This window comes from Vicia villosa, linkage group LG3 (assembly GCF_029867415.1).
Source record: "Vicia villosa cultivar HV-30 ecotype Madison, WI linkage group LG3, Vvil1.0, whole genome shotgun sequence".
Lineage (NCBI taxonomy): Eukaryota > Viridiplantae > Streptophyta > Magnoliopsida > Fabales > Fabaceae > Vicia > Vicia villosa.
In genome coordinates, this window is record NC_081182.1 from 40278675 (window position 1) to 40350763 (window position 72089).

Consider the following 72089-nt stretch of genomic DNA (forward strand, 5'->3'; position numbering starts at 1 on the left):
TCTTTCTTGAAGTTGTCTTTTGATCTTGTTCAAGTTTGTGTTTCTTCTGGTGTTGAAGTTTTTGTGTGTTACTATTATCAGGGACTAATATCATCTGAAGCACCGAATAAGACACACGAACACCTGGACACGACATTGTCTCCCCGACATAGATAATTTTTAAAACATAGTACATAGAGAATGTCAAAAACGCAGTACATCGATACCACTACATGTAAATGATAGTATTTAAATTTTATTTTCAGACTTTGATCACAAGACATACAATTTGAATTCTAAACATGTTTTTCTGTAGCTTGGTTTGTCAAAATAATTTTCTATATAGCATGGAGCCTTAGCTTTTTATTTGGTGATCTATTTTAAAATCTCTTAGTTTTCAGTAATTCTTTATCCCTTTTGAAAGCATATTATTCTTGATCTTTTATTTCCTCCAGTGTTGCAGGAAAGGTAGTTGGTGGGCATATTATTCTTCGTGTTTTGTATTCTGATTGGGTGCAAGTATTCTGATTGGGCTCAAACTGTCATGTTTCATGTCGGGTACAAGTACTTGCAAATTGGGTGGAAGTTTGTGTCCAGGAACCATCATGTCTTCACTAAGAAAGACAATTAACATTTCAGCGTGTTTTGATACTAGGCAATTTTGAATTACTTTGAATTTTCTACTGAGTCATATAGGTATGAAAGTCTAGTGTGCGGTGGCCTGTGGCAACAAAAGTTAACATACCATTCTTCCTAAGTTAGGATATCTTTTCTTATGATATCTGTATCTTTTGTATAGTGTGTTCTGGGAGTGTTGGAGTTTTTGTATTTTTGTAGCTGAATCATAATATTGAAGCATCCAAGATTCTAGACTAGGGTACATCTTTCTGCCTGAGCCAAGGAATTCTTGACAACTTGGTTTGAATCACTTTTTTGGGTTCGATTACTATATCTGTTCTCCCAAATGGATATTTGTCAAAGTGGGGAAGCCCAAATTTTTTTCCGTGCAGTTGGCTGTTGCATATATTATCAGTCATGTTTTTATCTGGTTACCTATACTCTGAATATGAATTATTCTTCTTTCTGTATCTTGGGAATCTAGTTTTCTTGATTCCTTAAATTCCATGTGGGTGTCACAGGGAGTATATAGACTACCAAAGCTGTGGCAAGATTATCAAGGACATGCTTTGAGCTTTCGGATAAAACAGGCCATGTTTTCCTTAAATGTATAACTAGTTATGTTTTTGATGGCGTGATGTGGTAATGTTGGTTTATGTGTTTATAGGAGACAATTTTGACGTGATTTCTTCGGGATCTATCTTTCTCTTGTTGTTTGTTCATATTCTTGATTTCTTTGAATACAATATGAATGTCATTTTCCCTGCGGGCTTCAATTTTGGAATTCATTCTTATTTTATCACCTTCAATATATCAATTTTCATTTGGCTTGCCAATAACTTTACTCTGAAACAGCAGCTGGTATGCTGTTTTCTTGGCTAAAGTAGTTCCACTTCATTTGAACTTGTGTTTCATAAAACAATGGACATTGATATGTCATATGATTCAAAATTGAATTTGTGAAAAGCTCTAAAAGCTGTCATGTAAATGCAGTGTTATTACAAAACATGACCAACCTTAAGTCTTCTCAGGACCAGGTGAGGATGTACATCTAGGTTTGTTGGAATTATTAGGATTTTGAGGGGAAAGATTTGCTCAATATCAAATTTTCAGACTTCATGTAGTCGGTGGCAAGTCCAAAAATATTGAAAAAGGTCATGTGGGGGTTACTGGACATATGATTTTGTGTCACTTAATTCCTTTCTAAATTCATTATTGAAATATTTTGTATTTTGTTATCAGGTTTTGATCATGCTTACTGTGTTGAAGCAAGTAATTTCTTTGTAGCATCAAGCCTTGGTTTGTTTAATGTGGTGACAATGACTATTACTCTTAACTTATCAGACTGTAAGATATTTTCTAAGGAATTCGAGTCTTGTACATTTTAGTGATTTTATCATCGGTGTTATAGGTTCTATTTGATTTTATCATCGGTTATAGTCTGACCTGCCAGGATTAATTAAGCAAGATTCTGTAGAAAATTTGTTTCTTTTCGTAAGATGAACAATGTTGTTGGGGCTTTTGTTTTCGATGAATATCTTTGGCATATTTGGCAAAGTATCTCCATCCGGCGTTCGGTAAATTGTGGCTTATATTGAGGTCCAAAATTTTCAATTTGATGGCAATTGTTCCAAGCATAAATATTATGTTGGTTGTGTTATATATTCTCCACCTATTTCTAGATTTTAATCTGAAGATTTCTATTTGTATATAAATACCTCAATTTGTTATTATTTAAATTACTCTTCAATTTTAGTGCATTTGTAAGCGTTCCGTTTTTATTGTTTATGTGATTTCTGCATGGTTTTGTTCACTGCGATTTATTGAGATTTTGGACATGTTGGTTGGGTGCATGGTAAGTTATAACTATATTTCAAAAGTTCTACTTAGAATAATTAGACTCTTCTTTTATGAATCAAATATCTAAAAAAAAATTGATATAATTTTTCATTGGATAATCAGGATTCTGTTTATCTGTTTTGCAGCGATTTGGGATTAATGATGCAACGGATAAGAGCGGAGAACGTAATCAAATTTCTTCAATTCTTTTTAATTCGAATTTTCCAGATTGTTTGCTCCGTCAGGGCTTGATGTTAGAGTTTTTTAATAGTGTTTCCTTAATGGATTTTTGTTGTGTCTTGATACGATTTCTCAGATCGCTGATCGTGTTTTCTTAATGGATTCGTTTTCTCAGATTGCTGATTGGGTTTTTGTAATGGGCCTTGCCGCTTGACACATTTTCTTAGATTGCTGATCAAGTTTTCTTAATGGATTTGTTTTGCGTCTTGATACAATTTTCTCAGATTGTTGATTGTGTTTGCTTGATGGATTTGCGTTGGGTTTTCATACAATGGTTGATCGTGATTTATTAATGGATTTGGGTTACTGTGACTCATTTGTTTAATTTATAGATTTATTAATGGATTTGGGTTACTGTACTCATTTGTTTAATTTATAGATATAATAATCTATGAAGCACATACACGTGAAACTGATTGACATAGGTTTTCATTTGAAAAGTAAGAGATGCGTGTATCCATTTTGTGGAGAGGCAAGGATTACCTTCATATCTAAAACCTCATGATATGACACACAATAACATAGAACAACTCCACCAGATAGATAAATCAGATTTCTTCAATGATTCATTTTCTTTTTCTTTTCTTGTTCTGGCTTTTATTGCAAGACATGCAAATTGAATTTTGAACATGTTTTTATGCAGTTTGGTTTGTTAAACCTTCTTCAGCCTAGAGAGCATATCTTTTTTGAAGCTGTTGTTGAAGTTTGTATTTTTTCCGGTGTCAAAGTTTTTGTGTGTTATTATTATTAGGGACTTATATCCTATGAAGTATCGAATCCGACACGGACACCGGGACAAAGTTTGTGCTTCTTCCGGTGTTAAGGCTTTTGTGTGTTTCTATTATTAGGGACCTATATCCTATGAAATACTGAATTCGCCACGAACACCAAGACACGACAGACGCTGCAGCACCAATATTGTCAAAAACATTCCACCGCTACATATATATGATTGGATCTAAACTTCATTTATCTATCTATTATTTAAAGGGTTAAAAATATCCTAATTAAGATCTTTGTTTTTAATTTTTCACTGATGACATAGCTGCAAAATATATTTAATCTTTTAGATGTGTTTGTGATTTGTCTTAAAAATGTATAAGGTGGGTTGAAACAAAAATAAAATCTTCTTAAACACTTGTTTAGATCGTTAGACATGTGTTGGGATACTTGTCTGACTTTTCTAACATTCTCGGACACCACGACACGCCTACTCTTAGAAGTTTATGCGCTTTATATTTTATATTTATCCTGGTTTGTCTTGGTACAAATTATGGAAATGCTTTTTTCCTTTTCCAAGATGAGAAATTTTGGATAACATATGTTCTGATTATTCTGAGAGGTTTTCTATAATCTTTATGTTTTGTTGCCTTTTATCTGTGATTTATGATAATTCACATTCCTAAACAGATTCCATCTTTGATACAATTACATGGTCCAAGCACTGCTTTGTGTCATGTGTCAGTTAGATCTTTGACACTTCCTACTATTGCTGCACTTTAATTTGGTCATTTCTACTAAGACTTTTACACTCTAGTCTTTGTTTTATTTGATACTCAACATCTACTTTTGTCAGATCTTCTGAGTTGTGTATCAGTTTTGCATGGAAGATATCTAATATGTTTTGTTTTCTGTGGAACTTATGCATGCATAGGTTTACTTATGGTGTCTTTGTTTTGGGATAGTTGTCCTCTGATGGTGACTGGAGTTTTTGTGTTTTTTATTAGGAATGGGAGTAAGAAGCCTACAAGATTCTAGTGCATCTTTTACATTCCTTAGAATAAGGAATTCTGCAGTGTTTGACACTTTTTTTGTTATGCTGTTTTGGAATAGTTGTTCTGCAGTGTGTATGTGAGAGCCCCGTGTTTTGATTTGGCCCTCTCTTGTAAATTAGTTTCTTTTAATATTTCTTTATTCTTTATAGAACATATATTTCTTGACTTGTTATTTACTCTTAGACGTTGTAGGAGAGGATGCACTTTTGATTTCTTGTTCCTAAAGTTTGTTTGTTCTTGCTCTTACAAAAGTTGTGGAGAACAATTCCAGATAACTCCAATTTTTCAATGATTTATTCTTTGTTATTTTTATTTCTTTGGTTTGATTTCAAGATATTCCAAACGAACTGTGAACATATCTTTTATGCAGTGCAGTTTTTCAAATTAATAAATTTCATTGCATGAGAGCCTCAACTTTTAGTTTGGGCATCTTTTGTAGATTCTTCTAGTTTAATATTTCTCTGTAGACCATATATTTCTTGATTTTTCATTTGCTTGATTAAGTTGCAGGAGAGGAGATGATTTTTGATTTCTTGATTTTTTATTCTCTTTGATGTTGCAAGAGAGGATGTGCTTTCGATTTCTTGGTTATAAAGTTACTTGTTCTTGTTCACACAATCGTACATCTCTCGACTCTCTTACAGATTGGTTGACTAGAATTGTTTCTATAACATAGAATTAATTGTTCATTTAAATTCATAATGTCTTGATACAACAAGAGCGGAAAATAACTCCAGATAGATAAACCAAAATTTTTCACTGGGTCATTTTTTACTATTTCTATTTCCGGCCTTTGATTGCAAGGCATACAAATTGATTTCTGGACGTGGTTTTCTGCAGTGTGGTTAACCAATAACCTTCATAGCATGGAGTTTCGCATTCTGATTTTTTATTTGGTGATCTCTATTAAATTCTTTTTATTTTCAATATTTCTTTATCAATTCTGAAAGCATATCTTCCTTGATTTGGTGTTAACTTTTTGGTGTCGCAGGATACACAATTTCTTCTAGTTCTATTTTCCTCTTGTTTGATCTTCATGGCTTTTATTTTTTTGGTTTCTTGATTCTTATGTTTAATTTGGTTTTTGTTAGTTTTGACGTTGGAAATTACTGTCAACTATTCATATGGGTATTTTATGTTTAATTTGTTGGCAGCACTCATTGGCAATTCCCAGGAGTTTTAGTGTGAATTTTCTGTCTTAAGGTATTGCAGATTGATATCAAATAATGGTAATTTTTTGCATTTATCACCTTACTTAAATTGTGAATTGAAACTTGTACTTTTTCTGTTATGTTGTGTATTGCAACAATACTGTTGTGTAGTATCAAGCAATGTATAATTAAGCAATCAGGTTTTCTTTTTTTAAATATATTCTTCTTCGATTGTAAATTGTTTTTGTTTCATTTCTTCTATATATAGTTTTATTGACCTGTTTTCTCGATTTACTCCTTTATGGTTTTGCTTTCTCGATTTACTCTTTATGGCCCTATTTTCTCGATTTTCTCCTTTGCAGATTGATATCAGATAATGGTGATAATTGTTTAATGCTGTTAAAACTAATTGTTGGATGCTGTTAAAATTAAAAGAATATTGACATGCACTTATCTATATTGCACCGAGCTGATTTCGAGGTATTTGGAGCAGTTTGTAATTCTTGTTTACAATGGATAAGAACGATAATCCTTATAGAAAGGAGTCATTCTTTATTATTTTTATTTATTTTCAGAATTTGATCACAAGACAAACAAAGCAGTTGTTCTTTATTATTTTTATTTTCAGACTTTGATCAAAAGATATACGATTTGAATTCTTAACCTGTTTTTCTGCAGCTTGGTTTGTCAAAATAATTTTCAATATATCATGGAGCCCGAGTTTTTTATTTAGTGACCTCTTTTAAAAACTTAGTTTTCAATAATTATTTATCCCTTTTGAAAACATATTATTCTTGATCTTTTATTTCCTCTGGTGTTGCAGGAAAAGTAGTTCGTGAGCATATTGTTCTTCGTGTTTTGTATTCTGATTCCTTTCTAGTTTCTTGATTCTGAGGTTTGATTTTGGTTTGGCTTTTATAACCGTACACGTGAATTGAAATATGGCTCTGTTTCTGCAGTGTAATGTATTCTGTGTAGTATTAAGCCTCAAGTTTATTTTGGTACTCGAATCTTTTTCATTTAATTTCTTCTCTGCCGATTCTTTTCGTCTAGTCTATTGATGTTTGATTGAAAAGTTTGGTCTTAAGGGTTTTTAACACTACTTTTTCTTACAAATGTTTGTTCTACATTTGGGTTTTTGTATTTAGAAAGCGCAAAAGTTTACATAATTTTTGAGACAGTCGGACAAAATGGTGGGCCTCTCTGTTATGCTGATCTGCAACTTGGTTTGGAGAATTATGCAATATTGTCAAAGTTTAATTTTTTTTGCACATTTATCTTCTGTTGCTGACAGTAATTTTGCTATACAACAAAAGTTTTCTTAATTCTGAATCACACTCGCACCGTTTTATAAATTATCTTTGCTGAAAGAATAAAGAAGGATATATAATCCACTTCTTATTATAAATTATCTTTGTTGAAAGAATAAAGAAGGATATGTAATCCAAAATTATCTGCTAGCTGGGGTATATATTTTCTAGGATTTAATTTGGACAACTTGGTTAGGTACGTTTTGACGACCTGTTCCCTGGTGTCTGTTGTTATTTCTGATTTATGATGTAGGCCCAATAGCTCCTTTGGTAGTAGGTGGAAGCTCAAACTGTCATGTTTCATATTGGTTACAAGTACTTGCAAATTGGTTGGAAGTTTTGGTCCGGGAACCATCGTGTTCTCAGAGGTTGTGTTGCACTTTATTTTGGTTATTTCTACTAAGAAAGACAATTAACATTTCAGTGTGTTTGATACTCGACAAGTTTTGAATTCCGTTGACTTTTCTGCGAGTCTTATAGGGGAGAGAAACAAAGAAAACCTATGAAAGTCTGGTGTGTTGTGGCTTGTGGCCTGTGTCAACAGAGGTCAACATGCTATTCTTCCAATGTTGGGATACAACCTTTCTTGGGAGAGAGACAAAGACAACATATGAAAGTCTTGTGTGCTGTGGCTTGTGGCATGTTGCAACAGAGGTCAACTTGATATTCTTCCAATGTTGGGATACAACCCTTCTTTTTTAGGATATCTCTATTTTTTTTATGGTGTGTTCTGGGAGTGTTGGAGTTTTTGTATTTTTGTAGCAGAAGCATAATATTGAAGCATACGAGATTCTTCCCGAGCCAATGAATTTTTGACAACTTGGTTTGGCTCAACTTTGTTATAATTGTTTCACTACATTGTCCCAAATGGATATTTGTTAGTTGGGAAGCCCAAATTTTTCCCATTTCACATGGAGCACCAACCTACAATTGGCTGTGGCATATATTATCACAGTTATTATGTTCTTATATGGTGATCTATATTTTGAATATGAATTCTTCTGTTTTATACATCACAGTTATTATGTTCTTATATGGTGATCTATATTATGAATATGAATTCTTCTGTTTTGTCCCAAATGGATATTTGTTAGTTGGGAAGCCCAAATTTTTCCCATTTCACATGGAGCACCAACCTACAATTGGCTGTGGCATATATTATCACAGTTATTATGTTCTTATATGGTGATCTATATTTTGAATATGAATTCTTCTGTTTTATACATCACAGTTATTATGTTCTTATATGGTGATCTATATTATGAATATGAATTCTTCTGTTTTGTCCCAAATGGATATTTGTTAGTTGGGAAGCCCAAATTTTTCCCATTTCACATGGAGCACCAACCTACAATTGGCTGTGGCATATATTATCACAGTTATTATGTTCTTATATGGTGATCTATATTTTGAATATGAATTCTTCTGTTTTATACATCACAGTTATTATGTTCTTATATGGTGATCTATATTATGAATATGAATTCTTCTGTTTTGTCCCAAATGGATATTTGTTAGTTGGGAAGCCCAAATTTTTCCCATTTCACATGGAGCACCAACCTACAATTGGCTGTGGCATATATTATCACAGTTATTATGTTCTTATATGGTGATCTATATTCTGAATATGAATTCTTCTGTTTTATACATCATAGTTATTATGTTCTTATATGGTGATCTATATTATGAATATGAATTCTTCTGTTTTATGTATCTTGGGAAGCTAGTTTACTTGATTCCTTAAATTCCATGTGGGTGTCACAGGGAGTATATGGACTGTGAAAGCTGTGGCAGATTATTAAGGACATGCTTTGAGCCTTGGGATAAACAGGCCATTTTCCCCTTAAATGTACTTGTTATGGATTGGAAGTTGTGTTTTGATGGTGTGATGTGGTAATCTTGGTTTCTGTGTTTGTAGGTGAAAATTTGACCGCGTGATTTCTTCGGGATCTATATCTTCCTCAGTTTTGGAATTCATTCTTATTTTATCACCTTCAGTATATCAGTTTTCATTTGGCTTACCAATAATAACTCTACTCTGAAACAGCAGCTGGTATGCTGTTTTCTTGGCTAAAGTAGTTCCACGTACTTTATTTGAACTTGTGTTTCATAAAACGTTGGACATTGGCGTGTCATATGATTCAAAATTGAATTTGTGAAAAGCTCTAAAAGCCATCATGTGAATGCAGTGTAGTTCCCATTTACAAAGGATGGCCAACCTTAAGTCTTCTCAGGACCAGGCAAGGATGTGTTCATCTAGGTTTGTTGATTAAATCAAAATATTATCTTTGATTGCTTAATTAACATGAGGTGAAAGATTACTCAATCTCAAATTCTCAGACTTGTATTCGGTGGCAAATTAAAAAATATTGAAAAAGCTTATGTGGGAGTTATTGGACATGTGAGTTTGTGACACTAAATTCCTTTTTAAATTCATCATTGTAATATCTTGTATTACTGTGTCGAAGCAATAAACTTCTTTGTAGCATCAAGCCTTGTTTGTTTAACGTGGTGAGAATGACAATTACTCTTAACTTACATGTATATGTTGTTCAACAAAAGTCCTTCCTTTTGATTTCATGCAACATTGCTGAACAGAATTGTGGAGTATCTCTTATCTCTTTTTGCTACCTTCTCTGTTTTTCATCAATTTGTGGGCGTGTTCGATTTGATGATCTATATCCAAAGAGATTTATTCTTGTACTCTTTTACTGTTGGTTTGTTATTTATGATATATGGGAATAGGAATTCATTTTCTCTAATTTTTTCATTGGAGACCAAAATTCATTATTGGAACCATCATGTTCTGCTGACTGTAAGATATATTCTAAGGAGTTCGAGTCATGTTCATTTCAGTCAGAGTTTCTAAGAATGTGCAATTTTAAATCTCTGATTTGTATCATCAGTGTTATAGGACCTATTAGTGGGATGTTAAAGTTGTTGCTGCTGAGATTTACCCCAGCTTTACGACAGTATTCGTCATTAATTAAGTAAGTTTCTGTAGAAACCCCGTGTCATTTCGTAAGATGATCAGCGTGGTTGAGGCTTTCGTTTTCGATGAATATCTTTTGGCACATTTGGCAAAGTATCTCCATCCGGTGTTTGGTAAATTGTGGCTCATATTAAAGTCCGAAATTTGCAATTTGATGGCAATTGTTCCAAGCATAAATATGTTGTTGGTTGTATCCTATATTTTCCGCCTATTTCTAGATTTTAATATGAAAATCTCTAATTGTATATAAATACCTTATTTCTTAATCTGTTATTAGTTTTTTGCATGGGGGTTTGTTCAGTGAGATTTATTGAGATTTTGGACAATGGTTGGGTACATGGTAAGTTATTAAAAATCTATTTGATGTTCAGCTAGTTGAAATATCCAGAATTTCCATATTTTTAATTCCCAAAAGAATAACCAAGAATGATATTATCATATTAATCAAATTTCTAAGATGAAACCATATATGGTAATTTTCATTGAAAGATCCTTCAGTGTGATTTCTTAAAATATAAACGTTTGTCATAGCAGCCTCGAGTTTTAATCTAGTGAGCTAAGGTAAATTCTTTTTATATTTCAAGATGTGAATTTATGATGGATTAAATTTGCGAAAAGATGAGCGACAGGACAATTTTTTTTTATTAGGTTTGATGGAGAATTTAACAAGGGAACTTGACAATTTTTTGTGTACTAAGCTTCAGGTTAAATTTGGTATGCTAATCTTAAATCTATAGTCTTGCTCTGACACTCATTTTGGTTTGGTAGCGGTTGTTATGATCCTTCACTATCATTGATCTAGTTTTTGGACACCAGATGTAGATTAATTATGGTTGAACCGTGATAAAATTAAGAGTTTTTTTTTTAATTTTGATTTAATCATGGCAAGGCAAATCTATTATGAGGTCATATTTGACCATAATTTAAAGGTGAAAAAATTGAGTCTCTCGTGTTATAGCCCACCTTGCATATTCTTAAAAACCATTTTTTATTATTCTTATGGATCGAGGTAAGAATTTTTCATAAGATAGAAATCTTATTTATTCTAATTTGCGTTATAATTGGTACAAAACAAATTTGATTCTTTGGTTTCCTAGTTAGTTTCAGATTTGTCGAGTACTTTGGATCCTTTTGACATTATGTTTGAGTTTAATCTAGCTATTTGCTGGTCATTTCAGGGTAGATAGCTCAATTGTACGCTGGGCTTTGAAGCTTTGATGGAAATTATCAAAGACTTTGTTTACTAGCTTCTTATATATAGTAAGAAAAGGAGACTCCAATGCGACTTAAGTGGTGAAGACATTAATTTACATGGTTTGTCTACATGAAAATCAATGTCTGGTAGTGTTAGAGTTACATAATGATCGCATTTGTTGGATATGAAATCAAAAGATTAAAGTTTGGCGCAGTTTGTCATACCAGGCCTTGGAGCCTGTTGCAAGAAACAGATTGCATTTTTCAGTTTGCAAATTAGAGTGGTATTAGAGCCAATAAAGCCAAGTGGTTGGTCCATGTAAACTTCTTCTTGAAGATCCCCATTAAGAAAAGCATTGTTGATATCAATTTGTTGGATTTCTCACTTGAATGTGATAGCCGAAGACAAGATAATTTGGATGGTTGTTGGTTTTACCACATTTGAGAATGTTTCATGGAAATCAAAATCTTACTGTTGGTGAAATCCTTTTACTACAAGTCTTGCTTTGTATTTATTAACACTTCCATCAGAATTTTCCTTTACTATGGACACCCACTTGCACCCCATAGTGTTATTCTTCAACAGTGATTCATGTTCATTCTTCATGGCCTCATACCAATCAAGATTGGCAAGATCTTGTTTAGTGGTATGTGCTCCAGTGTGCACTAAAAACGCTTTAGGTTTGAATTTTTCAGTTTCAGCTCTAGTTAATATGGGATTATTATTCACCAAAACATTTGGAGTATGATATTGTATGTGAAATATATGGATAAAGATTTTGTAGGCTTACTGAATAGGTTTGTGACAAAGATACGTTAGTGTCATCTGTCAAAGCTTGCTTAGATTGAAAGTTATTGATTTATTGAGGATACACATACTCAGATGGGATATGATTAGGACTTGGAAATGAATGAGAACCTGATTGTGGTGACTGAATGGTGTTGGAAACATAGGATATATCAATTAAATGTCTTCAGCATGTGTTAGTTAAGTTGGTTGAGTTTGAGAGAGTGGTACATGATTGTCATTATCTTGTGGATTAATGCATAGATTTATTAGATTAGGTGTTTGTTCAATAAGTGTGTTAGTTTCTAAAATGGAAAATGATCCAGGAAAATAAGAGGAACATTATTGTAATTGAAGGAATACATGTGAGATTTTCATAAGGTTAGGCTGGAAAAAGCTTGCTGAAGGGAAACTTTCATTGAATTTTACATCCTTGGGTATTAAAAATCTTCCTTTAGCATTGATACATTTGTGACCTTTATTGGTTGGTGATACGCCTAGATACACACATTGACTGCTTCTAAATTGTAGTTTGTGTTGGTTGTATGGCCTGAGCAAAGGAAAACATGAGCATCCAAACACCTTCAATGATATATACTTGGGTTGTTTATTATACAAGGCAACCTAAATGAGATGAATTGGGATACACCAACAATTGAATGTATGTTGATAAGAAAAACATGTGTCAAAGTTATGATTTGAGTTTGTGATTGGCTTTGAAGCATGAGCAAGGAGAGTGAGCCTCATTTCCATTGTTTGCCTATGCTTTCTCTACACAGTTCCATTCTGATGTGAAGTGTGTAAACATGTGAGCCAATGACCAATTCCTAGTTCCTTGAGATGTTTGGTGAATGACCTGAATTCTCTTCCAAAATTAGATTGAACTGATTTTATAGTTGTGTTAAATTGTGTAGTAACATACTTCTAGAATATTTTAAAGGCATTTAGAGTATCACTTTTGTTCTTGAGAAGATACAACCAAGTGTACTTGAAAAATACATAAACAAAAACTATATAATATGAATATCCATTGCTTGAAGGGTTAAGAGAAGGCCCCCATAAATCAGTATGAATAAAATCAAAAGCATTAGTGTAATTGGTATTGGACAAAGGAGCATGTATTCTATGTGATATACCAATACAACAAGAATTGTAAAATTATACTAACTCTTATTCTTACATTGAATTTTACAGAGCTAAAAAAACATTCAAGATAACCCTAGAATTGGCATGTCCTAGATTAGAATGCCATAAAGAGGATTTATTTGAAACAAGGTCTAATGCAGTAGTATTATGAATAAAAGAAGGCTCTTGATGTAACTTGTGTGTAAGGGTATGCTTGAAGATTCTAAAGCAAGATTGTTCAAGCAGTACAATCCACTCCCATCAAGGAATCCTTCAAGGAGAACCAACTTCGATTCCTATAATTTCACATAGCATTTGTCAACATAAAATTCAAAATATGCATCATTGTTCTTTGCAAATTTTGAAACACCAATCATATTTTTAGTTATTTGGGGAACAAGCATTAAGCGGTTTAAGTGTAGTATTGATTTTGATATGCATTTTGACCTAACATTGGTATGCCTAATATATTGACCTAACATGTTTTTTCCATTACCAACTACTACTTGCTTAGGGCCAATACATGACAAATTCATTTTCACGTTAGATTCACTAGAGGTTATGTGATGTGATGCACCTAAGCTTGTGAACCAAGCTTGAAATTCAAGATTTTGAGGACTTTGGAATTTCTCCTGAGGCGCTAAACAGGTGTTTGTTTGAGAAGATGTTGATGCCTAATATTTCTGAGTATCTGATGCATTGACTGGATCATTTATTGTTGGGCCTTAAGCTTGAGATTTGGTTATGTAGGATTTAAAGATTCATCAAACTGATGTCAACATTCTATCACTGAGTGACTATATTAGTTACAGAGCTGACAAGTAGGAATGTTACCTAGAGTATAGTTATGCCTTACACGACCTCTTCTATAATTTGTTTTACCTCTACCTCGAAATGCATGGTTTGTTCCAAAGTTATAGCCATTTTATCTGCTGCTGAGTTAACAAAGGCTTGTGCTACATCAGTCATTGCACTTGATGTAGCAAATTCTTGTCTATACTTATCAAGTTGGGCCTCTTGCACATATAGTAAGGCTTATACTTCATAGATGCCAGTTAACTCTAATTTTCCATTTATCATTGTGATAAATGAATTATAATCTTCAGTAAGACTTTGCAAGATTGCATCAATTTGATCTCTCTCCAAAATTGGATCACTTATAGCTAGAAGAGAATCATCAATAGCTTGAATCTTTAGGACATACTCTGAGATTGACTTGCTACTTTTCTTGCTTATCTTGAGTTTAGACTTGAGTTGATGTACATGGCCTTTCATTTGCGAATTAAAGTGCTTATGCACATTTCCCACACTTTATACAAATGCTTGCAAGAAAGAATATGTGGAAGCACAACTTTTGAGATCGTGGAGATAAGCCATGTGAACAATGCTTGATCTTGCACAATCCAAGCTTTATAATTTTCAAAGATGATATTCACCAACCGATCATTTTCTGTTTTGAACATTGGTGGAATTAGTGAATTAACTACCACTATGTGGAGTTTATGCAAAAAAATTACTCTCTCATCTTGTTGATTCCCATTGCATAAAATTGGCTTCTTGCCGCTTGATGGATATTCTCAGTGCAAAGGTGTTTTGGATCCTGAAAGCGTCATTACTCATGTAGCAGCTTGAGATTAATTTCCTATAGAATTTGCATTGAGAAGAGAAGAACCAAGATCCACCATTTTTGCTTCTTTGAAATTGTTTGCTGTTGATGCTCGAAAATCTATGTGATCCACCAGTATAGAAGTTTCTTTTAAGCTTTAAATATTCGCATATGGTGAAGATGAAGATGATGATGCAGTGGAGTTAGTTCCCTTAAGTTGATATCATATTAGATGAGCGTTCGTGCATGTATATGATGGAAGTGATGAAACTCAGAGAGAAAGCATGATTTTTCATGCATATGTTGGCTATGGATTTGGATCCGCAACATAGATGAAATCGTATTTATCTCGAAGGTGACTCTACTGGTGATATCTTAGATTTTAAGAAGCCTTTGATTGTGCCTTATTGATTCCGTAGTCGTTGGGACAATTGTTTTAATCTTGGGTTACAAGTCATTTCATCGTATATTTTCATAGAGGAAAATGGTTGCACAGACAAGCTGGAAAACCATGGTCATTCTATTCTATTCATAACACTATTTGATGGGAATCTCTTCGTAGTTTTGTTAGGGAGGATTTCTTTAGGGACCGCTTCGGCTTACCTAATATTTCCCCCTTAGTTTTCCTTTGTGGTTTTGTTTTTGCTTCTCTTTGAGGATTGTGGTTTGCCCCCTATACATATTTTCCTTATTTTAATAAATATTTTGAGTGAGTGGATTAGGATGGAGGTTTCCCAGAGGTGCCAACCTAGTCGGGATATGTGTTTCTCTTGATGTTCATCTACTCTTGCCAAAAAAAAAATGTTATTGAATACACGAATGAATATTTCGTATATATAGTGAAGCATTCATGGATCCTTACTCTTACCTAACTTTGCTCTCATCTAACTACCTTCCTGTAGTTAGTTATAGTTAGTGTAACTAAGTATAACTAACTTTCCTTAGTTATTCTCTAATAGATTGCTACCTTTGATGGATTTCAAATGCAGAACCAGTGTGCGACAAATTGTGATAGATTGTAGGTAAAGTGCTTCGCTCTTGTGCTCAATTACTCATCGCAAGGGCACGACTACAAGAGGTGCGAGTTTCATTGATTGTAGACGTTAAATGTGTGCTTCATTGTTAATCAAAATATAATCTTTGTTTATATTTATATGAGTTTGTTCATTGATATTCTGACGAGTTCTGATTTAATTACCATATACACAGAAAGACAAATATCTGAAGTCTTTTTTTTATTTCGACCATGTTTTCTCTAAACTTAAGATTAAAATAGGCCTCCACTACAATTTCTGGACCCAATTTCGGTTACTCACTTCTCTATCTATCGTGTCTTCTCTTTTCTTTTATCCTCAACTTTTATATTGTAGAGGCAACACAACTAAAGAGAAATTAATCATAAACTCCTAAATCAACAAAAACCGGTGGCCATTTGCATATTATTTTGAGAATCTCTTAATGCACCCTTATGCCTTCTTAGAGACCCTTGGAGAAAACTCCAAAATACTCTCAGAATTCAGATATGCATTTTTGAACTCACTACATTATATTTTTTAATGGGTTTTGGATATGCATATGCTAAACAACTTTTTTTTTTCAAAATCAGGCGATTTCACATATGCATCTTCGAAACAACCCCATAATTTTAGTTTAGGGGGTTTTCAGAGATGCTCCTACAAAACTATTTTAAGTATATAGTTGGCGCTGATAGAACCCTCATACTTCATTTTCTTTTATGCATATACAAATCAACTTATTGAAGCAAGATTTTGCGATACTTTGATGGAGTAAGTGTTTTCGGAGTAATATTCTACTCATTTCATCAAGTTTCCAAAAGCTCCAATTTTAAGTAAGTTTCTCCAAATATTTTTTTGTACAATGCATGTATGTAATATGTAGTTTATACTCATTTAAATATAATTGATGGAAGTTTAATTTAGAAAATGTGGGTGTTTGGGCAATTAGTTAGTGGTTTTTTGGGCATTTAGGGCAAGAACACGCACTTGTACAATAATGATTGTTCGCAGGGGTGTTCGGATGTACATTTTTTGAAATTATCGATAAAGAGATTTTGGATGTGCATTTCTGAAATGTAGCCTGGTTTTTTTTTGCATATTTTTTTTCGTTGTTTCATTGCCTCCTGAGTGTTTATAAATTGATGCTATTTTTTCAGGATTATGGCTGATAACCCTTGATTGAGATTTGGCAGGCCGAGTCAGGCAACATCCGCTCGGCGTAAAAGAGTTGAGCAGATGCTCTTCGTATAGTGCCGCCAAGAAGGAGAACTTAGCATGAGCTTCATTAGTTAAGGCACACTAGTCATAAACGTGTTCTGGTTGAGCTCCCAGATACTCGACCATTCATTCAATCATATCGTTACGACTGATCCGAGAGTTGTTAAGTAACCTCTTTCTAATAGGAAGGTGTACAAGGCATGTGACGTCATTTAATATGATCGTTATCTCCCCAATAAGAAACTGGAAAGACAAGCACAATGGTTCTGAACACAAGCACTATGCGCGAGCGAGGAGAATGATTTTTTGTTCAGAACCACTGTGCCTGTGTTTTACGGTGTTACTTCATGTTCTTGGTTGGCACATCCATTTTTGTGGACAAAAGTGCAACCTACATGGATGTTACATATCTCTAGTATTTTCTTGATTTGGATTCAGCTAGCGAGTGAAAATGAGGACCGGTTGTTTGGTATACCCATACCAAAAGTTGAATGAAGCTTCTAACTGGAGGACAAGGCAGTTTACCGACTCTTGCACACTATTGACAGTACTTTTCATTCCAACTATTAATTTTCATTTGGTTTTAATATTTTGTTCTTACATAGCTCTTACTCGTTTTTTAGGGATGGATCATTTCTCACTTCCACCGCATTCATGGTTTCTAATTTGATGATAACTATCGTGAAGCCCCAGACTGCCAGGTACCTCTTGCAAAGAGGGAATAATGTTGTGATGTCGTTCCGGGTGTATCTTGACCGGACCGTTCACGATGACATCAACTGGATGCCTTACGAGGATTACACGGAGATGGTCCCCTTCGACCTCGTCTAATTATACTCAGGGTGGATGGTTTGTGGGAGTAACATTATGGTCAGGTATCTTTCTGAGCGATGCATGCGACAATTTGGCGATATGCAGACCATCCTTAGATCTCCCTTGCAGGCAGCTCCTGACACCATTGTTCGTCGGAATCTCGATGACATCTTTCAGGATTTGGAGTATCATATGGTGCCAGAGCAGCATTGGATGATGCCAGCATCGATTAGTTGGCGTTGTGTGGAGGGATATGTGACATGGTTTTACATAGTGTCACACCCTATCATGACACCTGACGCTCCTGGTCGTCCACCTAGGTCAGCTCATGAAATCTTGGAGAACTAACAGACCCAAGATGACCATGCCACATATGTCTTGCCGATTTGTCAGCGCATACAGTCCTTAAGCAAGAAACTTTGGACTTAAGTGTGATTGAGAGAGGCGAACCTGAAGCAGTGGTCATCGTAGAAAGGATGGTTGAGGAGACATCAAGTGTTGCAGGGTATAGTAGACAGAGGAGGGGTCAGGGAGTTAGGATACTGCATACGCAATAGGCTATGCCTTTCATTTTTTTAATTTGTCAATGTATTCATATTACATTCGGTACTTTTTGAACAAAATCGTAATATTTTCTGCTATACTAGAACAATATTATCGGTATCATGTTTGTTTTATTGTTTTCCAAATTATGTTTGACTATCAATAGGCTACCTTCATTGTGTTTGTTTTAACGTTTTCCTTTTGTGTGTTTATTAACAATTTAACCAAATTACAGATTAAACCGACATTAATTCTTTTCAAAAAAAAGTCATAAACAATTCTATCTCTGTCCTGCCATATTTCAGAATGTGCATATCCAAATCATTTTTTTTTTAAATTGTATGGTTCGTTCAAAAATCATATCCAAATGAGCAATTTGATGTTTTCAGTTATGTTTTTGACCCCATAAGGGTGCATTAAGAAAACCTCATTATTTTAACTTTCAAGAAAACTGAATAATAACAAGAGTGTCGCTATAGGGATTTATCCAATATCTTAAATTATCAGTTCAAGCCCCTTAACTCAATCCCAATTGACTAATTTGATTTTGAAATGATTATATAAAGTAACTGTTATTGCATTCATCAATCCACTTGCCCAAACGCCAACATAGATGACCATTCCAGATTTCCAGATGATAAAAACTATCTGTCAGATTAATTCCTTAGGCTAAATTGAAGTCGTGCCTTCCAAGCATACATATCTCAAACTCAAATCCTAAGACATTAAACAAGCAGCTGACAAATGTATTTGTGCCCGGGCATTCTTCAAGACTTCTTTTTCCTTACCCTAACTTTTGCAGCTGAACTGCAAATCAACTCAACTAACTAACCAGATAATTTTGCACTACCAATTACAAAATTTTGATGGTCCAATCTTCTGCAACACGGACATTTGGCTTACGAATGGTCATGAAAACTGGCGAACGTTCCCTTTGAACCCAAAGCGGCCCAAGTTCTATATCAACCTTTTGATTTGAGGGTTCAATCAATGCATTCTTTGGGCCAGGAGCATATCCTAGCAGGATAATCCTCTCAATGACAACATTTGATGTACGGCGAACATTGCCACCAGAAGTAGGTGCCAGATCTACGGATGTAAGTTTCCCATTTGCAAAAATAAACCGTCTATGGATAAAGGCACCTTCTAGAAAACCAAAACTGCTGCCATCATCTATGTACAGCTCACCTTCAGCTGCTTGGGAGCTATTCAGAGCTATAACCTGTCAAATAAACAATAACAATGTTATCATCGAGCAAACTAGTAGTAGTCTACTTTCCATAAATGTCATTAGTCACAAACAAGGTATAGCCACACTAGTACACCACATTTCCCAACTCATTCTTACAGGGCCACTTTTTTATGGAATGCAATGTACAACATATAACCATGTTACTCAACTAATCAGTATCCAGGTACTTCTAAACTCATCAGGCATATTCTATGAGAGTAGCCAAATGACTTTTTTTATTTTACTTGGTAGGATGTACACACATGCGGGCATCAACTTGCTTTTACTGTCTTAAAGTTAAACCATTCAGTTTCCAAATCTCAAGTGCAGACTAAAATAGGCCAAACACATTTTATGTAACAATTTAAAATCTACATAATAGATAGGTCAGGAGCTTAAATATTAAACTGCAAAACACATTATCGTGCTGTACCACTATTCTAGGTCAGGCTGCTGATGGCCTGATGTCAACTAGCATAAACTCTATTTTAACATCCATATTGTCAGCAAAGGGCATGAATGAAATATAACAGTCAAACAAAAAAGGCAAGAAGAAATATCTTCCTAGAGAAACATGACCCATTTTAACAGAATCACAAAAATTTAATGGAATCAGCACAAAAACTAACCAGAGTGAAGGGATCATTTGTCATCTGAGTGGAACTTCGCCGAAAGCGGTCCTTCCTTGGTAGAATGGTCCCACCTCTCTGGAAAGCGGGAATGCTCTCCTCTGTAACCTCTAACTTGTGTGTCACCCCTCCCTTGTACACGGTTCCAGTTCTTAGGTCATACCAGGATTGTTTTCCGGGCAAATAGACGGATGCATGCTTAGCTCGCTGCCAGCAATAAAGAAATATAAAACTTCAAATAAAGACCACAAAATAGAAGGAAATGATCAGCTGAAAGAAAACATGTGTCTGCAAACTGACTAAAGCACCTCAGTATAGATCCCTTGCACTAAAATACTGTTTCCAACCATGAAAGCTTCATCATTGCTAAAAGTAGCTTCATCAGATGGGAATTCCATCCATAATGGACGAGCCACAGGAACGCCAGTAGTGTTAGCCTCCCTGAATAAAGTGTAGAAATATGGTAGAAGTGCATAACGAACATGTATAGCATCTCTAATTAATCTTGTATTCTGTTCTCTGCAATGTCAGAATCAGAAGGACAATTAATTCGCAATATTGACATACAGGTAACCACAAAATTCAGGATCCATTTGATAGTCAATATAGTGGGTAAATTGGGTACATCTGCATTAAATTTTGTATAATTCAATCAACATTGCCACTTACTAAATCCCCTTGGCACTTATGCAAAAGAAAATACTAAACACCCTTGCTTGTGGGAACGGGGAAAGGTCCAAGAGTTTAAACTTGTTAGGGCTTTTGGTGATGTGTATCCCTGTAATACTAGTTTGTGCTTCTACATTAGATATACAATATAACATCAATTCATTTATATCTAAGATTTGTACAGTAGTTCATTCCTTGATAAAGTCCTTCTATTAAATCACATTTGACTAAATTTCAAAGGAAAACAGCTCTTAACCAAGGAAAAGAATGGTTAGAAAACCACTGTTTTATCTTTGTTGAATAAACATAAAATGAAGGGAGTGGCAAAAGACCTAATGACATATTGACTTGGGGACATAGAAAACTTAAAGAAATTCAGTCCTACCCAAACAACCATGGTTCTCGTCTTTTTGTATCGTGATGGGCATGGGCCCTAAAGAAAGGATAGAAAGCTCCTAGCTGGTACCAGCGGACTAATAACTCAGGTTCCGGATTCCCAAAAAACCCACCAACATCAGCACCTGCATAATATACATGATTGTCATCATTTGAGCAGAGAATGCTGACTTGTGCAAAGTAGTACACTGTCAGTGAATATGTGAAAGAAAGAACAAATAATCAATGCATCATAAGAAGGATGATACTGACCAGCGAATGACATTCCAGTAAGACCAAGGGTCAAAACCATTGGAACAGAAACTCTAAGCTGATCCCAATCCGCAGTGTTATCGCCAGTCCAAACTGCTCCATACCTTTGACTTCCAGCAAACATTGCTCTTGACAAAACAAATGGTCTGTCTTTCCCTTCACCACGCCTCACTAGCCCCTCAGCTGTTGCCATGTGGAAGTAATACCCATAGGCATTGTGCAACTCCCGATGTTCAACACCTCCATAATGTAAAGCATCTCTAGGCATTGTCACCTGGATACAATGCAAGCATAATGTTACCAGGATGACATTCATAATGTTACAAATGCAGAGCGGATGTGTAGATTCAAAGAACCCACAGATCGAGGCTCTACTCATAAAATTTTAAATCATACAAAATAGACATCATGAGGAGTCACAACTCACAAGTATAGACACAAGACAACAGCAACCACAAGTTGCATCACTAAACAATTTCAGGACATTGTTGGTGAGTTTAGAATAATAGGATCTCTCACAATTGTAGCAAAATATTGTGTTCTTTCTAACCGATCTATTAATCAATGTTGGTCAATCAACTTTCAGAATCTCACTCATAATTTTATATTGCCTGAATCTTCACTCAGTTAGGGGTGTTTAGTTATTATTCCTCCTCCTTTAGTGTGATTAGATATAACAGCCAAGCTACTATTGTGGTGTCACAACTGAACCACTAAATCACATGAATGATGATGATAAGTGGAAGGAAAAATATTTGAAATAATAGACATACCTCAGGACCATTGAAGACAGAAGGTTCATTCATATCATTCCATATGTAAAGTGAAGGAGTTGAACCAACATAACTTTGATAAGAAAATTTATCAGCCCACCAGGACCTAATTTCAGGACTCAAAGTATCGGCGTAAGACGACGAACCAGGCCAGCACCAACCATCAAAATCATTCCCACTGGAATCCTTAACATAATACCCTTTCTCAGTTGCCTCCTTATGCAAATGAAAATTGTCATCTCTCTTAATATGAGGATCCACAATGGTAACCATGTGCCTCCCTTTAGCAGCCAATTTCCTCTGCATCTCCTCAGGATTAGGGAAAAGAACCCTATCCCAAGTGAAATACCTCTTCCCATCGGTATGCTCAATATCAAGCCACAAAATATCATAAGGTATATCATGTTCGTCGAATTTGGCATCAACATTCTCAACATCCTCCTCATCCCGATAGTTCCACCGGCACTGATGATAAGCCACAGCAAACATCTGAGGCAGCGCCGAAGGTCCCGTTACCGCAGCATACTGTCTCAAAACATCTTTAGGCCTCGGACCAACGAAGAAAAACGTATCAACCACACCAGCTTCACTCATCCACATCGTGTCAATCCTTTTCTGCGAAGAAGGAAGCGAAATCCCTGACTCAGCATCCCAACCAGGAGCAAGAACATCAATTTGCATTTCAGCAGCATTGAGCCAGAAAAACCCAGCAGTTCCCCTCGCTTTCCCGTGAGAAAGCATGACCGGAATCGAACCATATATTCCAAACGGAGAGTCATGAATATATTCAAAAACATCCAAATTGAAGAGCCTATAAGGTTCCGATTCTTCCACATTAGGTCCTCTAGTCGGTTTCAACGCGAGGCTTGTAGCGCGTTCAGGAATCCCGTAAACAAAATCAGCATCATAAAACGATACATCGAAGCTAATCGATTGAGGACCATACGGTCTTTTATCGGTGTGAGACCGGAAAGTCTCTTCCCAGTTTTCATCTTCGTTTTTCTCTCTAAGCTGTTCGAAATCGAATAAACCATGAGAGTTTAACGAAATTACACGATCCCCGGAGTTATCGTCACGGATGAAGAGTTCAAACGGATCGTGACGGAGAACAGCGGAGTAACCGTCCGAAAGGTAAACAGCATAGGAAAGACCGTTATCTTCGGAAGTGAGTCGTTGAAGCCAGAGTTTAGTGTCGGAGAATTGCGAAACGACGACATCAGAGACTTGGAAGCGTTTTTTGGGAGGGTTAAGGGAAGGATCTTCGTCGATCTTGAGACGGAGAATTCCGTCTTGGTAAACGGATAAAGTGAGGATCAAGGGTTTGGGATTCGAATCTGATTCGGATTGGGATTTAGGGATTAGGTTTGCGGTGAGGTCGCCATCGGTGATGGAGACGCGGGTGGCGATGAGATCGGAGGAACCAGGGGTGCGAGATCGAGCGCGTTTGCAGAATGGGGTTTGGTTACAGTTTCTGAACTCTTCTTTCTTCCAGGAGAAGACGGAGGAACAAAGAAGGAGAAGGAATGTAAAACGCAGCGTTTGATTTCTCATTTTCAAAATTTCATAGCAATGGATTCAGAAATGGAAGTTTGTGAAGAAGACTCGTACATGCACAGACTCGTCCTCTCAGTAACACCCTCCGCTCAACTCTCACTGTAATAGTTCTAGCTTTTTTTTTTTTTTTTGACAAGGTTCTAGCTTCTATTTTATCACTGTGTTTGCTTTTAATTAGAAAAAAAAAAACATTTTTAGAGATTTAATATTTTTCATATGTTAAATCTTGTGTGGTGGGGTTGAGAATGAAAAGTAAATTCATTGGGTTAAATGGGATAAGGTTTTTAGGCCTTTAGAAGAGGGTGGATTATAAGTTAGAAACTTAAAGTTGTTTAATTGTGCTCTTTTGAGAAAATGGGAGTGGAAAATAAAATTTGAGAAAAGTGGGTTGTGGTTTAAAACGTTGCTTAATAGATATGGGAAAAGGGATGATTCCATTAGAATAGGGGATAGAGACGTATCTAGTTGGTGGAAGGATATGAATCATCTCGATAGTGGAGTGAGGTTCTCAGCGGGTGGTTATTCCGCGAGAGAGACTTATAAGGGGCAGATATCCAATATATCTAACCTTGTTGATCTGTTATGGTCTAAGGCGTGGAACAAAGTGATTCCTTCAAAATCGTGTGTTTAGCTTAGAGAATTTTATAAAACAGATTACCTACAAAAGATAATCTGGTTAGGAGAGGGGTAATTTGACAAGGATTAATGCAATGTGCTGGAGAGTGTGCAATTGATGAATCGTTGTCTCATTTATTTTTCGAATGTCCAGTATTTGCATCGGTATGGTATGGTGTTTGCAGGTGGCTAAATGTTTCTACTGCTCTGCACAATGAATGTCACTTTCAATTAGAGCAGTTTCACGGATTGCTTGGTGGAGGCAGGGTTGTCTCAAATAAGGTTGGGGTGATTTGGTTTGCATGCGTGTGGATCATTTGGAAAGCAACAAATGAAAAGTCATTCAAAAATAAAGAAATTGGTGCTGAAAATTTGGTTGAGGAGGTGAAAATGTATGTGTGGAACTGGTTGAAATTTAAATCAAAGAACATGGAGTACAATCTAACAATGTGGTTCTTGAATCCAAGGGCTTTCCTTGGAATCATGGGAACATAATTTTATCTTCTGATTCTAGTTTGCTACTTGTATTGGTGATTTGCAGCAGGATTTGAGAGATTATATGTTTGTTTAGTGTTGCTAGTGTTTAGGTTCTCTTGTATACAAGATTTCGATTTCAGTGACAATCTTGACCCTAGCTGGTGTTTAGTGTTGTGGAGTCAGTCCAAGGTGGTGTTTGGGGGTTGTCAAGGCAGTGCTTGGAGGTCGGAGCAGTGGTTGTAGATCTCCAAATTCGTTGATCGTAGTGTTTTCGCCCACCCTCGAGAGGATCGAGGCTGATCTGGTTATATGTCGGTGTTGTTGTTATACCAATCTTGAGCGTCGAAAGACTTCGGATTGCTTGTTTGGTTTTCCTATTGGTTTGTTCAAATGATATTCTTTGGTTGGTTTATCTTAGTGTTAGTCTTTGTCGTGTCATTAGAGTTAGTTTCATATGGTGTTTTAGGGTATTGATTTGTTTTGTTAGTTTTATGGTTTTCTGCATTGTTATAGCAATATGTTTGTATTAGTTTTTGTTCTAATCTATAATATAAGAAAATTTGTTGTTCTGGAAATCACAAAATACCCTTTTGTTATCTTAGTCTAAATTAATAATTTGAGGACAAAGAATGTCTTTTGTTGGTTTTTTCCAACTCAATTTTCACTTTCTAATTTACTTTTCACTTTTTCACTTTTCATTTTTCACTTTTCATTTTTCACTTTTCAATTTTTCACTTTTCACTTTCTATTACTTTATTATTATTATTTCTAATAAATTATAAATCAAAATATTTCAATAAATTATTTTTTAATTAAAAGATTAATATGATCATTTTAAATGATTATTAATTTATATTTAAAATAGTAGTTAATTTTAAAAAAAATAACTTTAGTAATTCAGTATGAATAACGCAGAAATATAATTTGAAATAATTTTTATTTTAGGATACGATATTTTTTAACAAAATAATAATAATTTTAGTTTAAAAAAAAATATTTCTATTAAAATAAATTTAAAAATATAGTTGAAAAGGTGTGTTACGGATAAAATACAAAAATGTGTGTCACTTATCATTAACTTTAATTTATATGATTCAAAATATTATTATACTAATATACGTCATTAATGAAGTTTATACAATTAAAATAATGTTTGTACAGTTAAATATTAGAAAAATTATTTGTTATTGATGTCATTATATGTTATCAATGTAAATAGGATATATATATATATATATATATATATATATATATATATATATATATATATATATATATATATATATATATATATATATATATATATATATATATATATATATATATATATATATATATATATATATATATATATATATATATATATATATAAATTACAGTTTTGGTCCCCCTATTTTACTCAATTCACAAAATTAGTCCCCCTATTTTATTTTTAAACAGTTTTGGTCCCCCGTCCTATTTTTAATTTTAAAAAAATGATGATTTGGCATAAGAAAAATGATGTGTCATTGTCATTTGATTATTCAGTTTTCCACGTAATTTAAAATTATTTATTAGATTTAAAATTAATTAAAAAATATGAAAAAAAATAATTACGAAAAATTAAATAAATGTTTTATATTTATCACCATCTTCTTCCTCTGACATGCATCACCATCGTCACTTTCAGATTTAACATCATTGGAAAATGTTTTTTTTTTTTTGGATTTACCATCAATTTCAGATTTCTAAATAAGAAATAAAATAAATAGAGTTGTTTTTTATAAATCCCTGATTTCTAATTGAAAATCCAGATTTATTTGATATTCTTCTTCATTTTATCTATTAAATATTATTCATCTTCCATCTTTATTATTTTTCTTACAAATCATCATCTTCCATCTTTATTATTCATCTTCCATACTAGATCTGGGTCGGCAGAAGTCAGTGGCTTGTGTTGTTTGTTCTTTCTTCAAGCAAATACCAGATCTGGTATGTTTGACAACTTCTCTTTGCAAACTTTGATTAATCATTGATTTTGTTCATTGTGCATTCGAAGGTTTATGTTTCTGTTAAACAAAATAATTTTTGGACAACGCCATGGAAGTGACGAAGATTGAATTGACAAAGAAATTGACGAAGAGAAACTTGTGGTGCTGAAGTTGATTTCTTAGGAACAGTAAAAGACACAAACCCTTACCTCTTTTTATTTGGAAGTTTTTTAATCTTCTTTATACTGTCAATCTTGTTGTAGATCTGGAAAAAATAGAATGCCTTTTTGAAATTGATTTTTTTTTTTTATAAAATTAGTGTTAATGGTATGCTTCACGAAGTGTGGCTATAGATTTTAAGAAAATGGTTAATGATAATTGTGTGATTATTCCCAATCTAGAATGTTTTACATTTTTTTAGTTTTTAAACTATTTTTTCATATATATTATTTATTAATTCTAAATTTAATAAATTATTTTAAAATATGTGGAAAATTGAATAACCAAATGATAATGACACATCAGCTTTCTTATGTCAAATCATCATTTTTTTAAAATTAAAAATGGGACGGGGACCAAAACTGTTTAAAAATAAAATAGGGGGACTAATTTCGTGAATTGAGTAAAATAGGGGGACCAAAACTGTAATTTAGCCTTTATTCAATTGTAACATACTACTATTATTTATAGTCAAATTCTATTAGTATCAAATTCTATTGATTAAGATATTTTTGCAAATAATACCTAAACAAAAATAATATTTGTATAAGGGAAAAAATCTATTATTGATCTAAATACTCTTATATACGAAAAAATAGTATTTATGATCCCAAAAAAATTTGTTCAAAAAAGATATACGGAAAAAAACTATTATTGATCTAAATATTTTTATGTAAACTATACCTAAATATAAATAATATTTGTATATGGAAAAAATCTATTAATGATCTAAATATTTTTATATATGAAAAATGATATTTATAATCCAAAAAAAATTATTCAAAAAAGGTATACGGGAAAAAAAAACTATTAATGATCTAAATATTTTTATATAAGAAAATTTACAATTGATTCAGATATTTTTGTAAACGATACCTAAACATAAATAATATTTGTATATGGGAAAATATATTAATAATCTAAGTATTTTTATATATGAAAAATGGTATTTGTGGTCCAAAAAATTTTGATTTAAAAATGGTATGCGGGAAAAAAATCTATTATGAATTAAAAAAATTATATACGAAAATTTACTATTGATTCAGATACTTTTCTAAATGATACATAAACATAAAAAATATTTGTCTACGGAAAAAAATCTATTATTGATCTAAAGATTTTATATACAAAAAATAGTATTTATGGTCTAAAAATTTTGATGCAAATTTTAATTTTAAGTTAAAATAAATATATTATGTAAATAAATACGCGTACCAAATCAGAATCCGTACGTATGCACGGGTTTGTTACTAGTGCATCTTTATAGCAGTGTATTTGTATCAGAACTTGTATGCACTCCTTGTGCTATATATAATATCTTTTGGTTTTTAAAAAAAAAAAAAATTCATATGTTTACTTGAAAGAATGTACTAATTTATATTCACTCATTTTTTATTTTAATTTGAATTAAAAAGCTGGTTTTATATTTATTAAAATAATATATATTATTAATTTTAAATGCAAAAGTAAAATAAAAATAATATTTGAAATTGAAATTACTTGATTATTGTTTTAAAAATTGGATCGGACTGGGAGATCGAATTAGAAATTGGAAGAGTTATTGATGTGGTCTGATTATTAGATCGAATAAGCTATTGTACTAGTGACAATCGGCCATAACCGATAGAAACCTCCAAGACCGTGGAGTTAAATGTTTTTTTTTCTTTGACAACGTTGTTTTTTTTTATGTCATGACTATGTTTATAATTTAAATTTAAAGAATCAATTTATGATGTTTTGAAATTTTAAATTTTTTAGGTGCCATGATTTTTTTTAAGACCGAATTATTTGAGTCGGTCGATTTAATAGCTAAATAATTTTGTTATAGGAATAGTTTAATTCAATCGAATTATCTAATTTAATATGATTTAGTCATACAATTCGATCAATAACTCAGTAAGTTAACCAATGAATTAGTGACCTATCACTTTCACTGATTCGATGATCAGTCTAGTTGTTAAAACATTGCTGATCAAATGAATAAGGTAAAGAATAATGATATTCTTACACTATTTTTTACACCAATACTTACACTCAGACATTGTTCAGCGTATAAATGAATTTGGGGTTTGGCATTGTAATTGGAATGTCCGACAATGGTTCTAATATAAGACAAGCATTTGTAACCATGACATGCGAGAGAAGTGGGACGTATGTTCCCTCGATTCTAAGGTTGAAACGTGATGACACGGGAATGAGAAAGTGTGTTTGTCCGTTTAAATTGCGCAAATATTGTAGTGTCAATGGGATGTGGAAATTTAATGTGCCTTAAACCGGAGGAAAATAAAATTATTTCAAACATGTCTTTAATCAAAATGGCGCTAAAAAACATACTTGCAGATTTGAAACGAAAACAGCCAGAAAGTGTTTCAAATATCAAGCAGGTATACAATCAACGTCATAGAAACAACATGGCGATATGGGGTCCAAGATCCAAAATGCAACAACTTTTGAATTTTTTGGATGAAAACCACTATGTTTCTAGGTACGCATTATGTGATGATAAAGTCATTGTTCGTGACATTTCTTGACTCATCTCGAAAGTATCAAGTTGCTCAACACATTTTCTACTATCATCATTATTGATGCAACATACAAGACCAACATGTATAGGTTTCCGCTTCTTGAAATGGTTGGAGTTACTTCTACGGAGAAGACTTTTTGTGGGATTTGCATTTTTAAAATCCTAAAAATAGATCAACGTTGCATGGGCCTTGGAAGTGTGTAAGACTTTATTGAAGGATCAAGAAAACATGCCGAAGGTAATTGTCACTGATCAAGACATCGCACTAATGAATTAGATTGCAAAGGTGTTTCCTACATTCTATAAATTACTTTGTCGATATCATAATACAAAATATGTGAGGAGTCGGCTAAAACCTACTGTAGGCACCAAACAAATCAAGGTGAAGACAGAAAAATGGTCAAAGTAAGTATGGTGGTGGAAAAGATTATGAATGCATGGTCTGGTATATTAAATTCATCTACGGAAGAATTATATGTTGCCTCTGTAATGCAATTTAGGAGCATGTGTGTCTGATATCCAGATTTCTTAAAATACATTGAGATTAGTATTCTGGACCAAGTCAAGGGGAAGATTGTTTATGCATGGATCGATCAGGTTAGACACCTCAATACTACAACAACTAACAAAATTGAATCATCGCATGTGGAATTGAAGAAATGGTTGGGTGATAGTAAGGGTGTTTTCTATAGAGATTGGAACGGTGAGAACCAAATGCTCTAAAGTCAACATTCAAAAATACAAACCATTTTTGGTCCAAGCATAATAATGCAAGAACATATATTCAAATACAATATTCTCTATTCACAACTGGTTGAATGCGTATCTCTGTCGCATTGAATTTCATCTTTCATGAAGCGAAGAGAGATGAACAGACAAGTATGGATTTGGAAAAGTATGGATGCATAGTTAGGAAAACTTATGGTCTTCATGTGCTTCTCTCATAGCAAAAAAATTAAAGATTAATTCTCTGATACGTATGGATGAAGTGTACAGTCACTGAAAAAGACTTCGGTTTGATGATGATGGTGTGATAAGGGATGGTAAAGCCGGTTAAAACCTCTTTCACAATCGGTTAAAACCAAATGTGCCCCAAAAAAGGTAAAACTGACTCAAGATGACAATTCAACAAAGCGGTCTCCTTCGTACTATAAACGTGTTAGTTCATATTTCTTAGATTCTCCAACTCCAAAATCTCAATAAAGTGTTCAAGAGGGTGCACGTATTAGCAAACCACCTCTATCACCATTGATGCCCGGGATTGAATTCATTGATGAAATGCTGCTTTTTATGCAAAAACACATTGAGCGGATTGTGAATGTTGGGGATGATGGTAATTTTGGTTATCGAGTTGTATTCGAATTGCTTGGTAAATCAGAAGAGGATCACCCACTTTTCTGCGTCGCACTTTTGAAAGAGTTGACGATGCATAGGTAGTTTTACACGAGGTTATACGGTTCCAAAAAAAAATATTCAATTCAAAGTGCATGTTTTCCTTATCGTAATGGGAAGGCACCATTTTCAAAATGGATGCGCTTCCCTGAAATGGCCACCTAATAACAAGTGCGTATGACAAAGTATGTGTCGATATGACAAGACATGGGTTATCAGAGACATTTTTTCCATTACGTAGTGGTCCACCTAAAAATGGTGTCAGGCGCAACGTGCATAGGGTTTCTTTCAAAGGGTCTATATTTTGTTCAGATTTATTTGAAACATGGATGTCCAATTCCAGCTATATTGATCGATTGGACGGTATGTTCAACAATTGAGGTAGAAACTTGGCTGGATCAATTTATGGAGAGGATGGTAGAGTTCACCAAGTTGATGAAGCTTGGAAGAGAATCAAATAAGGAAGTGTCGAAGTTGAAATCAACTGTAGATTTATGCGATACAAGATCTTTTTATGCATTTTAGATTGTAATTGATACATTTTTATATGTATTAATTTTGATACAATTTAATACATATGAAATTTATGGTTTGCTTTTGGTTTACAATGCATGTGCATGTTTACAAAGATTCTATTTATTTTTTTGGTTCGGTGAAGTTTTTGGAAATGTGACTCCGAAGTCACCCTTTTTATAACTAAACGTGTGGTTGATTTGGATATGTGACTCCGAACTCACCTTTATTGTAATAAAACGTGTTGTTTATTCGGATATGTATTTCTGAATTTTTACCTGATAAGAATTTTGTGGTCCAAAGATACTCAATACTTGTTTAAATAGGGTGTGTCTCAACCCTTATTGGTGCACCAAACACTAAAACCAGAGAGAATGACTTCATATCCCCACCTTGCATTTGTGTATTTCAATGGTCAAAAACCACTGCTTCTATGTAGGTCACCGAGAAAACATCCCTTGCATATCTGATATCTAAACAGAATACTCTGTTGCGCTTTCGAGAAAATTGCATAGTTGTAAAGCTCGAGTATCGCTCACCCTCATTTGACAGCGAAAGGAATGTTTGTTTCACCAACCTTGAACTGAAGACGGATGAAGATCTAAAGGTTATGCGAAGATTCAAAGATTTTTCGAAGATATAATCATTATGCTACAACGACCTGATAAAATGGTTATTTAATATTAAATTTTATTTCGTGACTATCAATGTAACGAATATTTTTAGTCAATGAAATATTGATGTTGTTGGTGTTGGTGTGTTTTTTTATTTTTCTCTCATGTTTTAATTCATCCTAGTTTGGTTGAGCTCTGAAAGTAGGTCTAGTTCGGATAAGCATTTCCAAACACACTATTGAAATTTTTTAGATGCCATAATTTTTTTATGACCGAATCATCTGGTTCGATCGATTTAATATTAAATTTTTATTTGATATATTTTATAATTTAACAATAAAATTTGGTTAATAGAATGTAAATACTTGTTAGAGTATATTTTATAATTTAATGTTAGAATTTGATTAATGTTATTTATTTTATTGCGTAATAAAATAATAAACTTTGTTAATGAGTTATAAATAAAATATGTGATTTTAATACAATAGTAAAATTGGTTTATGACAATTCTTATAATTGTTTTATAAAAATAATTATAAAAACAAATGTATATTTTATTAAATATTATATTATATTTAAAAAAACAAAATATTATTTATCATATAAATACATATAAAAAACAATATTATTGATAAGGTAAAATAAAGAGACTAAAACAATAATCAAACAAAATTTGATAATTATAATTTATTGTAGAGGTGTTAAAAAATTAAAAAGTTGAAAGGAAAAGAATTAATAGTGTTATATATTATTATATATTACAAAACTATACATTTTATGAAATAATTATATATTTACAACAATATTAAAATAAAAAATAAAATAAAAAAAGCTAATGAGTAATATAAAAAAAAAATCAAACCTATTTTAAGGAAATGAATAATTCTCTAAAACAATATGCAAATTCACATGTGGTAATTATCTTGTGTTTACATACGTAGATATTGGCACTGATAGTAGAGTAGAGTTACACTAAAAACTGTTAGGGGGAGTTACTAGCAGCATTGATATAAAGTTGAAGATTATGCATCTTTCTGAGAGACAGACCATTAATTCACCTAAAACCTTAAGGTTATAGATGAGTGGGTTCTCTCACTTATATATTCTTAAGTTTCCACATTTATAATCAATGTGGGACTCTAAGGGTGTGTTTGGTTCGGGGTAGATGGAGGGGAGGGGAGGGGAGGGGAGGGAATATTTCTAATTAAATGTGTTTGGTTCAAATTTTATGAGGGAAGGGGAGGGGAGGGGAGAAAAACCCCTCCAAAACACACTTTTTGCGTCCCCCCAAATCGGGGGGATTTGGAGGGGAGGGGAGGGAATCTGAACATTGATATTTTAAAATTTATTATAATTACTATAATATCCTCAGTTTTATTTTAATATTTCAAAATTATTCATTTTCTTTTGTATTACTGCTCTCTTCTGTGTGATTTTTCTCGATTGCTTCTATCAACTTATTATAATTATTCTCCACCTTCAAATTATTTTAAAATTTTTGTCCTTAATATAAATCATAATCATTGTATTTTTTTAATTTTTTTTATAACTCTTTTATGTTTATTTATATTTTTTTTCTAATTTTGTTATGTATCCTATCATATTTTCTTTTATATCAAACTTTAAATATTTTATTTTAATTTTTTAATTTATTTTATTAAAATATTTAAATCATTTATATTTAATAATAAATTATTTTATGTATTTGATGTGTTAAATAATTCATTACGATTTAAAAGTTATTATAAACATATAGTTTTATTTGTTTTTGAATATTTTATTCGAATTAAGTGAACTCAATTTTTTAACATTATGTAGTCAATTATAACTTTTTAGTCACTCAATATTAGAAATTTTACTAAAAAAAAATATGTATAAAATTTTCACATTTGAATATCATATTGTATCACTTATATAAGATAATAAGGATAAAAATGTAAATTATTAATAAAATCCCTCCCCTCCCCTCCGGAACCAAACATATTTTTAATTAAAATCCCTCCCTTCCCCTCCCCTCCCCTCGTTTGAACCAAACACCTATTTGATTAAAAAAATCTCCTCACCTCCCCTCCCCTTCCCTCCCCTCCATTAAAATCCCTCCCCTCCCCTCCCCCTCATTTGAACCAAACAGACCCTAACTCACACTTGTTATTATTCTCAACACTTCCCCTCAAGTGTGGATCCACAATGCTCCCCCACTGATGCGTCACCAATTCTATTAGTTTTTGTCATCTATTCGGCATGAATTTTTGCAAAAATTGGTATCGCTTTGTCTTGTTTTTATTTCAAGTTATTATTGCTTTCCGTATTTCCATTCGCGAATTATTGTTTTTAGTGGTTTATCTCTTTTTGTCGCATTTTATGTGTTTCCCTGGAATTTAATGTGTTTTTAGGTCCAGGCAAAAGCCCAAAGGACTTATGCGAGAAAATTCGGAGTCCGAAGTTTCCTAGAAGAGATTTTGAAGAATACTGAGGCCTGACACGGGTGTCTGTGTCACCTGACACGACCCGTTTTAGGAGAAGGATTTAAGAGGAGTTTTGAGGGCTTGACAGAGGGCTGACACGACCCGTGTCAGCAAGTCCGGGAGAAATAGTTTTGAATGCCCAAGTCAGGGAGCCAACATTGGTGCCTGTGTCACCTGACACGGCCCGTGTTGGCCAGTGCGCTGTTTTTGCTGAGTTATCTTGAATTGTTATGTTTGTGATCCCGAAGGGCAATTTTGGTTTTTTCTACAAGTCAAGTGATTTGTGACTATTTAGACTACTTTCGGAGGGAGAAAACAAACTTTGGATCGTACTAAAGAAGTTCCTAAGAGAGAATATGGTTTTGAAGGGTTTCGGAGAATGGAGATTTTCAAGAGCAATCGCGATTAAAGATCAAAGATATTCCCTTTCCTTGTAAATGTCTAACATTCTTATTGTAATTTCTTTGAATATTATGAGCGGCTAAACCCCTCAATGATAGGGGGTGTCCCTGAATTGCTATTTTGATGAACCTAATTTCCTTTATTTTATGATATAAGTATTTGTGTGAATCTATTTCATTGTGCAAAGTTCTTAATGATTTTTCTATCGGACAAATAGAATTCGAATTACGGTTAAGGTTTAGGTCAGACAAACCACCTTATCATTGTTTGCACAATAATACTACTGTAGATATTGCTTAGGAATAAGGATTCACTATAGTAACCGACTAACCGTAACATTCTTGGTAAAATATAAATTGCTTGATATTATCTTGGATAACTAAGGAATTAGGATACAAGATGAACATCAAAGATTTTCTGCTAAGGAGTTAGGGAAAATTATTCTTGAGATTCGGTAATAGATCACTCTGACACATATTTCGTAAATAAGGATTAAAGTTTGTTGCAAGGCAATTCATACACCTTGCCCTAGCATGTTTTCTCATATCATTCACAAGATAATTTTATTCTATTGCTTTACTTTCTTGCTGTTAATTAGCATTTCCAAACAATCACAAAACCCATATGTTATTTTGTTCAATTAAATCATTATAAGAACTTGTATTTCCTACGCAGTCCTCGAGATCGATTATGGTGATAAACCATTATTATTACTACATCTGTGAGAATAGTACACTTTTTGTTTTTCTGATCACCCACTTACACTTGTACTGCTGTTACCTCTTCTTGGGCAACAATACACCTTTTCTTGGGCATTTCGTTACAAGTTAGTTGGTCCCTTTCTCGAACCAAAGGCTCATGATACCATTTGTTGGGGGGAGTTACTAGGAGCATTGATACAAATTGAGGATCATGCATCTTTGTGAAAGACACGCCACTTATCCACCTAAAATATTAAGGTTATAGGTGAGTGGATTCTCTCACTTATATATTCTCAAGTCACCACATTCTTATGCAATGTGGAACTATTTCCTCACTTACTCACACTTGCATTATTATTCTAACACTCCCCCTCAAGTGTGAGTCGACAATGTTCCCCCTCACACTTGTACCACCGTTGACACCTTGCAACAGGACACCACTTCCTCGGCATTTCCATACAAGTAAGTCGGTCCCTTTCTCAAACCAAAGGCTCATGGTTCCATTTTTAGGGGGAATTTTTCACTAGGGAGCATTGATACATACTGTAGGACTAGACACCTTTGAGAGATACACACCACTTATTCACCTAAAACTTTAAGATGATAGGTGACTGGGTTCTCTCACTTATATATTCTCAAGTCACCACATTCATATCCAATGTAAGATTATTTCCCCACTTACTCACACTTGCATAATTATTCTAACAAAAACACTCCAACAAGCTAGCTCCATTTTCGATTAACTAATCACCATGGTACAAGTGAGATCAATGCAAACCTCTTTAGGTTTATTGCTCGAAGATGATTCCAACTCTTAACTAGCTCAACTTATGGAAGCATTATGTGAGATTTAAGAGTAAAACATGGAACAATGACGACATAGTGAAGAAAAAAAGTGTCGCCAAGAGGAATATCAAGTATGGGAGGTCAAATCGAGATAGTAACTAGAGGAGCACGAGTGTAAACTTGGGCACCATACAGAAGCCGGTGAGAGGAAGTTGAGACAAGTGATTAAGCTCCTTCAGAACAATGTAATTAGAGGAGAAGCCATTAGGCTAATGTTAATTTTTTTCAATCCTTCTTTTAAAGTAAGTTCAATGAGTAGTCATTCCTCGTCACTTTTGAAAACATACCATTAATTCTTATGACGGAACAAGTGACCCTCAAAGTCATGTTTCAGTGTTTCAAAGGAAAATGCTCATAATTAGAGTTGGCAATGTGTTATATTGCAAACCATCAAATGACCATCCTTCAATAATATACCCCTTATATATTAAGCAAAAAATGGTGTGAATACCAATGAACATAAGGAAAAGTTGTTGTACCATGAGAATGCATATGGAAAAGTTGATACAAAAAGGTCACTTGTATATGCACAAGGATGAGGGGAGGGTTATCCCGATAAGAGCGCCTTCATATTAAATTCACCTTCAAGGAATTTTGAGGGATACATCCCCCATGATGATGACATGTTGGTTATCTCAATGATCACTCCTAGTTTTCAAATCAAATGTGTATAGTGCACATAAGGAGAGAGGAACACGAAGATTTGTTTAGGAAGTTCATCATTCGTCCTCACTACGGTTATGTCGGCCCCCAATTCCAAAACGGGAATTAAGATAATTTTTATTTCTTTGCAAAATATTTTACAAAAGAAGTTAAAGCAATAAACAAACAAACTCAGTTTTGATGTTGATTCTTTATCTTTTCTCCCCTTGATTTTAAGCAAGAACAAGTCGCCCAACAATGTCAAATTAATCCTACGGTTATTGTTACTCCCTTGACCGAACCCACCATTTTTAATGAATAAACAAGAGAAAGAATGAAGATGAGAAGAATGTTTGTCTCTTTCATGTTTCAAAGTTGTATTGAAATGGATGCATGAATGTATTTATATGAGTGTGTGTGTGTGTGTGTGAAAGAAGGCAAAAACTGGAAAAATCGTGCATAAAAATGCCCAAAAAAATGAGCGATGCATCAACCTACACGGTTGTATGCATCGACCTCTGGCCCTCTATTGTCGACCTACACAAGACAGATAGGTCTAGAGTTGAAATGCACAACATGCATTGACCTCTGGCATGCCATGCATTGACCTCTGGCGTGCCATGCGTCGACCTATAGCTTGCTATGTTTTGACCTACAGCTTATGTGCATCGATGTATACCTGGAAGAAGTGTTTTCATGAAATTTTCCTTTTTTTTTGCTCACTGGAGGTCGACCTCCATGAGCTATTCATTGACTTATGGTATGCATATTCACCCAAAACCATGTTTTTGACTTGTGAAATTGATCCATGTGCATATGAACAAGTTTAGAATTATTATGGAAACATTTTCATGCAAGAGTACATCTTATGCTAAGAGGACATCGTCCAATACATTCTACTTCTAAAGACCTAGTTTTGACATCACTCAATATAAACTACTTAAGGTATGCACTCACATATGTTATTATGGCCTTAAGCTTAGTTCTTTTTCTAGTTGAATATGTAGGGTTTGAACCTTGATGGTGTTTATGTTGCATATTGTTGGTACTGTTTTGAGTTGGTTTGGCTATATTTTGTTATGCTTGTTTTGCCTCATGAATTATGTGGGTGGTCCAATTTAAATTTATATTTAGCTGCATAGGTTCTGAATTTGGTATATTGAATTTGGACTCGAAAGTCCACTCTCTTTTGTTTTGGTTTAATGTATGGTATTATAATGGTTTTGTAGACAGTGTGTATGTGTGGTTGCTTGGTTTCAGTTTGCACGTGAATGGCAATGACATAAGTTATATTGGGTTGGCACAAAATTCTTTGAGTTTTGCACATGATGTAAAATGAATTGAAATTGTTTGAATGAATTTGAGTTGGATTTTGTAGGTCAAAACATGGCTCGAAGCTTGAAAAAGGATTAGCAAGGTGGAATTAAAAGACTTTTGGCAAGGAAGATGGAAGATGCAAGATGTCTTGGAAGTACATAATGGAAGATGAAGATGGAAAGTTTAGAATAAGTCTTTAGGTTTAGGAACAAGATTTTTTTTTTGTGTAATTTTTCTTTGTGGTGTAATGAGTAATGGTAGTTTTGTAATTATATTGAATATTATTATTGTAGTGAACATGGTTCCTTTAGTAAAATAGCTTGGAAATGAAATGATTTTTTCTACTCAAAATAACTTTGAATTTATTTTCCCACCAAATGCTCAAATTGTAATTTCAACCTTTCTTGTTTCAATCCTTTCATTACTTTCTAATGCTTTAGTACCAGGATACACCCAAACCACATTTTGGATAGCCTATGAAATAAAATCCCAAAAATGAATAAAGAGGGACTTTGGTCAAAGGTCAACCTTCCATGGTTGACTTTGACCAAAAGTCCAAGCTTGAGCAATTGACCTTAAAACTTGAAATGATTCATAATAAAACCAAGTAAACTCCCATTCCAAATCTCCGTTTTTCTAGCATAGGATCCAAAGTCTAGACTTGTCATAAGAGTAAGTGAAAATGTACCATGTCTTGAATAATGAGTAAATCCTAAGTATTGAGAATAGTCCTTGATGAATATAAACCCTAAAATCCATATGAATTCCTTACCTTGCCATGTGTACATCAAGTCTTACACCATAACTGGTTATCCAAGCAATGAATGAAACCCTTTGAATGATGATACCCAAGAACTTCCCTGCCCATGTTCAAAGTCTTCTGAATGAAGTCATGTTGAATGCCTTGTATCATAAGTAATGATGAAGTCATACACTTTATGTAATGATCAAATCCCAAATGTTGAGAAGGATCCCATAAGGAATGTGTCATACCCCAAAATTTGCCCCCCTCTTTTCATTTTCAATGACTCAAGGTACAAGGGTTTATTCAAGCAACATTCTCCTAATCAAAGGTTCAAATCAGGGTTTTGTAACTAAGAAGTCGACTCAACTTTAACTGGTCATAACTCTCACATGGTTTGTCAGAAAGTGTCCAACCAAAGCCTATTCTCAAGGAAATTTCATCCTCTACAACTTTGATGTTGGGCCCAAAATCAAGAAATGCACCATTTGGGAGATATGGACAAAAACATTACAGGTCTTTTTGAAAGTCAATTAGAAGTCATCTTTTTCAAATGAAGCATACATGAACATGAAAGACTCAATGGAGATGAAACCAAAAGGAGTGTTTAGAGGACTCTTTGAGCTTTCTAAAAAGTCCAAGAATACCTCAAAATGATAAAAACTGATCAAGATACAAGTTGCACAAGTTGGGTAAAATTCATGAAGTGTTTGAAACCCTAATTGACTATTTGCACACTTTTGAGTATTGGGCCTCCAAAATCAAGTTATCCATGTGATATTGAGTTTATCGAGAGCCTATAAACCAATTTCCAATTAGTTGGTGGTTTTATTTTATTTAATTTTGGATTTTTTTATTTAAATACAAAATTTATCAAAATAAAATCATGGTATAACATAAAAAAAATCATGTGATTAATTCACTTGAATCCAAATTGGTTCTAAATTGGTCATAAAACCAAAGAACACGTGAAAAAATAGAGGAAAAGCAAAAGTGGCCAAGTTTGGAAAGATTAGATGCATACTTCTAAATCAAATTCTTTTTTATGAAATTACTTGATTCTCTCCCAAGAGATTAGACCTAAAATACTCTCCATATATATTACACACGCTGCAGCCATAAAGAGGGGGTTTTGGGAGCCAAGAGCATTAGGGTTTGCACTCCAAAATTTCAAAAGGAATTTGCACCACCAAGTCACGATCTCCAGCCATTTTCAAGCTCGTACGAGCCTCCATTCTTGTTCCTGCAGTGTTAAAGACTAATCCCAGTCCAAGAAGCGAATCCTAAATGGCCCAGAATGATGCAACCCGAGTACCCTCGTTTGGTATGATTTCAATCTTGTTCTTTTCGATTCAAGCGTTGCTAATGGTTTTCAACTGTTTATTCCTTCTCAGGAGGTCCTTTAGAGTAGGCTTGAGGCATCAGATGCAAGTTTCAACGTGTGAATTGAGGGAGGCCATGGCTAGGGCACGTCGAAGCTTCGACGTAGTATTCGTATTTCCAGGACGTTTTAGGACAAACCAGTGGCATATTCGGAATCAGGGGAAAAATTCGTCGAGAAGGGTTCTTTTTTCTTTTCGTTTAATTCGTTTTTGCAGGTTACCAAAGAAGGAACCATTGGGAGAGATGACCGGAACTGTACAGTTCCGGTGGCCTGAGTTTTGTGAAGATGACGACCCACGTGTGGAGGTTGTTGATTGGCCCGTTTGAAAAGTGGAGAGTGGGGATTGCGTGATCGCGACTTTACGTGTCTATAAATCTGATAACTGCAAGTGCACAGTCGTGTCGTGTAGTTTTAAAAGATATCGAATCCACAGGGACTATGAATCGATCTACCGTTATCTAAGGTTACTATGTAAAGCTAGGAGTACTAAAATTTCGATTGTTCCTAAGGGAAAGTGATTGTGAGAAAATAAAGAATAATAATAAAAGACAGGTATCAGTATGTATTTCGTTTAACTAAAGGCAATCCGAAGGTTCATTGGCTTTTGCATAATTAAATTAAAAATCTTTACTAATTCCAATTGATTAAAAATCCTCGTCTCAAACTTTCGCTCTGTTGATTCAGACTACTATCCTAATCCTAATGTACGCTTTCGCCATCCCATTAGATTTTAGAAGAGCTTTTTGGAAACAATGTAATTAATAAAATGCCTATTTTACGAGGTTGTTATCTATTTAAATCTCCTAATCTCAAACTTTCGCTCTGTTGACTCGGAACATGCTAATATCCCTAACGTACGCTTTCGCCATCCCGCTCGAGTGTAAAAACAATTTTTGAAAATAAATAAGTTCCCATTAGTTTTAATACGCTTTCGCCGTCCTTAAAACTAATGTCCTATGTCTACTATCCAGTTAAAGATCTCAAACTTTCGCTCTATTGATTTTAACCTTTGACCGTCCTAATCCCTCAAACTTTCGCTCTATTGGTTTTAAGACTTACTAATTAAACTAGACATATAAACCAAAAATAAGTGATAATTAATAAAACATAATTTAAGCCAATTTATTTCGGATCCCTACGGTTAACTTACTTTACATACCGACACCTTTAGTATTTTAGCCAGACATATTAATACGATTAAACATACATATATTGGTTCGGTTCATAATAATAAGCATATTAAATGGCATATAATATATCATGCAGATAATTAATATAAATAAGGCGGTAAATAAAAAACCTGAATTAAAATAAATCTGGATTGAATTGAATCTTGAAGTACTCGAACTTCCACCACAGGTTGGCTGGATCGTTCTTCGAAATTTAAATGGCAGAAAAATAAAAACAAGGAAATAAAGCGATAAATCTAACGTAAGGCTAGATCTATGAAAAGTTCACAACAATTTCCAGTGTAGAAATCGTTGTGAGAAAATAGACGGTTAAATGAAAACAGAATAAAGAAAAGCAGTTCGCGGTACAATTTCGGCAGCACTTCGTTGGCAGGAAATCGGACAGATTGAAGTGAGATAGCAGGTCCTATTTATAGGAGGGGATTTGCAGTTGGAATCCGTGAATTGAGGGACCTTTTTCTGACTGGGACCTGGAGACGTGCGTCTCCGCTTCTTCAGGAAGTGCTCTTGACTGACTTGAGACGTGCGTCTCAAGTGGAGGAAAAATAGGGGCAGTTGGAGACGGGCGTCTCCTCTTGGTGACGTGGCAGAAGAGAACGTGGAGACGTGCGTCTCCACTTGTTGCATGGTTTGGGCTACGCATTTTTGTTCCTTTGTGGGCTGGTTCGTCTCTTTTGGGCCTTTGGGTCCTAATTGCACCCTTCTTTCACTTCAGCACTCTCTTTTCATCTTTTAGGCATAAATATTTGTCATTTAAGCTCAATTTTCTTTCCTTTTCGCAAATAGTCGTAATTGAAGTGTAAAACCTGAAATAAAGCAAATACACGCGTAATATCATAATAAATTAACATAATAAACGGAAAATGCTATAAATATCTATGGATTTTAGGCTAAATATACGATATAAAATCGTGTTATCATTGCGCGCGTTGATCTATAATTTGAGGGTCAACCAAACGGACTCCTCTCTCCTCTCTCAATTGGTTGATCAAAAGATAAGGGCAACCCACCCCATTTGCTGCCCGTGACGATCGAATCTATCGATCAGAGTAACCAGCAATACATTATTTAATCCGTTAACTATAATGATCAAACCCATTGATCATCGCAACTAACGGTGACATATTAAATCAGGGTTGTACGCCCAAACATTCAAAACACACTAAACCACGATACTACGGATTTTCATCCCTTCAATACTGCGATTTTCAAATCTACGATAAGGTAATTCAAAATACCTTCGAACTTCGCATTTCAAAAACTACGACAAGGTAACTCAAAATACCTTCAAACCATATCAAATCAAACTCTAATTCTAAGGCGTACAACCCTGTGCCCGAACTACGTTGACTCTGATTCTCCCTAAGGAGATACGTAGGCACTTGGATAACCAAGGCGAGTCCCCTTCCCTAAAACCCTCAATTCAGTTCAAATCTCACTTTTCACCCTTCTCATTTCCTTAGCTATTAACCTCTATAATTTTGTCATAAAACTGTACCTTAGACTTAAAACCTTAGGAAAGGGTTAAGGGTGCCTAACACCTTCCCTCGACCTGATTATAATAATCTTACCCCGATCTCTTAACTGCGTAGGGTTTCCTATTCGCCCTTCAGAATAGGTGGCGACTCTAAAAAGCTTTAATTTAAGGGCAGGTTGCTACAGAATGCAAGACAAACCCTGAGGTCTACCTGATAGCCACAAGCATATGGAGATCAACCCATCCAAGATCATGGATGCATATTTATAGAGGAAAACCTTATAGCTTAAGGAAAAGGAAGTTCACAATGATCATGAAAACAAAACCCTAGTTTCCAACCATAATTGATGAAGGAACAACTTGAATCAACCTTTAATGAAAATGAGGGCTTCAAAGCAATAGAGAAGTCCTAACTCTTCAAGATCCTTGATCACATGCCAAGTTATTGATTAATTATGCATGTTATGTAAAATGACCTGATGTAAAGGTAATGCATATGAGGAGAATGAAATGCATAAGCCAAATGATTTGATAAAAGATAGGACATATTTGGGATATGACAGATATGATAACTAATCATAAAAATGTGGGAAGATTAGGCCTACATAAGTCAGATGAAACGAATAAAGCGTGCTTCATGAAACTGGTGTGGAAGTTGCATAATGATGGGGAAGACTTATGGTGTAAAGTGTTGAAGAACAAGTATCAAGTTTTTTGGGTCAAGCTCAATACGGATAAGGCTTGCACTGTATGTAGGGCATTAGGGTATGAAGGTATCATTCGAGATATGCATAGCGAGTGCAAGGATGGTTTTCCTAAGTAAATTGAGAAGTGTAGTGTTGTTAGGGCAAAAATATGAGAAATTTATGAAGGGTTAACTCTTATAAAGAAATTAGGCAAAGTGGAGATGAATATTGATTCTTCTATCATTGTCAAAATGCTAGAGTGATAGGAGCTCGTCACCAAGACCTAAAGCACAGGCCAAGGTAGTAATAATGCCTCCAAGCAAGAATGGATTTGTAGCGGGGGCGTTAACTAAACCTTGGATGTGTTGGAACATAAACGGTGCGGCATTGAAACGGATATTGTTAAGCGCACAGTAAAGGAAAAATAATTCATTTTGGTTTACCTTGTGGTTGTTGGATCTTGCAAAAATAATATGCCCCAAGACACGTTGAAAATAACGTATAGCGGGGTTTTGAATGTGAGAAGCATGAAGAGCTCTCCAACCGGTAGGATTTTCTCCAGTGAGATGGAACCAAAATTCAAAAGCGAGATCCTCCCAGGATCGACCATTGAGTTCTTGAAAGATTGAGCGGTGAGCAATTGGAGCATGATTAAAATGCAAATATGAAGCTACGACATCTTGATCTAGAGCATATTCACGGTTGAACATCCGGAATTGGATGCTACCGGTTGAGAATGGTTGAGTAGAGGGAGTGTCGTAGTTGAAGGAACTCAAAAATTCCAAGACGAGCGGCTCATAAGTAGGTACGGGTTCGGTACAAAGATGGTGGAGGCTAGATTTAGTGAGCAAACGGGTGACACCATCAATGAGACCCAAAGTTTCTAGACACTCGGTGTTCACAAATTTTGTGGGAACAACCGAACGTTCGTAGAAAGCAACATATTTTGTTCGTTGAGCATCATCTCGGAAGATAATGTTTGAAAGGTCGGGAGGTGGTCGCTCGGGACGCTCACCACGGATTAATGAACGTGGAGGCATGGTGAATATGGAAATGAAAAATAAAAATGTAGTGTAGAAGAGTAGAGAATGGTATGATAGTTGTGAGGAAGAAGAGTGGTGGTGGTGTGGTTTTATAGTGAGGTTTGAAAATGGGGTGGTTAATGGAGAATTAAAATGGATTAATGGTGGTGGTTGAAGTTTGAATAGAATAGAAGAATGGGAAATGAATGGAGTTTAAGAGGTGAATGATGGAGGATGAATGAGGTTAATGGAGTTTAAATGGAATAAATAGGGGAAGAATGAGGAGAATGAATTTTGAAATTCAAATTCAAAATTCAAAAATGGGATAAATGTGGTCTTCTGCGTGGTCAAAAAGGCAGCACAGACTGCTGGCCTTGGGAAGGCGCGCGTCTCAGGCAGCCAGTCTGCTGGGGGACAGGCATGGAGACGTGCGTCTCCTGTCCTATGCATGCAGACTGCTGGTCCCACATAAATGGAGACGTGCGTCTCCTAGCTCAGGTAAGTGGTTTCCACACGTGCAGGTGTGGACCAATTCTGACAGTAGCAATAATACAGAATACCAGCTCAGTACAGTGTCATTGTATCATACTATAAACGGCAAAAATATGGTATACAGGAATGCATAGCAGTTTAATAGTGATGTAGTAAAACACAGTAGCAGTAATAAATAGAATATTGCATTTAAAATTAAACCAGTACTGAGTGTTAACAGAAGCAGAAAGCAAAAGTGCAGAAAAATGTAAATCTAAACTAGGAATAGAAATTACTAAAACTAGAAATAAAAATCTAATAATCTAATACGGTAACATCTAGCCACGTCTATTGTTGTTTTGATTAGACTGAATGTGTTTGAAAACTTCGTCGAACTGAGCATTGACGGTGTCGATGAAATTGAAGAAATGCATTTGCAAAGTGTGAAGCTCGTTGCGCACATGTTGTACATCTTGTTGTAGTGCATTGATTGCTTGTTCGTGCGTGTTCAGATTGGGCATCCTTTGATTTACCGATGCGGTGGACGTAGCGGGTTGTTGTGGCTCGAGTTCGACATCAGTCATGTCAACAGTGTATTCATCAGCAGAATCTTCAGAAGGTGTCTCAGGCTCGTACTCGGGTATAGGCTCGTCTTCTGATAAAGGTTCATATTCAGGAATCGGTTCATCTTCAGGTAAAGGTTCATAGTATCCAGGAGGTGTTTCAGGTTCAGATTCGGATGCAGGCATTTCCTCATCAAAATGTTCATAAGCTTGAGGAGTTTCAGGTGAGGGCTCTCTCTCAGGAATCTGACCATAGTAAAGCCAGTTGGCAGGGTTGTGCACACTTGTCCTAGGATTCGGTAAGGTGAACTGATACCAAACTTTGTTATCAATGAGCAATTCAAACCGATGAGGTCCAAGATTACCGATGATACCTCGATTAAAGCAGAAATTGATGTCCATAGAGGTATGGGTACCAAAAGGTGTCAATCTAAGCAAAGGTACTCTCATTCCTATGGCATTAGCAATCATAGTGACGAATCCGCCAATCCTAATGGGTGAAACTTCGTCTTGCATGATGCGCTCGAAGTTTGTTAGCATGAATGCGATGGCATTGACCGGGCGATTCTGAGAGGAGCAGAACATGATGAATAACTCTTCTCTAGTAACTTCAGTGACATTATCAGGCTTTCCAAAAATGTAGTGAGCAAGGATCTTGTGAAAGTAGCGGAAAGCAGGATTGTGGATGTTCTCAGAGTGAAATTCATTCTCTTCAGGGTTATCATTTCCAGTGATTTTCCCCCAGAATTTTTCCAGCTCCCAGTATGGAAGGTTTTCTTCAGCTACTTTGGCATATGCATCGGGTCCATGAGGTAGTTCTAACATTTTAGCAAAGTCTCCCATGCAAAAGTTAAATTCCATTCCAAAGAGTCGAAAAAGGATGACTCCTTTCTTCAGTCCTTGTCCACTGTTTGGAAGATAGGTCAGTGAGCTCAAAAATTCCAAAGTGAGTTTCCGGTAGGTATTAAACTTGCGGAACAAGTGGTAACCAGTCCAACCGACTTGGTTAAGCAGGTGCAAAACGCTTTCTTGGATGCCAAGTCGTATCATAGTCGATTGGTCAGGGTAGCAAGTCAGATCTATTTGTCTTTCAGCCAGCTTGTTGAATCTTGCTTCTTGTCCTCTACCACGGAACACAACTTCCATATTATCAACTCCTTCCATCGTAGTTAGTAGTTAATTGAAAAACCTAGAAGTTGAAAATATTAGGATAAGTTAGAATTAGGCTAGTGTTTATTTAAAATAAAATAAAAAGTTAAAATTAAGCTTAGATAACAAGTTATAATAATAAATATAATTATAACGGAAATATTTTCTCAATTCATAGATAGTAGTTATAATTATAATAATTATTATAAGATGTATGAAAAATCAAAAATGATTAAAATTAAAATTAAAAATAGAATAAAGTTTTAAAAATGAAAAATAAAAATAAAAAATTAGAAAAATTAAAGTTTTAATAAAAAAATAGAAGAATAAATAAATGTGGGTTGTCTCCCACCAAGCGCTTTGTTTAATGTCGTAAGCTCGACGATTTAAAAATAGAAAACTATTTTTTCGAAAGAGCGGGCAGTTCGTCAAGTTTAAAAACTTCGATGTTTTCATCGTATTCGAGATGATGGTAATACTTAAGACGTTGCCCATTTACAACAAAAGGTTTGACGGTTTCTCCTTTGATTTCTATCGCTCCACTCGGAAATATGTTAGTTATTTCGAAAGGGCCAGACCATCTAGATCGTAACTTACCAGGAAATAATTTTAGTCTAGAATTAAATAAGAGCACTTTATCGCCTATGCTAAAATTTTTCCTAGATATACGCTTGTCGTGCCATTTTTTCGTTCGCTCTTTATAGATTTTGGCGTTTTCGTAAGCGTCTTGTCTAAGTTCTTCTAATTCGTTTATGTCTAGAAGTCGTTTCTCACCAGCGGCAGTGTAGTTTAGGTTTAAGTTCTTAATGGCCCAATAGGCTTTATGTTCTAACTCTACTGGTAGGTGGCATGATTTTCCATAAACGAGTTTGAATGGGGTAGTTCCTATTGGAGTTTTGAAAGCTGTTCTATAAGCCCATAAAGCTTCATTTAGCTTGGTTGACCAATCTTTCCTAGATATAGCAACAGTTTTCTCCAATATTTGTTTTATTTCGCGGTTAGATACTTCTACTTGACCGCTTGTTTGTGGATGGTATGGTGTGGCTATTCGATGATTTACTCCATATTTTCGAAGGAGTTTCTCAAGTACTCTTGAAATGAAATGGGAACCACCATCGCTAATTACCAATCTTGGCACACCGAACCTAGGAAAGATGACGTTTTTGAAAAGTTTAATAACTACTCGTGTATCGTTCGTAGGGGAAGCAATAGCTTCTATCCATTTTGAAACGTAATCGACGGCTACGAGTATATATTGATTCCAAACGATGACGGAAACGGTCCCATGAAGTCTATTCCCCAGACGTCAAATATTTCTACTTCTAGAATGCCTTTTTGAGGCATTTCATCGCGTCTTGAAATGTTTCCAGTTCGTTGGCATCTATCACAGCTTAGTATAGCAAAATGGACGTCTTTCCACAGGTTGGGCCAGAAAAGTCCAGATTGAAGGATTTTGGCGCAGGTTCTAGATGTGCTATGGTGTCCTCCACACGGTGCAGAATGACAATGTGTTATTATGCTTCTTATCTCTTCCTCGGGTACACAACGTCTAAAGATTCCATCGGGGCCTCTTTTGAAAAGGAGTGGGTCGTCCCAATAGTAATGTTTTAGGTCATGGAAGAATTTCTTCTTCTGTTGGTAGCTTAGGTCAGGAGGAAGCACACCAGCAGCTAGGTAATTTACGAAATCTGCATACCAAGGTGCGTCAGATCGGGCTAAAGCTATTTCAGCTAATTTCTCGGTTTCAGAGTTTGGACGGTATGGTTCGAATTCATTTGCTTCTAATTGGGCGATGAGTCTTTCATAAGGGAAATCATCGTCAATTGGTACTTGTTCGGGTTTCAGATTTTCCAATCGAGAGAGGTGATCTGCTACGACATTTTCAGTGCCTTTCTTATCTTTAATTTCCAGGTCGAATTCTTGCAGTAACAAGATCCATCTCAAAAGTCTTGGTTTAGCGTCCTTTTTGGTTAGGAGGTACCTAATGGCGGCGTGGTCAGTGTATATGATTATTTTGGCTCCTACCAGGTAAGAACGGAATTTGTCTAATGCGAATACGACAGCTAATAATTCTTTTTCTGTCGTGGCATAATTCATCTGAGCTTCGTCTAGGGTTCTACTCGCATAATATATGACATGTAGTTTCTTATCCTTCCTTTGTCCTAGAACGGCTCCTACAGCATAATCACTTGCGTCACACATTATTTCGAAAGGCTCATTCCAGTCGGGAGGTTGCATGATTGGTGCAGAGATCAATGCTTGTTTAAGCGTTTGAAATGCTTCAGTGCATTTATCGGTGAAAATAAATTCGGCGTCTTTCATGAGTAATTCAGTTAAGGGTTTGGTTATTTTAGAGAAATCCTTAATGAAGCGTCGGTAAAAACCAGCATGTCCCAGAAAACTTCTTATTTCTCTAACGGTTTTGGGAGGTTGAAGGTTTTCGATAATTTCGATTTTTGCTTTATCAACTTCGATTCCTCTATCGGATACGATGTGTCCAAGTACAATTCCTTGTCGAACCATGAAATGGCATTTTTCCCAATTAAGGACTAGGTTTACGCTTACGCATCGTCTAAGCACCATTTCAAGGTTTTCTAAACATGTTTCAAAACTTCCTCCACAGACAGAGAAGTCGTCCATAAAGACCTCCATTATTCCATCTAGGAAGTCGGCAAATATTGCCATCATGCATCTTTGGAAGGTCGCGGGTGCATTGCAGAGTCCAAAAGGCATTCGTCTATAAGCGAATGTACCATAAGGACAGGTGAATGTGGTCTTCTCTTGGTCGTCAGGGTGGATAGGAATTTGGAAAAATCCGGAGTATCCATCCAGATAACAAAAATGTGAGTGTTTAGCTAAGCGTTCGAGCATTTGATCTATGAAAGGTAAAGGGAAATGGTCTTTTCGGGTAGCTTTATTTAGCTTCCTATAGTCAATGCACATTCTCCATCCAGTTTGGGTACGTTGTGCTACAGATTCTCCTTTTGCGTTAGTGATTACAGTGACTCCTCCTTTCTTTGGTACGACGTGAACGGGGCTAACCCATTTACTATCGGATATAGGATATATTATTCCAGCTTCTAGCAGTTTTTGGATTTCCTTTTTAACCACATCGCTCATAATAGGATTTATTCGCCTTTGATGTTCCCTAGAGGTTTTACTATCGTCTTCGAGCATAATGCGGTGCATACACAGAGAAGGGCTTATACCTTTCAGATCTGATATGTTGTATCCTAAAGCGGTAGGGTATTTTCTTAGGACATTAAGTAATTTTTCAGTCTCGGTTCGTCCTAAGTTGGCGTTCACTATAACTGGTCGGTTTAGTTCTTCGTCTAGAAATTCGTATCTAAGATCGGTAGGAAGTGTCTTCAGTTCTATAGCAGGTTTCTTAGGTCCAGGTATAGGATCAGGGGTTAAAGCTAAGCATTCACTGAGGTGGTTATCTTGATATTCCTCACGCCAGTTGTCATCTTCAAAAATTGGCGGCATAGGAATTCTTAGGGTTTCGGTTTCCTTATTTGGTTCGGATTTTATTTCCTTGACACACTCGTCGATTATGTCAGCAGAACAGCATGTGTCAATTATAGAAGGTGCTTTTAGGAATTGGGAAAGGATAAATTCTATTTTCTCTTCTCCTACTTCGAAAGTAAGCTTTCCTCGCTTTACATCTATAATTGCACCAGCGGTTGCTAAAAATGGTCTTCCTAAAATGATCGGGATGTTAGAATCTTCTTGGATATCCATAATGATGAAGTCAGTTGGGATGTAGAATTGACCTACACGAACAGGGATATTCTCTAACATTCCTACAGGATATTTAACTGAACGGTCTGCTAGTTGAAGAGACATTCTTGTTGCTTTAAGCTCACCTAGATTGAGTTTCTTACAGGTCGAAAGAGGCATCAAACTAACACTAGCTCCTAAATCGCACAAGGCTTTCTCTATGATGGTTTTTCCAATTACGCAGGGTATAGAGAAACTACCAGGGTCTTTCAGTTTTGGAGGCATGTTGTTTTGGATGATAGCGCTACATTCAGCGGTAAGCGTTATAGTTTCGTTATCCTCGAGTTTCTTTTTGTTTGATAAGATTTCTTTTAAGAACTTAGCGTACGAAGGCATCTCAGTTATGGCTTCTGTGAATGGTATGGTTATGTTTAATTGCTTCAGAAGTTCTACAAATCCTTTAAATTGCGCTTCGGTTTTTGATTTGGCTAATCTTTGAGGGTAAGGAATTGGTGGCTTATAAGGTGGTGGTGGAACATAAGGTTTCTCTTTTTCGGGTTCCACTTCGTTATTGTTCTCTTTAGTCTTAGCAGTTTGTTCGTCGGTTGTTTTCTTTTGGGTTTCCTTTGGCTTTTGTTGTGACATGGGTACGTTTTGGGTTCTAGGATCTATGGGTCCATCGTAATTAGTTCCACTTCGTAGTGTTATCGCGTTCGCATGTCCTTTAGGATTAGGTTGTGGTTGAGCAGGAAACGTGCCAGCAGGGGCAGCAGTAGGTGCTTGTTGTTGAGCTACTTGTGAGATTTGAGTTTCTAACATTTTGTTATGCGTAGCTAAAGCATCTACTTTGTTCGATAGTTGTTTTAGTTGCTCGCTATTGTGGATGTTTTGATTCAGGAAGTCTTTATTGGTTTGTTGTTGGGAAGCTATAAAGTTCTCCATCATGATTTCTAGGTTTGACTTCCTAGGGGTGTTTTGAGCAGCTACAGGCGCTTTTTGGTAGCCAGGTGGTACAGCAGGTGCTTGTCCAGGCGCGTACAACGCATTGTTGTTCTTATAAGAAAAGTTCGGGTGGTTTTTCCATCCAGGGTTGTACGTGTTAGAATAAGGGTTTCCTTGAGCGTAATTTACTTGATCAGATGGGACTCCAGTCAAGAGTTGGCATTCAGCAACTACATGCCCAGTCAATCCACAAATCTCGCAGTTAGGTGCTACAGCGGCAGCGGTGGCTGAAGGAGTGATGGTTAAATTCTCGATCTTTTGAGTTAAAGCGTCTACTTTAGCGTTAACGCGGTCTATACCGCTAATTTCGTACATTCCTCCTTTGGTTTGGGCTTTCTCTAGAGCGGCGCGTTCTCCTCCCCATTGGTAATGGTTTTGTGCCATGTTCTCTATGAGTTTGTATGCTTCATCATGGGGTTTGTCCATTAATGCTCCGCCAGCAGCGGCATCTATAGTCATTTTAGTGTTATATAAGAGACCACCATAAAAGGTATGGATGATCAGCCATGGTTCGAGTCCATGATGAGGGCATATTCTAAGCATGTCCTTGTAACGTTCCCAAGCTTCGAAAAGCGATTCGTTATCTTTCTGGGTAAATCCGTTGATTTGACCTCTAAGCATAGCAGTCTTGCTAGGCGGAAAGTATCTTGCTAAGAATACTCTCTTCAATTCGTCCCACGTAGTTATGGAATTGGAAGGCAGGGATTGAAGCCACGCTCTCGCTCTATCTCTCAAGGAGAAAGGGAAAAGGCGTAATCGAATAGCTTCGGAACTAACGTTGTTGGCTTTGATAGTGTCGGCGTATTGCACGAACACGGATAAGTGGAGATTGGGGTCGTCTACTGGGCTTCCAGAGAATTGATTCTGTTGAACAGCTTGGACCAGTGAAGGTTTCAGTTCGAAATTGTTCGCTTCAATCGCAGGTGGTGCGATACTCGAATGCGGTTCAGCGCGCGAAGGAGCGGCATAGTCTCTAAGAGGACGAATAGCAGCCATCTCTAACTTCGGGGTGATTTGATTGATTTGATCAGTAAAATTCAATTCCTGATTAATCGGAATTTCTGCTACTTCGGGAAGGTTGCGAGCTCGACGTTTAACGTTAATGAAACGTTCGATCTCGTTAATTCGTTGTATTAAGTCTCCTCCTTGTGAACGAGTATTTGGCATACAATCGTTCAAAAAGAAAGGGAAGAATTTTCCTAGTCTCTACGGTGTAACAGTGAGTTACGATATCGACTTAAATAGTCCCCGGCAACGGCGCCAAAAACTTGATCGCGACTTTACGTGTCTATAAATCTGATAACTGCAAGTGCACAGTCGTGTCGTGTAGTTTTAAAAGATATCGAATCCACAGGGACTATGAATCGATCTACCGTTATCTAAGGTTACTATGTAAAGCTAGGAGTACTAAAATTTCGATTGTTCCTAAGGGAAAGTGATTGTGAGAAAATAAAGAATAATAATAAAAGACAGGTATCAGTATGTATTTCGTTTAACTAAAGGCAATCCGAAGGTTCATTGGCTTTTGCATAATTAAATTAAAAATCTTTACTAATTCCAATTGATTAAAAATCCTCGTCTCAAACTTTCGCTCTGTTGATTCAGACTACTATCCTAATCCTAATGTACGCTTTCGCCATCCCATTAGATTTTAGAAGAGCTTTTTGGAAACAATGTAATTAATAAAATGCCTATTTTACGAGGTTGTTATCTATTTAAATCTCCTAATCTCAAACTTTCGCTCTGTTGACTCGGAACATGCTAATATCCCTAACGTACGCTTTCGCCGTTCCGCTCGAGTGTAAAAACAATTTTTGAAAATAAATAAGTTCCAATTAGTTTTAATACGCTTTCGCCGTCCTTAAAACTAATGTCCTATGTCTACTATCCAGTTAAAGATCTCAAACTTTCGCTCTATTGATTTTAACCTTTGACCGTCCTAATCCCTCAAACTTTCGCTCTATTGGTTTTAAGACTTACTAATTAAACTAGACATATAAACCAAAAATAAGTGATAATTAATAAAACATAATTTAAGCCAATTTATTTCGGATCCCTACGGTTAACTTACTTTACATACCGACACCTTTAGTATTTTAGCCAGACATATTAATACGATTAAACATACATATATTGGTTCGGTTCATAATAATAAGCATATTAAATGGCATATAATATATCATGCAGATAATTAATATAAATAAGGCGGTAAATAAAAAACCTGAATTAAAATAAATCTGGATTGAATTGAATCTTGAAGTACTCGAACTTCCACCACAGGTTGGCTGGATCGTTCTTCGGAATTTAAATGGCAGAAAAATAAAAACAAGGAAATAAAGCGATAAATCTAACGTAAGGCTAGATCTATGAAAAGTTCACAACAATTTCCAGTGTAGAAATCGTTGTGAGAAAATAGACGGTTAAATGAAAACAGAATAAAGAAAAGCAGTTCGCGGTACAATTTCGGCAGCACTTCGTTGGCAGGAAATCGGACAGATTGAAGTGAGATAGCAGGTCCTATTTATAGGAGGGGATTTGCAGTTGGAATCCGTGAATTGAGGGACCTTTTTCTGACTGGGACCTGGAGACGTGCGTCTCCGCTTCTTCAGGAAGTGCTCTTGACTGACTTGAGACGTGCGTCTCAAGTGGAGGAAAAATAGGGGCAGTTGGAGACGGGTGTCTCCTCTTGGTGACGTGGCAGAAGAGAACGTGGAGACGTGCGTCTCCACTTGTTGCATGGTTTGGGCTACGCATTTTTGTTCCTTTGTGGGCTGGTTCGTCTCTTTTGGGCCTTTGGGTCCTAATTGCACCCTTCTTTCACTTCAGCACTCTCTTTTCATCTTTTAGGCATAAATATTTGTCATTTAAGCTCAATTTTCTTTCCTTTTCGCAAATAGTCGTAATTGAAGTGTAAAACCTGAAATAAAGCAAATACACGCGTAATATCATAATAAATTAACATAATAAACGGAAAATGCTATAAATATCTATGGATTTTAGGCTAAATATACGATATAAAATCGTGTTATCATTGCGCGCGTTGATCTATAATTTGAGGGTCAACCAAACGGACTCCTCTCTCCTCTCTCAATTGGTTGATCAAAAGATAAGGGCAACCCACCCCATTTGCTGCCCGTGACGATCGAATCTATCGATCAGAGTAACCAGCAATACATTATTTAATCCGTTAACTATAATGATCAAACCCATTGATCATCGCAACTAACGGTGACATATTAAATCAGGGTTGTACGCCCAAACATTCAAAACACACTAAACCACGATACTACGGATTTTCATCCCTTCAATACTGCGATTTTCAAATCTACGATAAGGTAATTCAAAATACCTTCGAACTTCGCATTTCAAAAACTACGACAAGGTAACTCAAAATACCTTCAAACCATATCAAATCAAACTCTAATTCTAAGGCGTACAACCCTGTGCCCGAACTACGTTGACTCTGATTCTCCCTAAGGAGATACGTAGGCACTTGGATAACCAAGGCGAGTCCCCTTCCCTAAAACCCTCAATTCAGTTCAAATCTCACTTTTCACCCTTCTCATTTCCTTAGCTATTAACCTCTATAATTTTGTCATAAAACTGTACCTTAGACTTAAAACCTTAGGAAAGGGTTAAGGGTGCCTAACACCTTCCCTCGACCTGATTATAATAATCTTACCCCGATCTCTTAACTGCGTAGGGTTTCCTATTCGCCCTTCAGAATAGGTGGCGACTCTAAAAAGCTTTAATTTAAGGGCAGGTTGCTACAGAATGCAAGACAAACCCTGAGGTCTACCTGATAGCCACAAGCATATGGAGATCAACCCATCCAAGATCATGGATGCATATTTATAGAGGAAAACCTTATAGCTTAAGGAAAAGGAAGTTCACAATGATCATGAAAACAAAACCCTAGTTTCCAACCATAATTGATGAAGGAACAACTTGAATCAACCTTTAATGAAAATGAGGGCTTCAAAGCAATAGAGAAGTCCTAACTCTTCAAGATCCTTGATCACATGCCAAGTTATTGATTAATTATGCATGTTATGTAAAATGACCTGATGTAAAGGTAATGCATATGAGGAGAATGAAATGCATAAGCCAAATGATTTGATAAAAGATAGGACATATTTGGGATATGACAGATATGATAACTAATCATAAAAATGTGGGAAGATTAGGCCTACATAAGTCAGATGAAACGAATAAAGCGTGCTTCATGAAACTGGTGTGGAAGTTGCATAATGATGGGGAAGACTTATGGTGTAAAGTGTTGAAGAACAAGTATCAAGTTTTTTGGGTCAAGCTCAATACGGATAAGGCTTGCACTGTATGTAGGGCATTAGGGTATGAAGGTATCATTCGAGATATGCATAGCGAGTGCAAGGATGGTTTTCCTAAGTAAATTGAGAAGTGTAGTGTTGTTAGGGCAAAAATATGAGAAATTTATGAAGGGTTAACTCTTATAAAGAAATTAGGCAAAGTGGAGATGAATATTGATTCTTCTATCATTGTCAAAATGCTAGAGTCCAGCAAGATTACGAATATTGATGGATATTTGCTGATAAAAAAGATCCTACATCTCGTGGAAAAGTATGAAGTGAATGTGGGAAGCGAACATGTGTGCGGCTGCACTAGCATATGCCGATGGTGATACCGGAGAGGATTTGGTTTTCAGAGAAGATATTCCAGATTTTATCAGGCATTTGGTTTCTTCTAATGTAATAGAGACCTTTGTCACAAGATTGGTTCTCCTGTAGTTTTTTTTCTGTTGGTCTTTATTATCAACCAAAAAAAAGCCTTATTAAAATTGTAGAAGATATTCCAGATTTTATTAGGCATTTGGTTTCTTCTAATGTAATAGAGACCTTTGTCCCAAGATTGGTTCTCCTGTAGTTTTTTTTTCTGTTGGTCTTTATTATCAACCAAAAAAAAGCCTTATTAAAATTGTTTTGTTGCAGTCCTCAATTGATAGTCCTTATTAAAATATACATATGTACACAAAAAAAGTTGTTCGACCCACAAAATTTTGCAGCAATCCAGATGAGAAACAGTGGGATAAGACAGCTCTATTGCAATGAGTATAGATGGTTATCTTCAATCCAACAGTGAGTCAAGGAGTGCAGCTTCTTCCTCCTGCGTGTAACACAGCACAAACTTCAGAAATGAATAGAGTCAAACTTTATAACCAAAGAAAATTTTACTTTGGAAGATTAAATCACATACCACCACCAAGGCATTAAATTCTGTCTCTTCATCTTTGGCGCTAATGACAGCAGGATCTTCAAGCAGTTCCTATTCATAAAATGAAATTAGCAACTTCTAGGATTATGAAATCAGAATTTGTAGCTCCTACACTAATCGGATTTATATGGGGAGTGAGAAAGAAAACACAAGAGACCAGACTCTGTAATGAGTGTGGAGTGAATACTTACCTCGTCAGCAATTTGTAGCATTCCATTTTGATCCTGCACAAGGAAAGGATAAATTTGTGTTTCACTAAAGAACACCGGTTTCTCATGCCCCATAAATAAACTGTGGAAACTTGTAATTTCATATAAATTCACATTGGCATTCTGAAAAGTTTCCACTCTATTATAAAATGCATTTGATCTTCTCATTCTAATTATAATAAATGTAGAGATTCTAGTCAACTATAAAATGCATTTGATAGATAGAAGGCGTCGCAGGTAAATAGAGTGAAGCCACGGTTGAAGAGACAATAGTTGCTAAGAAACTTAAGCATGGAAGCTTACCTTCACAGCAACAAAAACAAGTGGGTCAGATGGTGTATATATCATGTAGTGTGCTCCATCCTGCAACAAAATTGTAATAAATTACCGTGTGCTATATTTCAAGGCAAGGCCTGTAGTGTTAGTATTCGTAACATATCAGATATTACTTTAGCAAACTTATAAAAGTATATGGGGGAAAATGCGCAAGAAATGTGTCTTAAAGTCTTAACAAAAAAGCATGATTCTTCATGATTATAGATACACAGCAAATAAAAGCTCAAAGCAACTTCTTGGGATCAAAATTTGATTATGTGGAAAAAATGCAAAAGAAATGCGTCTTAACAAAAAGTGTGACTCTCCATGACTGTAGATACACAATGAAAATAAAAACTCAAAGCAACTTCTTCAGTTCAAAATTTAATTGCATTGGTATAAATAATACTGATTCATAGAAGAAAGGAAAGCAAACATAATTGTAAACTCAACCCTCCAATGAAGATACTCCCCCCTGTCCCCAAATATAAGCACTAATTTGACAAAAAAATTGTCCCTAAATATAAACCTCTTTTCAATTTATTAGATACACTTTTTTTCCAAATAAACTCCTAATTAATACCTCTAAGTATCTTGGAATATGAAAGTCAATATTAACTTTCCAAATACAAAGTTGTATATCTATACATAAAATGGACACATTAACTACCCTACCAACATTTTTTAATAAGAGTGGACTAAGCAAAAGATACTTATTTTGAGGGATGGAGGGAGTAATTTGTATTCTTGTATAGTTGTCAAGTATGCCAAGGCAAATTTGAGGGTGCGACATAAATACTTGACAATAAACTAATTTTTAATTTTACAACATAAATACCCCAATGATACTCAGGACACAACATGCAACATAGATGTTACTAGTTATTACTGTTGGAAACTATTTCCAATTTAGAGGCTTTATGTTTGATTTTAATAATTAGGAACCACTAAGTATATTTCTGATTTACTGCCATGATATCACGGTTTACTGAAATTAGAGAATGTAAATTTTATCCTAAATACTAAACCAGGCTGAGAATCTCCTCCAGCAACTCAGAAAATTTTAGTCCTTTTATAAGTACTGCTGCTATATTTGAAATAGAAGCATTTCAATATTGACATTAAAGTCATTGTGATAATAAACATTAGCAGAATAACACAACAAACAAGGTATCCGTAGTCCATCATTGTCCCGGGAGACTTTGTCCCAACATATTGGAATACAAGAGAAACATGACAACATGCAGCACGGTGAGGCTTTTAAAACCTAAAATGTTTGTTTGTTCACCTTCATTAGTTTTCTCACTTTTAATATTTCAAAAAATGTTTGTAACACTTCTTTAAAAACGTGCATATTTCAGAAAAATGGTAGTTATCATGTGCATACTAGTATACAAAAACACTTGGGCAATAAAAAGTTTTTGTCCCATATTGTGACAACAATTTCTAAACATCTAAAATTCTAGAAAAGTAAACATTAAACGGGGGAGAGCTTTGCTTTTGTTAAAGATAAACCTTTCAAAAGACCACAAAAACGCAACATGTTTGTGCAATTGATGTTAATATTACCTCATTGAAGCGTGTGAGTTTTACACCCTCGGTTGCCAAGCCACCGCCTTTACCCTCTACAAAATGGAAATTATCAGCCATTGATTTTCGGGATTCCAACTCAAATGGTTATTCAACATATTATCACTTTAGAACGCCCATTATAATAAGTTGATCAACATTCCTAAATATGACAAGAAAAGACAAAGTCGCCTAGTAAATCATCACTAGCTTCCCATATATTACATTTACATTTTTATTTAATTTAACAAGGTACCATACTTGGTAATATGGAGGGGTGGGATTGGTGAGAAAAGGCGCCTAAGAAATACTTCTTTCTACCAAACAGCAATTCTTGACCCAATCCACACATGAAGAGTGGATAGAAAAGGAAACAAGTCATCTCCAAAGACTTAAGGGTCTATAATTTTTTCATTAACAATTATGAAAATACCAATTTGTTTCATTTAAGTATTTGAAGTGTGAATTAAGGTTTTAATTATCTTACTTGTGACCTATGCTTATGAATTTAATTGTACATCAGTATTTCAAGTGATTTAAGGTTTTCTTTCTCTTACTAGTGCTATTTCATATTCATATATATGAATTTATATGCACGTAAATATGAGTTTCTGAATTTTGTATAATCTTAAGATTCCACGATTTACGATTTTACTTTCCCTTCCTGATTTTGTGTGAAAATTTGATTTTAACTACATAGAAGTTAATGTTATTATCTTGAGGAGCTGCACCCAAAACAGCGTAAAATATATAGCAATAAAATGAACAGATCTGTGAGCAATAAATAAATCCTCATTCCTAAACAGCTCATATGACATGCTTGTAGGCTAGTAATTTCGTTTTCCTTTTAAAGGGAGCACCGATTTCCCATAAAAGACAATGCAATAAAGAAAAATTCATCAGAAAGGTGGCTTCGAAATCAAAGAGAAGCAAACAAATAGCAGGGCCAATCACTAACTAGGATATATCCAAACAAATTTCAAGCTTTTAGTAATCACATAAACTATAGAATCTTAGCAACATTAACAGCCATGTTATGAACTATAAAGTCCTCCCCGATAATCTGATTATTACCTCTTTTTAGTTTATCCTCTATAGGGTTAGAGCCATAGAAACGTTACTAGTTTAATAAAAAGCAAATAATATTTACCTGCATGAAACTCAAATACGTCTTCTTCTGAGTAAAATAAACTACCACGAGCTGTATAACAGTATCTAATATGGACAGAAAAATATTGTGATCAAGCACACTAGTTAATTCTATAAATTTCTGAATCATGAGAAAAGACAGGCATGCAGCATACCCACTATAGACCAGATGAATGCGTAATTTGGCAAGTGCGAAAGCAGCAGCAGGTAGAAGAGGTTCAAGCTCCTCGTAACTGACCTAAAAACATGGAAGAAGATATGAAATCTGAATGAAGATTTGACAACAATGACTACAATAACAAAAGTATTTTTCTATTAGCTAGGTTTGGCTACATAGACGTGTCAAATCAAAAGATGCCATACTCTTTTTGTCAAAATAACTTTTTAACTCAATTAAACCATTTGCCCATTTCATGAAAATTTGTGCACATTTTAATTTAGACAGTCAATTGCCTAACAAAACCATCCTTATTTATATAGACTTGGGAGTTTATATGTAACGGTTGGCTGTGAAGTATGGCATAGACATAGTATGGAATGAAGATTTGTAAATAAATGAAAAGGGAAATTGTCTTTTTAATTTTTATATAATAAGAAATTAGTATTATGGTTTATTATTGAAGATGAGCATATACTTCAAAATTGTTTCAGAGCTTTAACAAGAGTGAGTTGTACAGATTTACTATAAAAGGAGTGCACAAGATGGTATCAATATCAAAACTAATTGTTTGTTCTATTTTTAAAACTTAAAAGTCCTATTTGTATTGTCAATACAATGCACTCCTAAATCAAGATTAGATGTAGCAGCAACAATGAATATGCAAGCAAACTGATACTTCAATTATGAAATAGAAACTTACTTCTGACCATCCATCACCTGTGCTCTGTAATACATAGACAGGCCTGTAGAAAAATTCCACAATCTAAAGTCAATTTTTTTTTTTTAAAAGTTTACCAAAATTCTGAATCTCTAGTATAGTGCTGTGTCACAAGAGGAATCAAATCACTTGAAATATTTAACATTAGGATAAAAACATCATACAAAAGGTTTGGACCAGTGTTGTTAAATAACTGGTACAGTGCGGCTATCGTATAACGGGATTTGGAGCAACCGCGACAAAAGCTGATATGCTATTGGGATTTTGCTACAACTGCAATAACTGTGGCTTTTTGCATATTTGTGATAGCAGCTATGGCTTACACAACAGAATTTATTGTTTTTTATGCTTTTTTTCCCTAGAAATATTAAAAATATCATGTATGCTGCCAAGACAAAAAATTTCAAATGTTGAGTCGGTGATGAGTTGGGGCATGCCATATTCCCTTTCCCTGTTTAATTAAATTTCTGTTTATGTACTCTTATTTGTGCGCAGCGCAACATGCTTTATTTTATATATAAGCATAACTTATTTCAACCAGTGTTGTCAATTACAGATAGGAGAAAATAGCGTATTATTAAAATTCCGTTATGCAATAGTGATATAGCGTCATCATAACATTTAGTAGTAAATAGCATATCACGGAACAATAGCGGCTTGTTAAAATTCTGATATAGCTGTAGCGATATAGCACGCTATACTGGCTTTTTCGCAACATGATTTCAACTGCATTGAGGCTTCCGCTATTTGCCTAATACCCTATCCGTTGTTTCTTATATTGGATTTTTGTCAATCCGCTATTTTCCGCGATTTCCTATTAATATCTCTAGTTGGGACACAACATTTTTCAACGAAAACTATAAATATTGAACTTACATGTCAAGTGGGGATAGCAACAAACATTCCTCTCCTTCAGAACTGGTGAAGACTCTCCTTATCACACACTTCAAAGGTAGATTGTTTGCAGGATCAACCTGATAACAAAATATTCAGGATTCGCAACAATTCGTATATAAAACTCTTGAACCCTAATTTCCTACACTAAGACATTCTTATAAAATCTTAATTACCAAAAAAAAAGTGATATGGAATCCATTAGCCTAAGCTCTTAGTTTAGTTAGCTACTTGTCATTGACAGTTAGGAGTTAGTTTCTGTAGTTAGAAATTGGTTGGAGTTAGTTAGGAGTTTGTTAGAACTCAACCAATAACAAACCACATGCATAATTCGATGCTTAATTACTACTTCAAAAATTCAAACACGCATACTTGAATCTAATAGAACAGAAAATCACATAATAACAAGAAATAAAACTCACAAGTGTGGCAATTCGGTCATTGTTGTTAGCTGTGAGAAGCTTGCCGGTATCGTCTACAACAAAACCAGTCGGTGGACGGGGGAGTTGCGTAGGAATGTGAGGCGGAGGAGAATCGGAAGCGGAATTGGAATCACTAGCTTCCGCGCCACTCTTGTTGTTATTCTTCTTGTTGTTGTGGTTGTTGTTTAGGTTTTTGTTTTTGGTGGATGAGGAAGGAGAATGCTTGTTTGGTTTGACATTGGAGGCGCTACAGCTGATAGGTTGGAGGCGAGGACTTCGAAACGAGAACGATGAGAAGCGTGGTTGATTGAAATTGGAATGAGGATAGTAAAATTGAAGTCTCGTGGAAGAGGGATAAACCTTCAAGGTTTGTGCCTGTACCGCCATTTTTTGTTGTTGTAAATTCCAAGTTCAGTTTCACTATCCTCTTATTAAACATATATCATTTGAAAACGGCTTTTTACAGTCCGGAAATATAGGGTGAAAAACACTCTTCAAATTTTCAAAATATTGTATTCGAATGCACTTTTTCACATTTTTAAAATGTTGAAATGACATTTTTCTAAGTTTTATTATTTGAACGTGAGAATAAAAATATTAGAGGTTTTTTTTCCATATGCATATCTGAAAATCACTTAAACCTATTTTGGATATGTACATGCAAAATGTACTATGAGTTTTTTAGATGTTGAAAAAAACTACATAATTACATTGTTAAAATTGGATCAACGTATTAACTAAAATTAATTAATTTTTTTTGATAAAATGATTAGGAAATAAAAAGTACGTAAACTAAAATAAAATATCAAAATATAGTACAATAGTTGTTCTGAAAGTGCAAAATGTACGAATAAAATAGACTACTACTGCTACTGATTATACTTAATCCTAACCCCCTGCGACTTCCTTTGACCCCTATAGTCTGTCGCACTGGACGCCTCTTTGACAATTCTCTCCATGATGACAATCGCCTATGCACTGCCCTCCTGAATGATCCCTCTGTCCAATGTATCCTGCCCAATTAAATATATTCGCTGAAATATCGGCAGGAGATCAATGGTTTGGTCATTCGCGACCTGCTGATTCTCCAACAGCTCCTCATGCGCTGGCCTAGATGGACGCCTAGGAGCATCGGGTGTCATGATTGGATGTGACACTTGAAAAAACCATGTCATGTAACCGTCTACACAATCCAGCTGTGAGTGGTCCGCATACTCTGATACTCCTCTGGCACCAATTGATGCTCCCAATCCTGAAAAATATTAGTGAGATCTCGATGGGTAATGGTGTCGGAAGCAGACACAAATGGAGACCTGGATATCATCTACACGCACACAAACTGTCTGATGCGCTCCAACAAATATCTAACCATGGTGTTTGTCCCACATGCCAACCATCCGAAATATAACGAGATGCGGTCGAAGGGGGAAACATCATGGTAATCACGGTAGGAAATCCAGTTGATGTCAACGTGAGCAGGACGATCGAGGTATACCCGATATAGCGTCACTTTATGATTCCCCCATTGGAGGACGTATCGTGCAACCCTAGGCATGTCGTCAATGTACATTGGATCAGGATCGTAGCCATTAGGGGTGTTCGCGGTGCGGTTTGGGCGGTTTTGACGAAAAAAATCATCCGAACCACAAGAGAAAGAATCGTGCGGTTTGGTTTGGTTCGGTTGGCTTTTAAAAAAAATCCGAACCAAACCAAACTAATGCGGTTCGGTTCGGTTCGGTTGGTTCGGTTTTTTACAAATATTTCATTGTATCATACATATACATATATAGATGACAACATAACTTTGTATTTAGACATCCATACGCTATCAAATAACAATAAAACTCGTCATATTTTGACAACAACTTTCTATTTAATATGTAAAAATTAAATTAGACAAAAGTGGAATAATAAACATAAAAATAATAGTATAAAACAATATAAATATTATTAGAATGAAACAAAAAATAGAAGAGACGAGAGATTAGTGAAGGTGAAAAAGAAAAAACAAAAGAGTTGAGAAACTAGAGAAGAAGATATGCGATAAAAACGAAACTGAAATAGGTAAGATTTGCATAAAAATGAGAAGGTGAAAAAGAAAGATTAATATATGAGAGTAGAGATTATAGAAAAAGAGGGAAGATGTATGTGGCAAAGAAATGGCGATAATGCTATTAGAGATTTGAGAAGATCGGGACTAAAATCATGTGTAAGGATAAGAAAATTGTTCGTAATCATAAGGTTAAGGTATAATAGATTTAAGTTTGGGTTAGATGTGAGTTAAGTAAAAGTTAGGTTGTAACATAATGCGGTTTGATTCGGTTTGGTTCGGTTTACAAAATACAAATTGCAAACCGAACCCAACCATGCGGTTTTGTTAAAAGATGACCCACACTAATCCGAATCAAATGCGGTTTTTTGCGGTTTCGATTTGGTTTGGTTTGGTTTGCGGTTTTCTATTGGGTTGGTTTGGTTTTGAACACCCCTAGTAGCCATGAATGCATTGGAAGTAAGAGATAATCCAGCTCTGAAACACAAATATGAAAATATTTTAGTACAACTTAACAAATAACAGATTAAATGTGATATAATTAAAAAGAAATGTACCGTGAGGAGTGTGCAAGAGTCAGTCAACTGTCTGGTCCTCGTATGCTTCATTCAGCTTCTGGTATAGGTAAACTAGAATGGTGCCCCCTAGTTCCACTCAAGAACTGTGGCCAAATCCATAAAGTTCCGGAGGTATGTCACGTCCACATAGGTTGCACAATAGTTGAACCATGGCAGAAAAAATAAACCACAAACATTTACAAAATATTCTTTTTGCAGAAGGATTTTTGCTTTCCACCACAAATCTCCAAACGGTCGTGTCGTACAAACTTTGCTCTCTTTCAAAGCCATTCATCCTCGTCATTTACTATAGACTTGTATGAAAGTTTGTATCATTACATTAACCATTGAGGGAACTTATAGGCACCAAACAATTGCAACAAATTAACAAACAAAGCTCAGGTGACTCTACACATAGAGACATATAAAGTTAGGTTAATATCAAATTAAAACTTTTCACATAAGGGTAACATTTGAACTAAGATCAAATATTTGAAAACTTTAGCATTATTAGGTCTCACCTTTTGTACTTTGTTACTGCAACTCCCTTGATGTATATTGCACCATCCATACCTAACAAACAATTATTAAAAGAAACTAGCAAGTTAGAGATAGAAGAGGAAGCTAGGGTTTCAAATAGTGAAAGGAAAAGACAGAGAGTACCGAATTGCAAGGAAGGAAAAGGTGGAGAATCGAGTTGAAACTACATGTTCTTGCCCTTCCGACGAGCTGCGACAATGGTTTTTTCAACGACGGAAGCTTCGAATTCGGTGTGAGAAATACCATTGATAACTTTTGAATCATCGACGAGGACGCGCTTGGTTATCTTCTTCCCGATAGAGATGGAAGAGAAAGAGAAGAAGGAAGAGAGGAAAGAGAGAATATGGAAGAGGAAGATACGGAAGAAAGAAGAGGAAGAGAGAGTTAGTATAGCAGATGAAGAAAAAGAATAAAGTGAGAGAGAAAGAGGATGAGAGACAGAGAGAAAGTGTTCTTTTCTGAAATTCAAATTAAAGTTACATTGAAAGAAGAGAAAATTTGAAAAGAAATTGTATTTGGACCAAGTGACATCATTAACCCATTCCAACCTAATTATCAAAGGCAAAAAGCTCCAATCATGTCATTGAAATAGAATTATATGACATCAATAGTTGAAAAAAAATTGACACAAAATACCGTCATTTTGACGAGGTGCTGCAAGAAGAGCATAGGCTAAAAAAAATATTTTCCAGAACATCAAATGTTCTTATATGGTAGAAAAAATCCATAAATTAATTGTGACATTAATATTGTTTCATATTCATATATTAATTTTATATTATTTCAATATTTTTTTCATATTCACAAAGCTATGCAACTTTAATATTGTCAAATATTAGCAGTAGGGTAGGGCATGCATATTTTAATTAATTTATAAATTAAACTAAATATTAGTTTAAGACTGCAAAACCAATTTATACTTATTATAAATTTGTATTAAACTTCTAATCTAATTGACCAAAAATTAAAATTACATAATAATTTTGAAGAAGATATATTATTGAAGAGAAAAAGATATGTTCAAGACACAAACTTATGAAAAAGAGTCATAGAAAAGAAATTAAATTTATTATTCAAACAACATCACAAGCTTCATAACTATATCTCCTCTCACTTGTGTTGATGGAATATTAGCCAATGGTTTGAGTCTCAATGACCTTATTAGATTCATCCACAAGTAATCAAACTCTCTAATATATCTGGAATCTACAATCAAGAGTAACAAGTGTATTAGGAGGCGCCACTTGAATTTAAGCCTCAGACATATCTTCCTTTATCTTCTTCTCAGCTTCATCTATTGTCACACCAACCAGCTCGGGCCAACTTGTTTTTACAGGACCTTCAAAAAGAAAAAAATATCAATATACAATTATAGAGTACATAGTTTGAATAATTTTCAACAAAAAAAAAAACTAAACGAACCATCAATTTAGAAAGAGAAAAATTAAAACTCACTTGGCTAAGGAGGAATTGTAAATTATCTACACATATCAACAACATCATAAGAAAATAGTTGTCATCGTCCTATACAACAAACACCGACAAATCTTCCATAACCGTAGCTCCCAACATCATTACCACCACAAGATGGTCATCATCTTCTCAAACATTGAATCACAGACGAAAGAAAGAGAAGGAAGAAAAAATCACACCTAACAATAGAGAAAGAGAAAGAACAGGGAGGGAGGAAGAAGAAGAAGAAGAAGAAGAAGAAGAAGAATATGTGGAATGAAAGAGTTGAATGTTGGTATAGTTTTAGGATAGATATTGAAGAAAAAAGTGGTTTGCATCGATTGAACCAAATCTATAGTTGCAAGCAAAACTGATAGGTTCATTCTGCTGCAGAGTTGATGGGAAAAGATGGGAAAAAGAAAAGGAAAAAATTTGGAAGAATATAATAATAATAATTTTCACAAAAGTAATAGAAAAGCAAATGAAAAGGTAGGTGAGGAAAGAAATAATTTGGAAGCTGTAGAGAAGGGAAAGGAAGAAGCTGCAAGGAGAGGGTGTCCATGTGAACAACCTAATTGACGAGTATTGAGGAAAGGACATAAATGATATTTCAAAGACACATAACCTTCTTTATATGATAGATATCTAGTGTGTTGTTAAAATAAAATAGATTTTAAAATAAATAAGTTATTTGATATTCAAGAATTTATGTTGTGTATTACTATCTTTAATTTAAACTATTTTAAAATTTTATTTTATTTTAATAAAATGAAAAGTAATATGATATTAAATTATAATGTTTAATTAATTGAAGATACTAATATCTAATTAAATTCAAGGATAAGAAAATATTTATTTAAAAAATGCCTATAAATATATTTAACCAACTCGTATTAGAAAGGATAAAGCTAACATGTGCCCTTGGAGCACATGTTAAGAAACCTAAATATAGTAAATTTGTATTGGAAAATGTAACAAACACATTAATTATAAACTTTTTATGAAAGCAATGCACAATTTCTAAGTAAAAATTTTTACATTTAACTCTTAACATGTGCCCTGAGGGCACATGTTAGCATGACCCTATTAGAAATTAGTAGCTAAATCTCATTTACTAATTCTACGAAACAATACTTTATTTTATTTTACTTTCGTGTGGTGATTGTGATTGTGCGAAATTTTTTATAAGAACAACAACTAGTATCAAAAGAGTAAATAAACATTAAAAACAACAAATACAAAGTTTATTTATGCAGTTCGGCTAAGTGTGTACATTACGACTAGTAATATATTTAATTATACTTTTGATTTCTTAATTTAATTTATGATTTTATGTTAATCTCTTATACTAGTCATTTTTATATACGTAGTAGTAATTGATAAGAAAAGCTCTTATAGTTAATTAATATCACTGATTGATTGAGTTACTGACTCAATTGTCCTTACGACCCTACCAATAGGGGTGGGAATAGGCCAGACCGGCCTACAGGGGCCTACGGCCCAATCTACATAGGCCTATGTCAGACCTATTTAATAAAGAGTCCAGGCTTAGGCTTTTAAAAGTCTATTTTATTAAATAGGTCAGGTTTAGGCTATTAAAAAAGCCTATGAAGCCTTATAGGCCGGCCTATATTTTCATATATATTAGAGATATGTTAAATAAGTTGGTTCATGTATGCATATATATTAGGAAAAAAAAGCTAAATAGACTACCCTATATATATATATAAAACAAATGCTAAATAGGTTAACTTATATATGTATACATAGGCCGACCTACAAAACTTCTTAAGTTATATAGATTAATTAAAAACTTTAACGGGATACAGACTTTTTAAATAGGCTTTCAGGCCAGGCCAGGCTTTTAAAAAGGTCAAGCTAGGCCAAAAAACTCTGAGCCTATGATAGGCCTTAGGCCAGACTTAGGCCTTTTAAATTTATCGTAGGTCAGACTCAGACCTTCTAAAGCCTAGCCTAGCCTATTTCCACCCCTACTTAGCAACCATTTCTTCTTGCCTACTTACCAACCATTTCTTCTTGCCTTCCTACATCTACATGACACATTGCAATTAACATTTGTTAATTTATTTAATATTTTAGTGAAGGGTAATGTAATCTAAAAGAAATATAATTCCTTAAATTGATATCAGTTTTAATAATGCATAAAGATTTTGAATTATCTAACAAAAATATATCATTATCATTCATCACATTAAAAAAATGATATGGTCAACACAATTTTCTTTATAAGCAACTCTTATAAAAATATGAATATTATAGGTATTCAAACCCTTACAAGAAAGACAAAAAGAAAACCTAATTCTATACTCTACACTATTTTATGTAAATTTCTCATCCAATTTCATGGATTTCTTACATATCACGGGAATTTTCATTTTTACCCTCAACTTTCGTAGATGGATCTTCGGAAGCACCCCATATTTTGAAAAAAATTTGATTTCTTCCGTAGATGTATTTACGGAAGCCTACAAAATCAAAGAAATCATGTTTAAACATACCTTTTTTTCCAATTTAAAAATACTTCCGTAGATGCATTTACGGAAGGTGGTGAAAACAGAGTGTTCTGCAGATACATCTATGGAACAGTATGCTATTTTTTGAATTCTTTTCATTTTCATTTAAAAACTCCATTTTTTAAACACACACATTTTTTAATTAAGAATTACATATAAAGACAACAATGCGTCGACCAATAAAAATACCATATATAAATAATGTCGGTCAAATACATAATCCAAACTCATAGTCAAGCACATCATCAAAAATACATAAACAAATCAAATATAAATACATCATAAAAAAACTACTGAGTATGCCGGATAGCATCCTGCGTACCATCCTGGCCATGTCCTCCAGCACCGTCTTCGCCCCCGAGTCCACCAAGGGCTCTGCTGGCTCTACCCCTGGCGTCAAGTGTCCCACGAGTCCTGGCTCAATATCGACCACCACACGCCTATGAGCAGTCCCCTCCAGAAAGAAACTCTCAGCAATGGCTCCGAGGCCTCTGTCAACTATCTAACGACACAGAAGAAGAAGATCCTGAGTGTGGTCTAACTGAGCCTGATGCGCACGAAGAATCTCCTCGTGGGCTGGTTTGGGCGGACCTCCCTCGGCAGTTGGAAGCATGTAGGTGTGTGAGACTTTGTAGTACCAGGAGATGTCTCCCTCGACATAACTCCAATCGTGCTCTGATGGCGTCGCCCGTGCCTCCCCAGGGACCACGTGTTGCTCCCAATCTGCGAAGACCTCCTCTACCTGCATGCGGGTCATAAAGATAGGAGCTGAGGCAGTAGGAACGCGAGGTATCGTCTGCTCAAATCCAAATTGCCGCATGACACACTCCGGAAGATAGCGTACAACAATGGTCGAGCTGGCGGCCAACCATCCGGAGTATAGAGCTATCTCGTCAATCGGAACCGTCTCCTGATGCGCAACATAACAACATACTTGATGTCCTCGACGGCCATGCGGTCAAGACCGCACCTGTATGGATCCGGATGTTGGTTCCCTCTACGGGGGATGAAACGACAAACACGCAACATGACCTCTGTGTAGGTGGACACCTCTTCCCAGCCAATAATGTTTGGGAAATGTTGTAGTATCCAAGCCTGAAACAACAAAACACAGTTATTTTAAAGTACTATTAAAAAAAATATAAAAAAAAAGTAGAAGAGTATAAAATTGTTACCACTAAAAGTGTACACCTGCCTGCCACGGTCCTTGCCTTCCACAAGTGAACGAATGGGCCCCGCTGGAGCGGGTGATGTAGTAGGCCTGACTGATGCAGGTGAAAGAATGGGCCCGGCTGAAGCGGGCGTGTCGGATGTAGAAGTAGAAGATGGATCAGGTACAACCGCAACTCCATCGATCACCTGAGATACTATGCTCAACGTTCGTTCTCGCCGAACGAATGTGTGTTGTGCTGTCCTACCATGTATGTCCCTGTCCGGACCGTGAGTCATGATGTATGCATTATGATACAAAAATGATCGGGTTAGAAACTGCGTTTTTATAAATAAACATAAAAATAAAAACAGAAAAATACTCTTCCGTAGATGGATTTACGGAAGGACCTTTCTTTCAAAAACTTTGGGTGTTTCCGTAGATGCATCTACGGAAGCTACGAAAAGAAGAGAACGCAACAATGGCGTCTTCTCCATTGTTCAATCACCAGAAAAACCATTTTTGTGCCTTGATTGTGTGTTTAAACACTAAAACATTACCTACATTGTCTATAAACACTATTTCTAAACCTATCCAATCAACTATACATCTAAATATCAAATTCTAATTCGATTTCACAACTACTCTAAAATAACTCGAAATATCGAAAACTTACCGATTAAATTGATATTTGAACTTGATGGAATGTGTAGGTTGTTGATGTTAACATTGTTGGCCGAACTCGAGAGAAAAAATGCAATGGAGGGAGTTGTTTGATTTTTGGGTTGGGAGGGTTTTTGAGAGAGAGAGAGAGCGAGCAAATGAAAACTGAAGAATGGGGGGGGGGAAGGGTCTGGTGTGAAGTTGTTACCCTAGGATTTTGAATTACTAAATAAATGGGCAACTAAGGCCCAAAATTGGCAATTGGGCCTCAATTTGGTAAAAAAGGCCCTAAATTGGTAATTGGGCCTCAAGTTAATATCTACACTACCAGTTGGGTCGAAGCGTTTCGACCAAATAACGTTTAGTAGTCGAAGCTGTTCGACTAGGAAGATGATCAGAGGCTTCAGCGATTCGACCAGGCCAAAAGGATGCGAAGACTTAAGGATTTTTGGCTGCAGAAACTGAAGTAGAAGTTAAGAGGCAGTTCCAGGCAGTTTTTCTGGCAGTTCTCACAGGACGCGTGGAAGTCTCACAATTGAAGATCTTGCATGTCGAAGACACGTGTTGACTGATAGCCAGTCGACCGTTAGTAGTAGTTATTTTATTTTTTCTATTTAAGCAAGTTTCATAGGAATAGTTAG

At 35.2% G+C, this 72089-nt stretch overlaps 2 protein-coding genes, 1 long non-coding RNA gene and 1 other non-coding gene across 5 annotated transcripts; 1 reads left to right on the forward strand and 3 right to left on the reverse strand.

Annotated features, from left to right (window-relative positions):
- Positions 1 to 18595: 18595 nt before the first annotated feature.
- On the reverse strand, positions 18596 to 23848 carry LOC131661084 (probable glucan 1,3-alpha-glucosidase). The gene is made up of 6 exons (XM_058930496.1): positions 22157 to 23848; positions 21384 to 21657; positions 21121 to 21256; positions 20375 to 20585; positions 20067 to 20273; positions 18596 to 19428 (listed from the first exon to the last, which is right to left on the reverse strand). The coding sequence occupies exons 1-6, from the start codon at positions 23705 to 23707 to the stop codon at positions 19060 to 19062; spliced, it is 2748 nt and encodes a 915-aa protein (XP_058786479.1). The 5' UTR covers positions 23708 to 23848; the 3' UTR covers positions 18596 to 19059.
- A 28482-nt stretch (positions 23849 to 52330) lies between these two features.
- Positions 52331 to 52437, forward strand: LOC131593724 (small nucleolar RNA R71). Its single transcript, XR_009281107.1, has one exon. It is a non-coding gene; the product is annotated as a small nucleolar RNA R71 (small nucleolar RNA).
- Positions 52438 to 56760: 4323 nt separating this feature from the next.
- LOC131661085 (uncharacterized) lies at positions 56761 to 62935 on the reverse strand. 2 transcript variants are annotated; one of them, XM_058930497.1, is made up of 11 exons: positions 62503 to 62935; positions 62063 to 62160; positions 61169 to 61211; positions 60464 to 60546; positions 60310 to 60374; positions 59160 to 59215; positions 57579 to 57638; positions 57380 to 57398; positions 57258 to 57348; positions 57049 to 57117; positions 56761 to 56958 (listed from the first exon to the last, which is right to left on the reverse strand). In XM_058930497.1, the coding sequence occupies exons 1-11, from the start codon at positions 62887 to 62889 to the stop codon at positions 56892 to 56894; spliced, it is 1038 nt and encodes a 345-aa protein (XP_058786480.1). In that variant the 5' UTR covers positions 62890 to 62935; the 3' UTR covers positions 56761 to 56891. The 2 variants fall into 2 exon arrangements, with proteins under 2 accessions (XP_058786480.1, XP_058786481.1); XM_058930498.1 differs by lacking the exon at positions 57380 to 57398 and having other exon boundaries at positions 57258 to 57290; positions 62503 to 62933.
- Positions 62936 to 66698: 3763 nt separating this feature from the next.
- Positions 66699 to 67672, reverse strand: LOC131661086 (uncharacterized). The gene is made up of 2 exons (XR_009301114.1): positions 67105 to 67672; positions 66699 to 66988 (listed from the first exon to the last, which is right to left on the reverse strand). It is a non-coding gene; the product is annotated as an uncharacterized LOC131661086 (long non-coding RNA).
- Between the last annotated feature and the right edge of the window lie 4417 nt (positions 67673 to 72089).

Bases quoted from the DNA above. Each gene is read 5' to 3' on its own strand.
- LOC131661084 (XM_058930496.1), bottom strand. From the start codon at position 23,707: ATGAGAAATCAAACGCTGCGTTTTACATTCCTTCTCCTTCTTTGTTCC. The intron at 20,274-20,374 runs GTGCTTTAGTCA...TATTGCTGGCAG, and splicing joins TGCAAGGGATCTATACTGAG to CGAGCTAAGCATGCATCCGT. The intron at 19,429-20,066 runs GTTAGTTTTTGT...TTTATTTGACAG, and splicing joins CAAATGATCCCTTCACTCTG to GTTATAGCTCTGAATAGCTC.
- LOC131661085 (XM_058930497.1), bottom strand. From the start codon at position 62,889: ATGGCGGTACAGGCACAAACCTTGAAGGTTTATCCCTCTTCCACGAGA. The intron at 60,375-60,463 runs GTATGCTGCATG...TGTCCATATTAG, and splicing joins ATTCATCTGGTCTATAGTGG to ATACTGTTATACAGCTCGTG. The intron at 56,959-57,048 runs GTATGTGATTTA...TGTTACACGCAG, and splicing joins AATTTAATGCCTTGGTGGTG to GAGGAAGAAGCTGCACTCCT.